General features: G+C 40.4%; 2 protein-coding genes across 4 annotated transcripts in view; one reads left to right on the top strand and one right to left on the bottom strand.

The window, feature by feature from the left end:
• Positions 1 to 889: 889 nt before the first annotated feature.
• Positions 890 to 55172, top strand: TPD52L1 (TPD52 like 1). 3 transcript variants are annotated; one of them, XM_061459993.1, is made up of 8 exons: positions 890 to 1028; positions 19684 to 19799; positions 25905 to 26053; positions 36407 to 36439; positions 38799 to 38900; positions 48741 to 48779; positions 49850 to 49910; positions 53434 to 55172. In XM_061459993.1, the coding sequence occupies exons 1-8, from the start codon at positions 1010 to 1012 to the stop codon at positions 53563 to 53565; spliced, it is 651 nt and encodes a 216-aa protein (XP_061315977.1). In that variant the 5' UTR covers positions 890 to 1009; the 3' UTR covers positions 53566 to 55172. The 3 variants fall into 3 exon arrangements, with proteins under 3 accessions (XP_061315977.1, XP_061315979.1, XP_061315978.1); XM_061459995.1 differs by lacking the exon at positions 36407 to 36439; XM_061459994.1 differs by lacking the exon at positions 36407 to 36439 and having other exon boundaries at positions 38799 to 38913; positions 48739 to 48779.
• Positions 55173 to 57705: 2533 nt separating this feature from the next.
• Positions 57706 to 60948, bottom strand: part of HDDC2 (HD domain containing 2) — a 9794-nt gene continuing 6551 nt past the window's right edge. The window contains exons 5-6 of the mRNA XM_061459992.1: positions 59004 to 59142; positions 57706 to 57844 (exon numbers count right to left, since the gene is read on the bottom strand). Coding sequence (XP_061315976.1) covers positions 57750 to 57844; positions 59004 to 59142 — 234 coding nt within the window. The 3' untranslated portion in view covers positions 57706 to 57749. The remainder of the gene's footprint in view (positions 57845 to 59003; positions 59143 to 60948) is intronic.

Genomic DNA, 60948 nt, shown 5'->3' with positions numbered 1-60948 from the left:
AGTCCCATGCCTCTACCATAGGCTGTAGTACTTGAAACCTTCAAGTACTCATTCTCTTCACGTGAGACTTCACTGTGCTGTGGTTAGACCAGGGGAACTTGTTCACTCAGGTGGGCAACCTGCTGCTGCCAGTGCCCTGGGGCTCCTTGCTTGCCCTGGAGAGAAGACTTCCCTCATAGGGGACAGCCATGGCTTGAGGTGTGGTGCAGGGGAGATGGAGAACAACATCTGTGCAGCTGAGGAACCTGGATGCTGGCCAGGGCTAGCTTCAGAGCAGAGGGTCTGGCTCAGGCAAGGGGCCCAGATTGTGAGAGAGCCACCAACACCAGGTTTGTCCTTGGAACACCACAGGTTTCTGTGGGGAGGTAAACTGTCCTATCTTTGCTACTTTTGACTCTTAAGATGGAAGCTTTGTCTGTACACTGGCCTCAGAGTCCAATATTTAAGATTAGATTTCGTATTAAGAGAAGCAAGAGTCTGTGCAGTTAGGCAGTAGGCAGGGGAAGGGCCCTGAAGAGCATCTCCCCTTTCCCACACCTACCTCGCAGGCATGTTCCTCTTTACTTGCAGCCGCAGTAGATTTGACCTTGCCCAACGGGGCTTGCAGGCATTGCTGGGATTGGTCTCAACCCTCCCCGGTAGGCCTCAAGGGAAGGCCCCTCTCCCTGAAGGTGACAGCACCACAGGTCTCTGTCCCCGCGAAGGGCACTTCTTCGCTGTCACCCTCCGCAGGGCTCCCTGTTGCGGGGGTCCCTGCGCCCGCTCCCCAATGCCCCCCAACAGGGCCGGGCCTGCCTCTTACGTGAGGCGACCAGGGCGAGCCCAGGTGAGCGGCTCCGGCTTTGCCGGCGCCTGGCCGACAGGTGGCGCTGCCCGCTCGGCCCGGCCTGGCCCCGCCCGGCCCGGCCCGGCCCCCTTGGCGCGGTGGGGAGGAGAGCGGCCGGTAGTCCGTCGTGGTTGTTAGCGCTACGGAGTCGCAGGTCTGGCGGACAGCAGAGCCCCCAGTGTCATGGAGCCGCAGGCACAGGGTGAGTCTCGGCGGGACTGAGCCCTTCCGTGGCTGCCGCTTCCCCACCTCGGGAGAGGCTGAGCCTGCGTTGCGGGGAGAGCCTGAGGGCGAGTCGCGACCTGGGTATCGTCCGCTTCTCTGGCCGTGAGGGCTCTCGGGTGACCCGGTGGCTGCCGGCGCCCCGGGCTCGCCGTGCGCCCTGTCCTCCATCCCGCCCTGGGCTCCCTTTGGTTTTCCTTATTACTCTACATGCTTGGGGTGCCGGTGTTCTCTTCTGCTGCCGCTGCTTTAAGCGTGTGACGGTCGAGTAGCTGGGATGCAACTTCGCGTTAAGTTAACCTCGGCGAGAGTGGGGTGTGCAGTTGGTCAGAAATAGAGCCGTGCCGGGCGGGGGCCTGACGGACCACCTCGGGATGGTTCGGGCGGACCCCCCGTACTGGCTCTTGCGGGGGCGGGACAGGACCGGCCGCACCGCAGCCCTAGCCTTGGGAGGAGGCTGAGCCGGACCACTGGCGCCGACAGCAGCGGGGCTGCAGCCGCGCGCCCGCGGAGCCCTCCGCCGGGGTCAGCCTAAAGCGGGGTCTGCTAAAGCGTGTCTGATGTTCTGCCTAACACTGCTGTCGTTAGTTTAAAATGAACTTTTTCTTTTGCAACAATTATGATTACGTTAGTTATTCACCTCTCTCTCTGGGTAAAGTTAACTGGCCTTCAAAGAACAGAAGGAACTTTTCACGGAAGGTTTCGATGATGTTTGGGTCAACCTAAGGTATTTAGCATATAGAGGTCTTGCTCTCCTTTAAGGTCTTGCTTCTGTTTTGGAATCATAGAATGGTTTGGGTTGGAAGGGAGCCCAGGGATCATCCAGTTCCACCACCCTTGCCATGGGCAGGGACACCTTCCACTAGACCAGGTTGCTCCAAGCTCCATCCAACCTGGCCTTGAACACTGCCAGGGACGGTGCAGCCACAGCTTTTCTGGGCAAGCTGTGCCAGTGCCTCACCACCCTCACAATGAAGAATTTCTTCCTAATATTTAATGTAAGTCTACCCTTTTTCAATTGAAAGCCATTCCCCTTTGTCCTATCCCTACATGCCCTTTTCTGAAGAACCTTTTAACTTGGCCACGCATGTTGTAAATCAACTGTATGAAGCAGGTAGTCCAAGTATTTCTGAGAAAGCAGGAGTTTTAGAAACCATTTTATGTCGTCTCTAAAATAGGGAGATGAAGTTAAGGGGGAGGCATATGCTTATTGAAACTAACTGACAAAATAGCTTTCCAGAATAGTTTAAAAATGCCTTAAACAAATACACATGTAAGAGGCAAATGTTGATTGCAAATATAGTTGTACATAAAGAAATACGGTGGGAAATTTGAGTTCATGATTCTTGTGAAAAAGAAAGCCTTTCCTGTCCTATCCTAATGGATACATAGCAGAAGCTGATTGGCAAAATAAATAGGTCTTTGGCTCAGTTCCCAGGGTTTTTAAAAGTCAGTTTTAAGATTATACCATAAGACTTAATTTAAACTAATTTTCCAATGGGAGCTCCTGTTCTTTATACAGGAACTTCATATGTGAAGGATTTGATAACTTGTTTTTTTGTAGAACTGATGGAAAGCAGTATCTGATTCTCATCAGCCAGATAGTGGTATATGTGCATGTGAACTTTCTACCGTAAAATGAATAAATATATTCTTAGTAGGTGTTAAAAATTCAAAACAATAAATGTGTTTTGCTAATGTACATTTTGATTAGCAACTCTGTTAGTACCACAGGTCCTTATTAAATTCTTCTTCTGGATGAATATGTATTGGCTAGTTAGAGACTATAAAAGCATTTTGTATTGCTTAATGTTATCTAATTAGGCATTCTTCGCCCTTCATTTTTCTGCATGCAGTGAAGGAGCTCAGGAGCATTTTTTGTTTGGTTTGGTTTTGTAATCTTAAACTTAGTTGACAGGAAGACAGATACGGGACTTTTCAAGGCTATACTCAGCTGAGTCACTTTTTTCTTCTATATCTCACCTGTGTGTTTTATTTCTACAGTTTTTCAGAACAGTTGCCCATTACCTAACATAATCTTTCTTTGATACGCTAACAATACAAGCTAAGGTTTTTGTGGTCAGTATTTGCATGCCAGCAAACCTTTGTACCGAAAGGTCCCTCTTTCCTTCCAGATTTAATTTGGTGCATGCTACTGCAGTTATGGAGCTTGCTGGCAAAAAGCATTTAACCTGTATGTGTCTAATACAGTTGAATTAACAATTAAGTACCTGGCCAGAAATCTGAATTCTTCGACCCCATTATGTAATTTGCAGAGCATAGTTATAGCAGGTTACTAAAAGAACAGTAACAATTTGCTTGGGGGAAAAAAAAACCAAACCAAAACACTTCTAAGTATCTGCTTAGCAGGACAAATATGTGTGCATTTTAATAAGTTTATGAATTGCTTCTAAGGACCCTTTAGCCCACAGAGAAATGAATTCTGAATGGTTTGTTCCAGTGTGCTTTGCTGGGGGATTCATTTGAATTGAAAAGACAAAGTAAAAGCTATAAATGCTAAAGCTCTGTTGAATTTTTCATATTTAACATATTAAAGATTTTCATCAAAAGTGCTTTTCTACATAATTGTGTTGTTTGTGCCATTTTACTTTGTCCTGAAGGGAGGCTATGCCTTTGGATCAATTTCACATATAAGAAATGCATACATGTAAATACAAAATGTAGATTTCTCCAGAGAAGGAAAATAGTTGTCAGCATTTTTAAGTAGCAGCATGAATCAGCCTTACAAATCTTAACTTAAATCTGTGGACATTAAGAAGTATTATTACGTGTAACTGTATCAAGATAGAGGTCACACCTAACATCAGGAGTTTCTGTGTCATTCAAGGCACAACATAGCATCTGAGCATCTGTCTGTACTCCAAAGACTGTGGAAATGAAATTCTCTGTTTTTTATCTTAAAGCAATAGAGAGTTCATAGGCTGAAATGGTATTACTGTTACACTGGAGTATATTGAATATGTCTTGCAGCATCCACACTAACTAGATGAGATAGTCTACCAGACAGAGAGTAATAGTAATTAATGTTAAAATTGTTTTCTAAAGAAATAACCATATGTTTCATGTTAAAAAAAAAAAAAAAAACAAAAAAAAAAATCAAAAAAGGTAATAAAAATCGTAAGTTGTACTTCACATAAATTTTATCTTCAAGCCTCTGGGTGCATTTTTCTTCGATTGCTTTTTCCTCTTAATGGTACTAGAGTTAGTTGCTATGTTCCCAGGGTCAGCTCTACTTATGCTGGGGGCTAAAAATTCCATAAGAGCATATTTGTTTTCCTTCTTGTGGCTGTCAGGCATTTTTAAAGTGAAGAGTTTGGAAGTCTGAAGAACAGTATTTCTCTGTGAAATATGGGAAGATCAGAGCTGTGTATTTGCCTCTCATCACACTCATTCTACTCTGGGTCTAGGTTAGCTGACTATCCTGTGTAGTCCTGCTTTCTAATTTAAAGCTATGAATGTCTCTTAATACTGTCTCTAGTACTGTGGATATCTTCATCTGAGAATCAATGTGACTTCTAGCACTGAAGCTTTGCTTTTCATAGAATAATTAGGGTTGGAAAGGACCTTAAGATCATCTAGTTCCAACCCCCCTGCTGTGGGCAGGGACACCTTACGTTAAATCATATCGCCCAAGGCCTCGTCCAACCTTGTCTTGAACACTGCCAGGGATGGAGCATTCACAACCTCCCTGGGCAACCTATTCCAGTGCCTCACCACCCTAACAGGAAAGAATTTCTTTCTTATATCCAACCTAAACTTCCCCTGTTTAAGTTTTAACATATTACTCCTTGTCCTATCACTACAGTCCCTAATGAAGAGTCCCTCTCCAGCATCCCTATAGGCCCCCTTCAGATACTGGAAGGCTGCTATGAGGTCTCTATGCAGCCTTCTCTTCTCCAGACTGAACAGCCCCAACTTCCTCAGCCTGTCTTCATACGGGAGGTGCTTCAGTCATCCTCGTGGCCCTGATCATCCTCGTGGCCCTTCTCTGGACTTGTTCCAACAGTTCCATGTTCTTTTTATGTTGAGGACACCAGAACTGCACACAATACTCCAGGTGAGGTCTCACGAGAGCAGAGTAGAGGGGCAGGATCACCTCCTTCGAGCTGCTGGTCACGCTCCTTTTGATGCAGCCCAGGATACGTTTGGCTTTCTGGGCTGCAAGCGCACACTGCCAGCTCATGTTCATTTTCTCATCAACCAAAACCCTCAAGTCCTTCTCCACAGGGCTGCTCTGAATCTCTTCTTTGCCCAACTTGTAGCTGTGCCTGGGATTGCTCCGACCCAGGTGTAGGACCTTGCACTTGGCATGGTTAAGCCTCATGAAGTTGTGTCAAGCTCCCTCTGGATGGCATTCCTGCCCTCCAGGGTATCAACCGAACCACACAGCTTGGTGTCATTGGCAAACTTGCTGAGGGCACACTCAATCCCACTGTCCATGTCACCAACAAAGATGTTGAACAAGACCGGTCCCAACACTGATCCCTGAGGGACACCACTCGTTACTGATCTCCAGCTGGACACTGAGCCATTGACCACAACTCTTTGTGTGCAGCCATCCAGCGAGTTCTTTATCCACCGAGTGGTCCATCCATCAAATTGATGTCTCTCCAATTTAGAGACAAGGATGTCGTGTGGGACAGTGTCGAACGCTTTGCACAAGTCCAGGTAGATGACATCAACTGCTCTACCCCTGTCCATCAGTTCTGTAGCCCCATCATAGAAGGCCACCAAATTGGTCAGGCAGGATTTCCCCTTAGTGAAGCCATGCTGGCTGTCACCAAGCACCTTGTTGATTTTCATGTGCCTTAGCATGCCATCCAGGAGAATCTGCTCCAAGATTTTGCCAGGCACAGAGGTGAGACTGACTGCTCTGTAATTCCCTGGGTCATCCCTTTTCCCCTTCTTGAAAATGGGGGTTATATTTCCCTTTTTCCAGTCATCGGGAACTTCACCTGACTGCCATGATTTCTCAAATATGATGGCCAGTGGCTTAGCGACTTTATTCACCAGCTCCTTCAGGACCCGCAGATGGATTTCATCAGGTCCCATGGACTTGTGCGTGTTCAGATTTTTAAGATGGTCTCGAACCAGTTCCTCTCCTACAGTGGACGCAAGGTCTTCATTCTCACAGTCCCTGCATCTGCCTTCCAAGACTTGGGTGATGTGGTCAGAGCCTTTGCCAGTGAAGACAGAGGCAAAGAAATCATTCAAAACCTCAGCCTTCTCCAAATCCTGTGTAGCCAGTTCTCCTGAGAGCTTCCTGAGAAGGCCTACGTTCTCCCTGGTCTGTTTTTTATTTGCTACATACCTGTAGAATCCCTTCCTGTTATCTTTAATACCTCTAGCTAAGTTTAATTCTAACTGGGCCTTAGCTTTCCTTACCTGGTCCCTAGCTTCCTGGACAACATCCCTGTACTCTTCCCATGCCACCTGTCCTTGCTTCCACTTATTATAAGCCTCTTTTTTCATTTGAATTTTCCTCAGGATCTCCTTATCCACCCAAGGAGGTCTCCTGGCCCTCCTGCTGCACTCCCTTCTGGCTGGGACATCTCTCTCCTTTTGCAATAATTCTCCTTCCTTTTTTTTTTTTTGTATGCAGTTGTAATTGTACCTTCCCCTTTCTCTGTTGTGCCCTCTCGGGGTTGTGATTCTTACCCTGGTAAAGCTTTGGTGTGCAGCATTCTGCTCTTTGCACTTTTACCTGCCCAGGTAGCTCAACCAGCTTCTTGCATTTCTAGTGTCTGAATGAGGTTTTGAGGCATCTCCTGTCCTAGCTGCTATTCTTATGGCTGCTCCTGACACCTGTTCTGCATCTTCTGCTAGTGGTGCATTGTAGCTGTAATAGCTTGCTGTGACTATGTATATAACTGTAAAATATTGTGGTGAGAGGTGTTGTTAGTTCAGATGTTAGACGATGGCAACTCCTCAAGGCCTGTGTCTTGTAGCACAGCACTGCTTTCCTCTGCTGCATGCAGCTGACATGTGCCGTCTGTCATCCTCAGGCCAGTTCCATCTGGCATGCGAGGTTATGGAGCAGAGAGGCAGCACCTAGGCACATGCCATTTGGCTGGAGTTTATGATCAGAAGAAAAGTGTTACAAGTCACGCCATTAGACCAGTGGCACCTCACATTTCACAGTCAGATGGTCTGAGGTCTCCCCTGTTGGGAGGCAGTAGTGAGGAGGTCTTGCATTCCTGTGATGTACAAGACTCGCCAAAACAGGGCATTGACAGCTTGTTCAGCATTCTCTCTCCCTTTTTCTTGTCACTAGCTGTTCACATAGTTACTAATATGGATATGAATCTGGATAGAGAGTTTATTTCATAGTGAAAAGTTGGGAATATGGAACACATAGAACTGTTGATTTCGTTGCAGCAGCCATGTGTTTTGGCCATCATGCCAAAGCACAGTCTTGCTGGAAAGCATCTTCCCTAGCCTCATGTTTGAGGTTGGTGGCTTTAGCAAGGAACACTGACTGTTTTGTTCTGTGCTCACCTTTCCCCTAAGGGCATAATAAAACTAGTAGTTTGGGGCTGGTTTAGTGTAATTGTTCTGTGCAAAGGAAATCCCTCTCTTGTTGGGTAAGTCCGTCAGCGCACAGTTTGGTCAGTGTTGATACATGTGAGAAAACAGGAAGTATGGGGCAAGGGGAACCTTAGTTTTTTTTTCCCAGCAGTAGCTGCTAGTTCCTTCCATTGTGAGTAATCTCATTTATATTCCCCAGCTATCTTTGCAAGGAGAGTGCCTGGCCATACATGCTTCTGAGGCTTCAGGTTTCAGTCGAGTTACCTGGGGGTTATGCGGTCTCCTTACTGTGCTCACTGCTGCTCTGCTATGGAAAGCAGAAGAGAGGACTTCACAAAGGGTCAGGATAATATTGAGATAATTGAACCACCCAGTGATAACCTGCGTATTTGACTGCATGGTGGAAGTCTCAGCTGCTCTGTTAATAAGATCGCATGAAGATGAGGTCAAGTGAAAATGGCGGGCTTGTAATTTATAATAGGATTCTTTAATATTTAACAGGAGTGCACAGTACTCAAGATAATTGCTCTTTCATCCTTTTTATACTAAACTGAGGGAAAATATATGCATGGAATGTGTTGCTGGGTATATCAGATTTTAAGCAAATAAATGTCTGAAATCAAATGCAGTGCTTCTGTTTTACCCTTTTGAACTTATACTGCTTTCAGCTTTATGACACTTGTCACAGGATGAAATTCAGTTTGCTGAGTCTGAGAATATTTGACTGATTTCACGCTACACATGAGAACTGAGACTAGAAGATGGTAGGATTTGGAAGAACTGTAAAAGAGAGACATCCTCTAGAATTTAAGGCCAGTCTCGTGAGACATTGTAACTTTGTCAGTTTTACAAACATGAAGATCTAAAATACAGAACATGCAAAACCAAACACATCAAACCCTAAATAAAGTTTTTAAATTCTTGCTCTATGTTTACTCCTGTATCTTCTTTTTTTCACAGGACTGCTGGTCTGAGTCCTGCTGTGAGGTAACACAAGTACAGTCTGAGTCTGCTCTCTGTCAGTGTTCTTAAGTGCATTAATGGGAAGATGAGTCTGATGATGCTGTTCTGCTTCCTAAATTGTGTAGTACAGTACAGAGATGCATGCAACTTTTGAGGTGCTTTGCTTAGGCTATGTGCTGCTTTAAAGTTGAGGATTGATGGCAAAAGACTACAGAGGTGTTGAAGTATGTTCTATGTGGTCATATTTAAAAATTTAGATAATGTTTTATAGCTTGTTTTAGCATAGTCCTGTAATTTGGGTTTAGAAAGACTGTAGTCAATACTTCATTTCAGAAAGTGTTTCAAGGGTAAAATTAGGCCTGTCTAACTAATCAGAAAATACCTCTTGCGGTACTATATAAATATGGCATCTGGTCATGCTAGTTTTATCTGGTTTTACTGTATCTCATAGAAATGCACAGTTGCAATGCCAAATTTTAGAAATGTCTGCTGTAGTCATATCGCTGCTCTCTAAGCTGAGCATTTTGGCTACTGTGTTCTCTAAACCCACTGAGTACGAGAAATGATGAGAAGGGACTAATAAATGTGGATTCTAATACCAGATGTCACACCTCTCAAAACTTGAGAAGAAACTTCTTCTCAGTGAGGGTGACGGAACACTGGAACAGGCTGCCCAGGGAGGTTGTGGAGTCTCCTTCTCTGGAGACATTCAAAACCCGCCTGGACACATTCCTGTGTAACATTATCTAGGTGTTCCTGCTCCGGCAGGGGGATTGGACTAGATGATCTTTCGAGGTCCCTTCCAATCTCTAGCATACTGTGATACTGTGATATTAGTTGATTTGTTTGATTCTCTAGGACAGAGGTAATACTGCTTAGCCACCTTTGAGATTCATGGATCAAAATCATAATAGCAAACTGTTAGGCTATCATCATCATCATCATACTTCTGCATCTGTGGCCTAGTTAAGTGTCACAGGCAGGTAACTGTAAAAGGCACAGTCATTTAGCAAGTGCTTATACCACACTTTAACACTAAATTTCATTTTCTTTCTCTTGTGGTGTCTCTCATTCCTTCTCTCTTGCAGTTTGCTAAACCAAGTAGAAAGTCAACAGTGAGGATCTCTCTGCAAATGTTCTTCTTCAAAAGTGTAAAACAAATGCAAGAGCATGACATACGTAAAATGATACTGCCTCAAGTACCATCTTACTGTGATGATAAAGGTCTTAGACTGAGTCTTCCATTTTCCTTTTGAAGCAAGGAGGACTATCAGGAAAACTGTTTGTTTCTGTTTTTTTTGTTAGTTTTCTGGGATTTGGGTTTCATTAAGTTGCCCTGGTATCACCGCTAATTTGTCTTAGCATGTGATTATCCCTGTGGTCTACCAAGAACCTAGTCAGTAAAGTATTGTAAAGTAGTGAAAGTACTTAAAATATGTAAAGGAAAGCAGTCACTTTTAAACTTTGCTGTTCTAAAGGCAAATTAGACTTTTGATGTTTTTCAAAGATAATGGAATTTAAAGTACTTGTAAGAGCAACATATTCCTCAAAATGCAAACTCAGGAGTAACATTTAGTGTATCACAGGAAAAAAGGTTCTGGTGGTGCTTTTGGCAGAGAGAGATGCAGAATTACACTCTGAAAACATTTTCTATATTCATGCAAGAATAAAGTGCCCATAGATATGGTGTTGGTTTTCCGAGTAAAAAGTGTACAAGATGTTTTTGTAGGAGGCAGTGCAGTTTATTTTCATGTGCTTTCTAGCTGAAAGGGCTACTTTTGTTTGCTGGTTAATGAAGTTGTTAGGACCTGATCCTAACTAGGTCCTGCTCAAACTCTTCTGAAAACCATTCTTTCTGTTTTTTTTTATTTCCCTTTGTGCAGCCTGATTTCTGACTGGATTTTGCTTTAACTTGTGAAAAACCCTTCCTCTTCAGCCATCCAAATACAAGCTGTCTCTCTTTAGTATTTGTGCCACACTTCAAAATTGTATTTAATAATTGCCAAATAATTAAAATTACTAATTTAGAAATAATAAGAAAGTATGCAAAACATGATTGAAAACTAACTATGTATGGAGTGGATTTAAAAGGCTATATGATTTATATTCTGTAAATGTTTATAAATTGTGGCTGAAGGGAGCTGATGCTCTCCATGTTTGCCTCTTCAGTAATGGATTAGGTTTTTCTGTGTTTACCTGTTTGTTCAAGTGCTCTTTTTTCACCAGTTTCCTCGCCAGGAAATTGCCTTGCCACCTGGGTGGAACTAAGGCAGTGCAGATTTGTGGTTACAAAAGGTTGCTCATAACCATCTTAAAGTTTTAAGATACCTTTGCACAGTTTCCTTGAAATAATTGTATTCTTTGTGCTTTAGGTGGATTTAATAATAACTTGTCCTGCTGATGCTGGCTAGGGCATTTTAGGTGCTTATCTAATTCCTCTTTCTATGTTTCACACTGTAATTAAAATGTTCTTAACTCCACTGAGAAGACCACAGGTCACTCTGGAAAATCCTAACATATTTTTCGAGAATGATATGGAGCAAATGTGTTTAGTTAGAATACTTTTTGAAGGCCTTAAATGCATTGTGTTCTTTCTCTGCTGGATTGATGCATGCTAAATTTTCATTTAAAAGTGATCAGAGATAGCTGTATTTAAACACAACCAGATTTTCCTTATAGACAAGTAAAATGTATGTGCATTACAGAGTTAGAGGGGCAATTATGCCAGGAACAGAAGATTATCTTCTGCTCGAAGTATTTTAATAGGCAGATGGCAGCTATTAACTTATTACTGTGGGAGGAAGGAATCAAAGTCATAATCAGGGAGAATGATGTTTGTCATGTAATTAAGCTATCCAACCGCTGCTGTACACTGCAGAACCAAGAAAGCCATGTGGTCTTGCAAGAGTAAATCCTTCAGTTGTGGTGTGGGTCAGGTGGTGCAGAAGCTTTGATATCTAAGAAAAGAGAATGGTAAAGAAGGAAAAATTACTTGAATAGCCTGATTAAAAAAAAAGAAAAAAGGCTGCTGAATAATGTCATTCAAATAAACTGAATCACAGTGTGGTTTTGTTTTTGAAGATTTAAATAAGGGCTTTGTAGAGTTAAATAACAGATACTGTCAAGAAACTGGAGGTCAAATACTACAGGTAGAGGGAAAAATATGTCTCCCCTTGAGGTTTTAAATTGCTTCAAAAATAGAAAAGCATAGATAATGAGCAGTATAGATGTAGTCTGCATTAAGCACAAGGAATAATGAAGGGTATGTAACAATAATAGTTTATACCCATTCAAGAGAGAGTCAAAGATGGGAACTAGATTTAGACCTAGATCCAGAATTAGAGGCTGCTCACTTGTGTCCAAGTGTGCACAGAAATATGGAGCATGAACACATCCTGAAAGAGGAGCAGCGGTCTGCTGGTCGTAGTTATGTGCTGCACATGGGAATCAAGGGCAGGGATAGGGTAAAAGCAAATAAAATTTTTTAACAATTAAGTTGAATAGTGATGAAGATGTGAATGGAAGTTATTAGCAGAGATGCAAGTGTTTATTTTGGGAAAGTTCATTGTCATCCTTATTAAAATCTTGTTATGTAAGGTAGTAGAAGAGCAAAGAAAAGACAAGAACTGTCTTGTGCTCTCGTTCTAGACCTTCTTAAGGTACAGATGTTACAATACATACGGTAACAGACTGGGTAATTGTATGGATTAGAGGGTTAAGTGATGTTCTTGCCACTGCATGTGATCTAATGAAACCTTAAGGGTGTAGGACCTCATGCCATGTGCTTAGCTAAACCCCTTCCTTCTCTTACCACTTGGCCTGCCATCAGTGTGTCCAGAGCAGCTGTCAGAGATGCTAACACTCTTTAGTTCAGGGCTTATCTTCCTACAGATTTTCAAGCAGTCAAAATCCACTTTGTGTCAGCTGCAGTTCTGGGTGGTATTTGAAGGTAAACCAGGGACCTCAAGGACTGAGACTATACGGCGTGGCTGGAAGTGCCAGTGTCTGTCTCCTATTCTGCTAAGTAGCCTCCACTCCTGCAGCACAGCCATTTGTGTAACTTAGGCCAACTGTAGAGGCATGCCTCCTGTCTTCAAACCCTAGCAGAAGGAAAGGCCAAGAAACCTGTTTCTATGGGAACAGATATCCAGGGCCCTATACCCCAGATGTCTCCACCCACAACCTCACCAAGCGAACACATTTCTTGGTAATGGCATGCTACAAAACTCTGAGTGGGCAAAGCTACAAAATTAATGATGCCAAAAACTCTGAAGGCCTTAACATGGAGCATAACGTTAAGAGCAGAATCATAAATACCTCATTTCACAGTTCAGAGTGCAGGCAAAAAAAAAAAAAAAACAACAAAAAAACCCAGGGAAAACCAAATGAAACTTTAAGCTGAACATGTCTGGTTGGATGGTGATGTTTTGATTGAGAAGTATTTTGTGTGGCCTGTGTCCAGGGAATTTGTTACTCTAACTCCATATTCCAGATTTATCAGAACAACCCACCACAGCAATGAATACCTACCTGTAAGGCAGTGCCCTTGCAAGAAGTGAGGTGGCACAAATTAGAGCTGCTTTTCAATAGATTTGGAGTATTTCTTTTAACAACTAAAATTGAGTTATATTTCAACCAAAAGACCTGTGCAAGGGAGGACATGGCCTTTATCTCTGGTAAAACTGATTGTTTTCAAGTAATATAAGTGAGCTTTATTTTCATTGGTTTTAAGTGTGTATGCGATTGTGTTACAGGTAGATGCATCCAAGAGTAGGTCAAGTTTGTTTAGGGAAACCTGGAGGAAGTCTGTACTGTCAGATGATATCCCCCTTAGGAAGGCAACAGTGCAGGGGTACAAAGTAGCTAGAATAAAGAATTTGTCATGTACCCAGTTATAATTGTTTCCTGTGTATTTTCCCTAGTAAGTTTACAGAATCCGAAGTGACATGTCTGCCTTACATATTAAGATGGCCGGATAGATGTGGGAAAGAAAGCAACCTGCTGGCTGCAGCGATTTTGCTCATTTTTTAAATTAGACTTACAAAGATCTTGTTAGTTATGTGCTTTATTATCTAAAGAATACAAGTTATAGCTACTTTAATAATTTCTTTTTTAAATAAAAATATAATTTTATCACTTCTTGCAGCACAGATACTTTGTTGGAAGTTAATTGTGGAGGCTTGTCAGTTTAATTATACTGCTGTTAGATTGCTATCTAGTGATACACTTTTGCAGCTGGCTTTAGAAAAGTACAATAAACTGATCCTTTCTTAGGAAGGAAAGGTTATTAAATCCTGCCATTAAATTTCTGTGATTTTGATTGTGAAGTAGATGTGTGAACTTAATTACAGAATTGGTGGGATCTCAGTCACTTCTACCAGCTGAGAATGGGGCCCAGGGTGCCTGTCTATTCTGAGATTAGAAAAACGTACCTTTTTGTATTTTTAGTATGAAAGGGTGGGTTTAAGAAATGTGACTGACAACTTCCACCTCTGACTGCCAGCATTTCCATGTCATAGTTCTTATCTTCCCCTGCACTGCTTTTTCTCTGGCCTGATTATATATGATTTATTCCTTCATTTGTTTTATGCAGTCTGTTGCAGTTTCTAGAGTACCTTATTTGTAGAGAACAAGTTTCTTTTGTGACTCAGTGTCATCCACTTTCTCATTGCCTATTATTCTATCGTGACTTCATCTTTTTTCTCTTTCTGTTCTGCCTAAAAAAGGAAAAAGAGATGATAACCCTTCCACTTGTGGCATCTTTTTCTTACCCTTGACCTCATGGAAAGTTGTGCATAATGATCACTAGAAAGCACAGTAAGTGGTACAATACAGTCATTACTTTCAGTATTGACATGATAGAAAGAAGCAGCTGCTGTCTTTAAACTGTTACATTTCACAACAATTGCTTTGAATTTCCATAGCTACAGCTTAGAAAGCAATGTCACCCTTGTCTTCCCCAGGCAGGCAGCATTATTATTTTATAGAGAGACCTAGCTATAGAATAAAATGCATAAGATTGTCTTGCATTTCTGGACATTTCAGATAATTATTTTATTTGGAAGATCACTTCTTGGATTGAAGTTTGGTACATACTCTTAGTAAATTATATATTTTATTGATATGTTTGCTTACCATGACTGCTATTCTCACTTACATCCACTGCACTTCTGCTTTTGGGATGATTATCAAGTTCCTTGCCAATGTGTATGGCTTCTCGGTGCAGCGGTCAAGCTGTGGAGTCTGTTTTCTGCCAGTTATTTGTGTGCAGATTGTCTCTCTTCACAGACATAGATTGGCATCTGTGTCAAGGGCTTCTGGGGGAAAAATAGCATATAGAGATCCTCAGCGTATGAATAATTTCTTTGGATTTTACTAAACCAGTTTAAATAATTAGCACACTATGACTGAATGTTTATCCAGGAGATTCAAATAAGTGTTCCTTTGTTTGGAAACCTGCCAATCTATCTCATAGCTGTGGATAGATTTACTAATGGCTGTTTTTTTCAAGGGTTAAGAGTTGGAATGGGAAGGCTTAGGAAAGTCCATAATGAGCTGCTCCAGGACAACTGAGGCCGCTTATTCTGAGATGGTAGACTATGTCCTAGACCTCTTGAACATCCAAAAGCTGTTCTCCCTCTCTCTCTTTGACACTACCCCTGACCCAAACTTTACTTCTACGAGCATGCAGGTAGAACTGTTTCAGTTCCCTGCACATAAAACGGTTGGTAATTTGACAGTAATGATTCTGACCATTCATCTACTTGTGGCTTCATAGGGAAAACTAATTTAGCTATTGGAAAATGTTTCACTTTGAAATTTTATGCTCCTGTATTTTGTCAGAAGGAGGCTTAATTGAGAGTTAGGAAGTAATAAATATCTTCCCCAATCCTGTAATTTTGGAGAAAAAAATGATTGAAATTGATTTTACAGCTACCCCAGACTTTCAGTAAGCTATTGGGAAAACAGAACCTTGAAATGTTACCTAGCCTGATTTGCAGCTTCCCAACAAGCCTATTTTAATAAGCAGCTAATGATCATTTGAATACTATTATTTAAAGGAGTGCGTATTTAAAGAAGAAGATGGGTATTGGCTGGAGGTAAATTGAGGTTTGCTGTAGAAGCTATCATATTCCAGTGCTGCAGGAAAGATTTGCCTTGGTCATCTGATCAAAATGCCATTCTGTATTTTAATTCCTGTGAGAAGTTACAGATTATTTCTAAAACTGTAGTTACATTATGACTATGTGTAGATATCTATTGTAGTAGTTATCTCCCTAGATATATAGATTTAATTCCAGGTGAACTGAAAACTAGTTAAGTTCCTTCTATCCCCAAGGAAAAAGTGAGAAGCTAACGATAAGAGTTATGTTATGTGTTCAACTGCAGGAACTGTATGTGTAAATTGAATGTCTGTATATATGCACAGACAAATGCCTGCATTGCTAACGTGCAGAATTTTTTTTTTTTTTCTGAGTGAAGTACATAATTTTTGCAATTGGACATACATGGTGAAGAATAAAAATGCAGTGTTATTTTAAAATTCTTAGATGCCTAAAATTTTTAGATGCCTAAAAATGGCACTCTCTATAGTGTAGATTCTAGGACTCAGCTCTAACCATTTGGCTGAATCAACTCATCCTTGTGTGCATTTTCATGAATTGTTAGATTAACAAAATGTGTGTTTAACAAAATATGTAGCTAGGTTAAACACACCAAATAGGATCCTACCTTGTTCCTTCATTTGTAGAGTTACTCGTGGTTAATTCAAGACATATCACCAATCCCACTGAGCTTTTGTATTCTATTATGCTTCATACCTGGTATGTCTATAACCAATGTCTGAAAGATCTGTTTTCTGGGCTGCCTAGTTGATAAGACCTTACAGTGGCAGTTAAAAGAGGAGGCTGTGCTTCTTGCACAGGGTAGAAGGAGGGAAAATATTTTGGAGTCAGCAACTACTGGCAGTAGGAGCTGGTTTGCTACTAGAGTCATTACAATTCTTAAATATATTGCTGTGAATTTTGCTGCAGGTTCCTGTTCTCCTTGGGGACTGCAGAACTAACAAGTTGTCTTAGAGCAGTTAAATGTTGCTAGCATGATTTGTTATGGTTTTGTCTTGTGGTTGCCTGACTTCCTTGAATTCAGTTAATACTGTTCTCCTGAGGCTGTGCTGTGCTCCTCCTAGGTAAGATGCTGTAGGAACCTCACAGAAGGTGTGCTTTGGTGGAATGGAGGCTGTGGTATCTGGAAGTACAAACTTGGACTTTTTTTTTCACTTGTCATAAAACAGATTTTATGAATGACCCTTCCTCCCTATTTGGTTTCTCTAGCATCTCATCCAAGGACAAAGTTTCATGTTTACATTCTCAGTAGGTGGAAAAAGTTGAGATCTGGCTGAGGCCAGAGGAAGCCTGTTTTCTTCCTAATGTGTTCAGGGCTTTTTTTTCTTCCTTTCCTGACCTGAAGACAGGTTAGAGAAGTGGTCTGTGAGGGTAGCCCCAGGCACTGGTGAAGATTAAAAACTTTTAGGACAGATTAAAAAAATGCATTTTTCTTGCTCAAGTGGGGAAAAGAGACTGAGAAGTTCCAGTGACCTAGCATGAGAAATGAAGCATGTTATCTATGCTGGTAGACCTGGCTCAGGACTGACTGACTGGTCAGTCACAAGTGATGAGAAGTGAAGCTGTCTTCAGAAGAGTAGAATGACAGCAGAGGGTGAAGTCCCAGATGTGGCTGGAAAAACAAAAAGGATCATAAAGAAAAGATAGAGACTGAGGAGAACAGCAAGGGAAAAGTGAGAGAGTAGGTTGTTCACGGTAGTGCTTGTGTGAGTTAAGTTTCAGAACTGAGACTGGCAGAAGACTCTGACTCACAGTATGGTGATGTTCAGACGAAAACTGTGAGGTAGCTGAAGCAAAGTCTTTGCAGGGGGACAGTGACCATTAGGGAAAATTCTGGTAGTGTCTTGAGCAAGAAAGTGGAGACTGAAGGATCAGGTTGTATTTTAGATGACTTAGACAAGAAGCCAGAGATAAGAACTGGGAAAAGGACGGGCACTGGATGAGGTTGCAGAGGATCGTGCCAAAGATTGATATGCATGTGCTGTTTTGGAATGAATTGTGATTTCAGTTCAATCTTGAAGTTTGAACTTGACCACTGTGTCTAATTGTTAGTTGTCTTTGGTATTTTGGCTCATGCTGGTTTCCATCTCAAACTGTTATCCAGCAATTCTGGCCTCTTTACCTAGCCAATCCCAAACTAATGCTGTCCCTTGAGCACAGATCTGCCTTTTAGCTCAAGGATTGGTTGCTCCAAGATTGTATCATCTCACATCTACCCCAAAGGGTTTCCAGTCTTATCCCTGTTGCCCCTCAAGTTTTTCCTGGTATTTCCAAGAGGTGTTCCTCCATCCATGAAAAAAGAGACTGCTTTCAAGACCGTGGGGACTAAGTTTAGCCTGATTCCCACAGCAACACTGTTAATCCTCAAACACATATCGAACAGTTGTATTTAGAGATGGGGGTTGTTAATAAGGGTGATTTGGGAGTATTTGTGCTGAACAAATGTGCTTTTCTTTTGTTGTGACTTCAACAATTGAGGTTTTCTTGGCAAGCTGCTGTTGGGTAATAGCTAAGGTATCAACTACTTCTGTATGCTTTCATGTTTTAAAAGGGTTTGTGCTTGAGAGTGATGTTCTATTGTTGCATACCATGCCAGGCAGGGGTTCAGCACCTTGTTGCTGCTCTTTATCTTCCTACTAAGGGGAGGTTGTAATTAACAAGGTTGAGTTCACCATGTTGTGCTCTGAAGTTGATGGTATGAATCAAATCAGCTCTGTTCTCTTAAATAGAAGGAAATACAGGTACACTGGGGGACTCTAGGTGGAAGAAATGAGAGATGGAGGGAGTTTTGCTTTCTGTATGAAAATACAACATACTCAATTTCAAGTTGTTGAATATTTCAGATTTGCTGCTTGTAACCTCTATTCCCTACTGCCAGAATTTAACAAAGTTGAATTCTAAGTGCCATGTAATAGACTACACAGGCCTCTGTGGACCTAGGAAAGGAATTGTTCTCTTATGTATTAAGCAGTATACAGATGTCAGGAGTCAGCTGTGATGGCAGATTACCCTGCTAAAGAACTGAAATACAGGGAAAAGTGCTGCGCCAGGTGCAGTCTGGAGCAGAATTTTCTTCCAGAACAGAAACAGATTGAGAAATTTAAAACAAGTCCCCAAGGAGTGAGAATGTTTTCTGTTACCTTATGTTTTGCATTGTTTTCTTTGCAGACAATGAAGAATGAGAGGCTATTAATGGCTGGAACCACAGCAATCATTCTTCTCTTTACTGAATGTTTGGGAGATAAAATATATTTTGTTTTCTCTATATTATACCAGGCAGGCCCAGGTCTCACAAACGTTTATGTATGTGCTTATCTTACTTATCATGCATACTGATCCTTGTCTTGGACATGCAGAAGAAGAAAGTAACTGGAAATCCAGTATAAATGTTAACCCTTCAAAAGTTTAGATTAGGCGATAAAGGTATGCTTATCCTTAACATTTAGAAAATTCAGACAGTAGGTATGGCATTTGCTTCTGCAAACTGTGTACAGCTGTAATGTTCTCAAATTGCTGCAATCAGAGGTACTTTTAAAGCAAACTTTGCTCAGTAATCTGCTTCCTGTATTGCTCAGTATACTGTTGCCACTATTCACATCAGTGATCCACATTAGCCAGCTTTCCTATTTTTCCTGTTTTGAAGGAAAAAGATTTTTTTGGTTGTTTTTTTTTTGTGTTTTTTGTTTGTTTGTTTGTTTTCCTTTTGTTAGAAGCAAGGAAATGCTTTGTCAGGGACTACTGGGGTCCAAGTTGGTTGCTTTCTGGGAATGTGTGGTACTTTCACATATTAAATTGCTTCCGTGCAGACATTACCATCTGATACTTCTAATAGCTTTTCAGAAACAGAGGAGCAGAATCCAAATGACCTTTAGCAGGAAAACGTTGTTTCGTTTTCCTTGTGGGTAAATATACTATCAATCTTAGGTTTTAGAGACAGTCAATATCATAGCTGAAATAATTGATAATGGTTGTCCTGACCTTTTAACTCTTTACTTTAAGGCCTGTTGGAAACCCAGTCTTTACAGGAAGCAGATGATGATGTGGTCACTGACGTTGATTTCACCACTATGATTTCTGAAGAAGAAAAAGAGGAGTTAAAGATTGAGCTAGCCAAGGTAATGAATTTGAATTTCTGTGAGTGTTACTGTTTTTACGTCATTAAAATGGAAGATATTAATTGTAGGATGAAGTACACATCATAAAGTTATTATCTTCTTTTTTAGTGAAATTATTTTAGGCTACAATAATGTGAAGCAATCAATTTCTTTAGATATTTTTTGAAGATTAAATATCTTTACTTGATGATTGTAGAGAGCAAGTTAAATATACCTTACCGTCTTATTCAAGATGTGTCTTTCATTTATAAACCTTCCTTTATACAGAATGAAATGTGTTCTTCTTACTAGATCTGTGATACTGTTGCTACCGTGGTTGTGAAACCTGGGAAAGATTCTTTGTGTGGTGCTCAGAGAAAAAGCTGGAGATGGTTACACATGAGACTGATGATGATGAGCGCCTCACATTTTTGTTTCCTTTGGCACTGTCGTGTTTGGAGAGGGTTATATTTTTGGTTTGCATTTGTTATTTGCTTAATTAAAGAACTTGATGTCATGACACCATAAAGAGGTTTAAAAATAATTCTTATTAACAAGGAGATGGGAGGAAAAAAGGTGTGAACCATGTGGTCTTTTTATTACAAAGATTAAAGAGATTGTCTAGATTTGGTCTACAGTGGGAAGGTGGATTCAGTTCTAGTTACTGCTGCTGAATACTGCAGAAACAAGTTAAATTTAAAAATGGATTATGAGAGAATGGGAAAAAGTGAGTATTTATTTTACATATGAGACAAATAACAAATCACAGCTGTATGAAGGGGGAGTTGATTTTGTCTAAATTGAAATAATGTAACAGAAATATTTAAATTAATATTAAGTTATAATATTAAATACTCTGAGAAGTCACATTCTTAATGACTTTCAAGTCATTTACCTTTGGAGCTGATTTAGGATTTTCTATTAAACAGAAACCAGAAGATTGGTTTTTTTGTTTGATGTTTCATCAAGCCTTGTGTTTCTAAGTTGCTAGTTAATTTTTACTTCTTTGCTGATCCTGTCACTTCTGTAAGTAATAAGAAGGTAGCTGGAGCTTCACATCTTCAGCTCATCACATAGGAGCTGGGATGTTCATCAGTGGGTCTTCATCAGAACAGAGGCAGTGGGCACACTGAAGCACTGGAGGTTCCCTCTGAACATCAGGAAACACTGAGTGTGGCTGAGCACTGCCACAAGTTACCCAGGGAGGCTGTGGAATTGCCATCCTTGGAGATACTCAAAAGCCATCTGGACATAGTCCTGAACAACTGGCTGTAGGTGTCCCTGCTTGGGCAGAGGGCTTGGACCAGATGACCTCCACAGGTCCCTTCCAACCTCAGCCATTCTGTGATCCTCTTTTCTGGTGAAAGGAACTTAAGAGGCAGATGGAAATAAGGAAGGGGAAAAAACTTCCTGCAACCATCTGAGAATGGTATGCCTCTCTCAAGAGAATTAAACTCAGCAGTTTCTGGGCAACTGTTCTGCTTGACGATTCCTGTGGGAGCAGAGAATTCTCAGTGGCTTATGTTAGAAATGCTTTAATTCATGTACCAACACACAAGTGAGAGATTGTCTTTCAAATATTATGATTTTGTCTGACCTTGAAGTTATTTTGTGAATTGCTCTCAGCAGTTTTCTGGCATACAGCTTACGCTTAGAACCAAAATAAAATGAATAATTATTGCAAGAAACGATTAGAAAACTTCAGTTTACAAAGAACAAAGTCTAAACTGAAAGAAGGCTTATGATTCTTAGAAGAGACTGTAAAAAACATGTCAGGCCTTGATTCCTTCAGAAGGAAATCTCTGTGGGAACTGGCTAATGTTTTCTTTTGAAAAGCTATTAGTCCTTACTTTCAAGTCTCCTCCACTGCTGGTAGTTTTGTTTTCTTCCATGCCGTTATGTGTCTGGTAATACCTGGTTGAGCCTGTAGGAACAAGCACCTTTGTTACTGTTCTGAAAGGTTCAAATCTTCCTTAATACTGCAATTATTTAATAGCTGATATAATGGGGAGCTGTCATGAACACCTGTTGTGCATGTATTTAAACAGAAAATGCATGCTCCATCTCTGTTGTGTGTCTGCTGTTTATATTCTCTTTTTTCTCTTCCTCCTCTTCCACGGCTCGTAGTCTCTTTGTACTGAAAGCTTTTCAGAGTATGGGCTAACTGTTCTTGTATTTGTAGCCTGGCTAACGCAGCAGGGCTCTGACCTTAATCAAGCCTTGGGATTTCTACAGTGCAGGTAAAAAAAGTAATTCCTCAGAAACTTCTATCAGTCATTTGTGAAAGAGCAGGAAATTCTAGCCCAAAAACTTTATGTAAGGCCAGAAGCCTGTTAGCAGAACAGACTTGCTCTTCCCCAGCCCCCCTCTTCCTTCCTCAGTGTGAAGAGCATGTTACAATGACTCTTGAGTCATTATGGGGGCTGAGGTTTTGAGCTATCTCACTCACTGCTGTCAGTTGTCCTTCCATTATTCCCATCAAAGTAGTCATATACTCCTTGCTGTCTTCCCCCTCCCATACCTTCACAAAAGCAGCTATCTATCTGGTTTGAGGTACAAGCTTGCTAGCTGATACACATATTCTAAATTCAGCTGTGTGTGCTGCTGCATATTTATTCCCAGTTTGAGGAAAGATGCGAGTAGCTTTTTCTGCAAACTTATGGCTAATTTTGTTTATGAGTGTCCCTGATGTCTTTTGGTGCTGTTCACCCAAGGAAAAACTTACAAATCAACAGGTACTCAGCCTGGAGGTATAAAATTTGAGCTATATGATTTAGTGCAGAGATGAAGTGCCTGTTATTTTTTGTGCTATGTTATTCTGTTCACAGTTACAACTACTTTCTTTTTAAAGGCTTTTACAGCTACTTTCTTTTAAATATTAAGGTGCTCACATTTCCATATTTAATGCATTTTAGTGGATATATAATACTCAGCAATTCTGAAAAGGATAACATTTCAATAACAATCAGTAGTTTACTAAATATAATGGCTAATCAAAATGTAAGGGTCCCATGGATTGACTTCATGATTGCTGTAACTTTCTTCGTGTCTTTAAGCCCACAGAAAGGGAGAAGGGAACTTTGTTCCTATGTGGTTCATCTATATTATTACAATTCTGTTGCACTTAGAAAGAAGGAAATGTGAGGAGTAGAAACTTGTATTTCTGTTGACTTAAGCCCTAGTTTCATAATGGATTCTGCATTTGTAAGAATGTACTTTTCAAAAACGCCTAGGCAGGTGATGCCTAACTTCTATAGGAGTTGGGTATGTAACCTGCCTAAATGCTTTTCAAGATCCTGCTATGAGCCCTAATACTTTCTACCTACCTCACAGTCTTCAATCACTGATGTCTGAGCACTTGAGGGAGGCTTTGTATCTACCACTATTTTAAAATTATGGGACTTGAGGAGGATTGTGGCACTTCAAAACTGCTCTCTGAAGAAAGATAATATATTGGTTTTAATGCAGTCAAAAATGTTCATACTTAATGCCATTGGGCATATGGTTAATGTTTGCTTAGGGCTTTACAGCCTTAGGTGTCTATTACATGGAACAGATGGAAAGAAATTTTAATAGAAGCCATCAGATGTTTTCATATCCAGGTACCTAATGATCAGCCTAGTGCTAGCTCATATGGAAAGCATTATTGTTTATGTACATGTAAGGATACTGGTATTGGTTAAGGAAGGAACTTAATTCCTTAAGTTAATTTATTGGACTTAATTCCTTTATTTTAATTAATTAATTCATTTATTTTAATTTATTAGACTTAAAGAACTAAGTTCTTTAGCAGTGTTGCTCAGGCAGACTTGTGCACAAACTGGTTTGCTGTGGGTGGGAAACAGCTAAAGGGAGCTCTGAACTGCTGCCTGAGGAGTGATGACATCTGTGATTTCTTCTTTCTGTAAGCATTTAAGCAGCTATCCTCTCAGAAGACAAATTCACATTGACTCTCGTTTGCAGGTTGGGAATATAATGGAGCATAAAGGACAGGAGGAGGAATGAAGCAATTTTGGCTTGTTATGTATCCTACATAGAGAACAGATTCAGAGCAGCCCTGTGGAGAAGGACTTGGGGGTGTTGGTTGATGGGAAACTTAACACCAGCTGACAGTGTGCGCTTGCAGCCCAGAAAGGCTGGGCTGCATCAAAAGGAGCGTGACCAGCAGGTCGAAGGAGGTGATCCTGCCCCTCTACTCTGCTCTCGTGAGACCTCACCTGGAGTATTGTGTGCAGTTCTGGTGTGCTCAACATAAAAAGGACATGGAACTGTTGGAACAAGTCCAGAGGAGGGCCACAAGGATGATCAGGGGACTGGAGCACCTCCCATATGAAGATAGGCTGAGGAAGTTGGGGCTGTTGGGCCTGGAGAAGAGAAGGCTGCGTGGAGACCTCATAGCAGCCTTCCAGTATCTGAAGGGGACCTATAGGGATGCTGGAGAGGGACTCTTCATTAGGGACTGTAGTGATAGGACAAGGGGTAATGGATTTAAACTTAAATAGGGAAAGTTTAGATTGGATATGAGGAAGAAATTCTTTCCTGTTAGGGTGGTGAGGCCCTGGACTAGGTTGCCCAGGGAAGTTGTGAATGCTCCATCCCTGGTGGGTGTTCAAGGCCAGTTTGGACAGAGCCTTGGGTGGCATAGTTTAGTGTGAGGTGTCTCTGCCCATGGCAGGGGGTTGGAACTAGATGATCTTAAGGTCCTTTCCAACCCTAACTATTCTATGATTCTAATGGGGAAGTGTTGGCATCACAGGCATTGGTGAAACTGATGCTTTTTACATCATTTGTGTTCATAATGTTGCTGCTTAATTCCTGAGCTGCTTTAATATTTTAGAAAGCAGGTAGTGACAAAACAGAAGGTGATAGGTGGGGAATTCAAGTGTGAGACCTTTCCAAGAACAACAAGCTTGCAGCCAGTTTTATAGAGAGGCAAAAGGCCTAAGTGTGTAAAGTAAAGATGATGCTAGTGTTGACGTCCTAAATATAGCCCTGGAGGTCAGCAACTGATTCAGCTGGTGCTTGCCTCATTCCCTGCAGCCTATGGAGTTAAGTCACAGGAGACTGTGGTTCCAGGGAGTTTAACATATGGTAACCAGATACATTGCCATATGTTATTCTAATAACATATGGAGGAAGGAACACAGTTGGTAGGGGAATTTCTAAACCTGAAGTGAAAGGCAGCTGGTCTGCTGTCACTTGCCCTTGTTAGCTTCAGTACCTTTGTGTGCTGCTAGTATAATTGGCTTGTGAGGCTTCAGGATGAAGAATGCTCACCATGAGGGCTTACCCATGCTCACTAGAGGGCTGCCCAAGGGGGAGAATCCTGAGCCAGTAGCAGGCCGATTCCATGTTCCTTCTTCTCAGTCAAGTTTTCTGATCCTTGTCTTGCTAAAATACTGTCTTGATTTAAATGTTTCAAGTAATGTTCACTGCTGGGAGAGTTATATCCCTCTGTTTGGGCTGAATGGCATCTTTGCAACTTGAATTTGCATGGTGTGGTTAAGGACTAGGAGCTCTGAAAAGACTAATCTGCTGTATTCTGAATGCTTCTATGCTTAGAGCAGGGCCTTTTCACTCATGTTAATAATCCATCTGCTATTTATTTTTATGTTACTGTTTCGAAATATGTAGGACCTAAAATATGTACATAAAAATGCATATGACATGAGTGGAACACTGAAAAACTGCAAATACAAAGTTAAAAGCCTGTGCTTTCAAGGAGAGATATTTGACTGAATTATCAAGTCTTCTCCTGTTCTGCCTGTTCCCATTTTACTAACGAATGAAAAACTGGTGTTGGAGATTACTAATGCCCCAAGGCAAATCTTGGTCAGGTTGCTCAATAGTCCTTTACTGGAGAATTCTGTCTCTTACCAGATGCATGTGTATGACGGTACGCATAGATGGCACAGTTTGACACAGTAATTTAATGCATTTTCAGCCCTGTTCTGGACATGTCTTTGTGGTTTCCACAAGCACTTTATCTCTCTGTGTCTCTAGTCAGCTACAGAAAATGCAAGTTTATGTGAGATTCATTTAATCTGTTAACAGTGTTTGTATTTATCAGTCCTTTGGAACAGGCTAACACCTTTTTCCTTTCTCCTCCCTCTTTGTTTCTCTCAGCTAGAGGATGAAATCTCAACTTTGAGGCAAGTGTTAGCAGCCAAAGAAAAGCACCTGGTTGAAATTAAACAAAAGCTTGGCATAAGTCTGATGAATGAGCTGAAACACAACTTTAGCAAAAGCTGGCATGATGTGCAGACAACTTCTGCGTGAGTACAGACCTTACACAAATTCATACTTTTATGTTGTATACCATGTTGGGGGTGTTGACTTCATGAGCTCTGGTATGAAATTTAGTGGTTGAAATGCCTGTCTGAATGAGTAGATCGTAGGGACAAACATGTAAAGCTTCTAGAGCAAGGAGACCTGAGAAAAAGCCTTCCACGGCAGCAATATGCTTTGCTACTGTCTTGCGCCTCACTCTTGTAAAATAGCAGGGACTAAAACTGTTGTGGTCCTGAGAAGGTTACCTTTCTGTCCCATGACACATTTTTAGAGAGTCCTGAAGGGATGTGTTATATTTTTTCAACTTCCAAGAGAGGCAATGTACAAAAATAAATTTAAACCAAAGCATTAGTAACTGTTTAAAAAAATAGTACCACAATCTGAGTTATAAAGAATACTGACAGGCTCAGTTGATGTTTGACTCTTTAGTTCCTGCTTTTGGTGGTCCAAAAGGAACAAAAAGATGTGTTGGAGTAAGTTGAAACAAGGGGGCACAAAATCACAAAATGGAATATAGAAACCTTTAGAATTAGTTTTAAGTAATGTTAAGATTGATGGCTTTGTAACAGTAGCAATGGAAAATTACTGAGGTGCATGATACATAGAGGAAAAAAAATAGAGTACAGCTAGAGAACATACTGAGAATTCTCACAAGATAAATTGTTATAGTTGTGACATAGTTTAAGAAAAACAGCCTAGAAGAACAGGACACAGGGATAAGGAGTATCTGGGAACGGCAGGTGTCCAGGATGGGCTACAGTTGAACTAACTGATAGCTAGGAGGATAGGAGGATTATTATGTCTCTGGTGCTAACGAATCAATTAAACTGGTATGAGCATCTACTGTTTCAAAGGCTGCCAGAAGTGATGAAGATTGTTGGAAGAAGTAAACGACCCTCAGAGACCACCACCACAATTCTGTATGCATGCGGGGAACTTTCTGGAAAATCATGTAATCCATACGTAGCCTCATGAATGCCCAGTGGCTATCTAAGGACAGCTTGTGTAGCAATAGGGGACACACGTTAGGAGGAGCTATCCCCCGTGTCTCCCGGTGCCGCAATAAAGAATACCTGCCTGTCAGCTTGAAAACTTTGTTGGCAAGTTTGTTCCTGGAGTTTTCTCCGTATCAAACTGTACCATCTTTGAGGTTATCATAAGTTCTGTGTATTTGAGTTTTTATTATTTTTCAGCATTCTGTTCTTAGGCAGGTTCTGGAAGCCTCTCACAGCCTTGGTTTAGCACCGTGCAGAATGTGTAACTAGTTCACAAGAGTTCAATGAAATGCAGCTTTGAGTTCCCAGGGTGAAAGATAATGCGTAAATATGAAGAACTGTTAACTCCACTGCCATTGTTGCAGTGATCTTAACTTGAATTTTAAAATTTTTATATTTTTTTTTAACCAGACCAGTTGTTCTGTGGAAGTCTAGTGCAAGTCAGTTGCTGCCTTCAAGAAAGGTGCCTTATAAAAATGAGCCAGTTCTTGGATGAGGAAGCAGAGGAGGGAGGTTATTTAGGCTGCAGCTTGCTGCCAAGAACTACTGGTGCAAGCCTTTTGTCTCACGTAAGGAAGGAGTTAAAAATACACATATGGACATAGTGATAAGACCTATCCCGAATCTGCCACCAAAAAAAAAAAGAAAAAAAAGAAGTCAAACCCAGGATAGGTAGTGTTACTCTTTGCTCTGTATCTGCTAGTGTCACCAACAGAGGTGGCAAATAAAACTACAAACTCCAAAGCTCTAGGAAGGCAATAGTAATTACGGAGGGGCTGGTCTCAGCTTCATACTGGGCTTCATGCTTACACATATGAACTTGCCATGTTTCTCTAAAACTATTTGGGCTGAATTAATAGCAACATTGGGAGAAAGAACCACCCACTTATCATCAAGTACTGTCTGAAAAGTTATGAGAGTATTAATAATTCCTTTTCTTTTCAATTGACAGCTGAATTTGGCACTTAGGGAGAAACAAGAGTGAGCTGCTGTACAGCAGAGCTGAGCTGGGATTTGACAGCGAGGCAGTCAGGGCAGTGGCATCATCTATGAAGAAGCAATCCCACAGTACCTGAACAAAGGGAGCAGAGCAGGTCCAGCAACAGTAAACAAGGTCAAGCCAGGAGTTCAGATCTCCAGATAAGTCTGTAGTGATGAGCCAGGTTCAGGGTCAAGCCAGGAAGTCCAATATGTGAGTCAAGATCAGTGAGGTATCTGTCCAGATACAAGCACAGTGGTAACATAACCTGAGCAAAGACCAAGGACTTAAATGCAGTCTAAGCTTTAGTGTGGCTTGCAAGTGGAGGTATGCCTAACAAGGCTTCTCATGCCTCTTTCTTGCCCAGCGCTGTCACCACAGTCTTGCCCAAAGTCACACAGTTGGGCTGTGTCAGAGCTGGCCCTGAGCCTAGGCAGCCAAACCCATGGGAGTGGGGGGAGAGGGGGAGAGTTTGCAGTGCCTCTTGGTGCACTCCAGGCCCTGACAGAGACTTGGAAAAAATAGGTAAAAATGTGCATTTTTTTCCATGAAAATAATCATTGTCTTTTAATGGGAAATCCAATAGGGCATGAACCCCTTAATAGGAAACGTAGTTTGTATGTCTCCTGTCTCTAACTTCTGGACAGTTTCTCAGCTGTGTCTTATTTCTCATGACATGCCATTAGCGCTATCATCCATTCTGGCTCGGTGAAGATGTCTGGCATGTGCTAGGAGAGGACAGTCCAGATAGACTGAGCCTTAGAATAGACACCTGAACTAGTTACTTAGGAGTTACTAACAAAATTTTGACAGAAGAGCTTTTTTTTTTTTACCTTCACAATGTTGACATTTTCTGCAAGGACGGAGAGACTTAGGAGACATTATCAGAAGGTAGTTGCTACTTTTTATTTAAAGACAGGTTTCAAAACTAAGAAGCCATTAGGCAATGAGCATTCACAAGTAGTTATGTGGAACTGAGCAGCAGAAGTCCATTTGTGCCCTTGAAAACCCTGATGTCCATGATCCAGTTGCTATATAATTCTGGCTGATGCTCATGCCAGTACACTGATGCCAGTACAGATCATGGTAATCCAGCATTCTTCAGAATGGATGTGTTAAGTAATAGAGGTGATTCATTGTTGCTGCACCAAAATAGAAATGGAATAGCATTACTCACCAAGACTCTCTGATTTAGTAAGGATGAAAAGCCAGTTTTAAAAAATAAAAGTTCAAAATATTTACATGCCTGTACTTTAGGTTTCTAAATCCACAATTAGTCATTTTAGATTTTAAAAAGACCTGTTTCTAAGGAGGCAGATTTTGCTTTCATGCATTCTTCTGGGGTTTGTAGCTGCTGTGCTTTCCTGGAAGTTAAGCCCATTTTCCTTTAATGGGGAACTTTTCAAAGCCACAGAGAACAAGTAAGCACCAAATTTTTGTCCTCTTATTGTTAAAACTATTTTTAAGATCTCCATTTAGGGACACTTTCTTAGGGTTAAAGTGGACTTGGAGGCAGAGGGCTGAACTTCTCTCAGGAACAGTAAGGTATGTTTGAACAACTAGTTAAGACTCATGACCTGACTCACAGGATGGATGCCACCTGGAATGACTAAATTTAAACTTGAGATTCTGACTATGAAACTTTTAATTTTAAATGGCTGGCCACAGGTAGTTTAGGAGTTAGTCTGAGCAGGATTAACATGTACATGATTGTCATTGAATCCCTATTACTAAAAAGGAAGAAAAGATAACAGTTTTCATAGTGAGGAAAGCTAGAGCTGGAAGTTAGTGGACTGATGTTCTCCATAAATGGAAGATTCTGTCAGGTTCAACATAAAGTTCTGTACAAAGTCCGTTTCCTTGTTATTAATTCATGCTTTAAGGCATGAAAAATCAGTTTAACTACCTGCAGTAAGACATTACTGTTGCAAATGTAATGTGGAGCTTCTAATGTATCAAATCAGCTTTTTTATCAGTTTTGTTTTTCTCCAAATAAAACCTGTAATGTTGTTTGCATTTTTCAGCCTTGTATGGAAGTCATTCATTTATGGTGATGACCAGAATCATGATGCATTTTTCACATTCCTTGTTCATTTCCTCTGCTATTCTTCAGTGCACTGATTTTCAGTATAATCACTGTGTTGGGGAAGACAGGGGTTCTACTATAGAAGATATCAGTAACTAAAGAGCAAACGATTGCCTTAAGTTTAATTTGCTTTCATGGTGGTAAGGCATTCAACTGGAATGACTTCCCACGCACACCTTTTTTAAAGATCAGGTTTCCAGTGAACAGAGGTGGGTGGATATTCAGATAGCTTCTAGCAAAGCAGGTTTTTTATTTGTATTTTAAACACAGGTAATTCATTCTTATTTAGATGCTGGAAGCAGGGTATTGTTGGTGGATTTCAAGGTTATTTATTTTAGTTTAAGAAATCATAAAAAATGTCTTTACAGGGATATTTACAAAGACCATAATTCAGCTTTTCTAATTAACATTTTGCAACAAAGGAAAGATTTTATGTAACCTGAATGCAGTATGTTTATGTAGTTAATGCTGCTTGATTGGCGGTGCTCTTTCTAGCTTTCTGTACTTCAGATTTTCACTGTATAGCACATTAAGGTAAGAAGATGGCTTCTATAAAGATTGACCTAGTTTTATACAGTGTCACAGTATCGCTGAGGTTGACAGCATTGTCAGCAGACTGTCTAGTCCAACTTTCAAAGCAGGGTGAGCTAAAGCAAGGTGGTCAGGACTATGCCCAGTCAGATTTTTAACATCTCCAAGAATGAAGACTCTAGAGCCTCTAGGGCAACACATTCCAGTGTTTAGTTGCCCTTACTGTGAAAAACCTTTTTCTTTTGTTTAAATATTTCCTGAGTTCAGTTAGTGCCCATTGCCTCTTGCACTTTCACCAGATACCACTAGCCTTTGCTAAGCATGTATGTCATAATCATGCTCAGCTTTGGCGGTCCCTCAGCTCTTAATGTGGTGCTCTTCTGTACTACTCTGGAAAACAAACAAACAAAACAACACAGTAGAACATCATAGTGTTGTCCTCTCAGGAGATATTTCAGTACTACTGAGTTTCTAAGGAGCAGTTGTATCTGTAAAGTTACCCATCAAGAAACTCACTCTAGCCTAATAGTTCCCAGAAGCTACTTTGTTATTCTTTCTTGAAATGTTAGCAACCATTAGAAGGCGTAAACCTCCTCTGTTTTAAGTGCATGATCTTTCAACCCATGGTTGCAATAGTAATGCAACTACAGAGATAGCTTCTAGGGAGATGAAAATGGTTTGTTTTGCTATTAACCTTCCTAAAAAGCTTCAAAAGAAGCAACCACCACTAGCCTCAGGCACCAGCTTGGAGACATGCTGTTTGCCAGTTAGCACTTATAGTTCCTCTTCATTCTGGCTTCTAATTCATTATATATATTTTCCCTTTCTAGAACAACTGACAACTTTTGTCCTTTGAGGGCAAAAGATGAAGTAATTTTGAAAACAGTTTGTGTGAGATTCCTGTCCTAAATGGCAGTCTTGCATGGATGGAAAATGGACCCATGCAAGACTGCCATTTAGGACAGGAATCTCACAAAACTGTTTTCAAAATTACTTCATCTTTTGCCCTCACAGACAAAAGTTGTCAGTTGTTCTAGAAAGGGAAAATATATATAATGAATTAGAAGCCAGAATGAAGAGAACTATAAGTGCTAACTGCAAACAGCATGTCTCCAAGCTGGTGCCTGAGGCTTTCTCAAGTGGTGGTTGTCTTTTGAAGCCTTTTTAGGAAGGTTTCAATGTTGCCCTGCTCTTACATGTAATTACTTGAGACGAACATTCAACATGGACTTGTCCTTTCCCTTCACACACAGAATAAAGATCTTTTCATTTGCTACTGGCTGAAAGCTATGTGAGCAGGCTTACTTCTGCTGATAGAGAACCTGAGGACAACTGTATGGTTTCCACAAATAGTGGGAACTTACCATTTTGTAGTTCAAATTTCTGCCAGGTAATGAGAAAATAGAAAATAATAGTTGCGCTGCATGTGTCTTGGATTTACAATCTGAAGTACTTGCAGTCTTCATTAGTGTAACTTTAAATATACAGTAATGTTCCAGGGGTTCAGAAGTTTCTCAGGAAGTCAAATATAATTTGTGGACAACCACAGTCCTACTGTGACTTTTAGGAATTTGGCATACTGTGTTCCCCCCCACCTTGTTATAGGTGGTAGTAAAAGAATTGTGGGTGTTTCTGTTCGTTGTAATGTGTAATCATCTTTTAACATTTTCTTTTCTAAATCTGCAAGTAAATGTAGCAGTTGTGTAAGTGAAGAAATTATATGTTGGCTTTAGCAAGCACATTACCTGCCTGTGAGTCTGTGTTGTATGGAAGTAAAGGAAGCCTCTCACTTCGACTGAATTTGTGTCCTTTGGGTCAAATCAGGCAATGTTCATGGCGTCTTAAAAGGTAATTTTTTTGCTGCTTTTCCCTTTTCCACACGTATCTCTGGCTTTGAATTTTGAAGGATGGAGTAGTAAGGTTGGAGAAAGAAGTTATCTTTGTCTATTCTTGTTGTTACTTTTCCACCTGTTTACATCAGAACTTTCAGCTAATGGAAAATCCACAGCAAGGTTGGGTGATCTGTTCCATATTGATGAATATAGTGTTATTTTCTCAGGGAAAAGCCCACTGTAATTATCATTGGGCACCAGAAAATACATAAGTGTATATTATAGTTATCTGTATGTATGTATGTAGCTAAGAAAGAAAGGGGAGGCCTGAGTGTAAATTGGAGTCTCAGATTACCAGGATTAAAAATATCCAGGAAAGGGTCAGTGGAAAGGGAAGGAAAAGGAGAAATGGAAGGAAAAGGTAAAACAGAAATTAAACAAAGGGAAAAAAAAGGGGGGGGGGGGGGGGGAAGGAAGAAAAGGGATAAAGGAAAGAAAAGAAGGAAACAGAAGGAAGAGAAATGGAACGGAAGGGAAGAATGGCAAAGGAAGAAAGGAAAAGAGAGGCTGGAATACGTTTAATGTGCATAATTCTGTTGATCTAGTGTACAGCACAGAGCCCACAGACAGTGTTATTGATATAGTTTAAGGTGTGATGAACTGTGAAGTTTCAGCCTGGAACATCTTAAGCTCATCTGTGCTTAAGCCAACATATTGTGGCTTTTCTACCTGAAAGTTAACGATACCGCAACAGCTTTTTCTTCCCCTGTTCTATCATGCATTGCACAAATAGTGCATTTCACACAATTGTATCCCAAATTTTTTCCAAAGTTTAAGATTACAGTGCAGGACAGCATGGAATATTTGTCACCTTTGTCTGGCACTCCTCCTGACCTGTGACTTTCCAGCCTACTGAACAGTCATCTTCTGCATGTTGTACACAGATTTCTGGCTGCAGGCAGGTCCCCTGCCAACTGCAGAGGTTCAGTTCCCTAAGCTCTGCCCTTCCTCCCTCTGTGGGAGAGGAACTGCCTGGGGCATACTTCCTTTGACTGCTTTAGGCATATGTACCCACCCAAGTGCCAGCACAGTTTCAGTTAATTCTTAACATACTTGGCAAAGGGAAGAATGTCTAAAAAAAGTACACCTGTTGTTTGGTTTTGAAGTTGGAGTAAATTTCAGATGAGCACTAAAAAAAAAGAAGTAATAAAAAAGCACACCACCTTAGAGTTTATTTGTGGGCAAAATGGCAATATGAATGCTCTTACAGAATGTTTTGTGTAAATATGCATTTATTTCATTAGAACATTAGCATGACTCGGTTAATGCTGAGCCCTGGTTTGTTTTTCTTTTTTCTCCCAGAAAATCAACAAGAAAAATAGTTCTCTAGCTGAGGGTTTCTCAGAGATCCAGATGTTTTACATTGGTTCCAGAAATGTCATTCTTAAGCGGACTAATGGTTTGAAAACTAAGCAAGCTCCATAGGCCATGGCTTGTGCAACCAGGCTCTGCTCTACTGTATGGTTTTGTTGTTAATTGTTTGCATTTTGTTGCATCTTATGTAAGCTTTATCACAGAAGAGGGTTTCTCAAATTGATTAATTTTGCAAGCAAGCATTGACGGAGAGGCACAGTGCTGAATGAAGATGTGCTAATTAGCAGATGTACTAATTTTACAGAAGCGGAATGTAAGTTCCTTATAATTTACTGCAATAGGTTGACTATGCCATGCAAAATATAAATATTATATTGGTAGTCTACTTCTGTCAGCAGCCCCTATGTTGCACCTATGAAGGAAGGTTAGATTAACTCTGCCATGTGAAGGGCAATTCTGTACTGGGTTGAGATGAGATCAGGTAGCATGCAGTATGATTACCTTGTCTTATCCTGCAGATGAACATTTAAACATCCAGGATGCATTTAAACATCCAGTTCTCTGACCTTTCTATACGTCTGCTGCCTGACTATACTCTATCTGAAGCACTCTTTTCTTCACATGCTGTGTTTTATGAAGTGGGATGTTCTTTTATTTGCTGTCACTGGCTGTAAAAATCAGCTAGTGAGACCTGGCTGTCTTATGATAGTACAAGCCAAATGCAGTAAACTGTCAGGTGAAAATGCAGTCAAAATATGCTGCAAATCTGTTTTGCCTAATTAGTGTCTTACAGTGATGGGGATATGAGTTATCTTTAAAGCTTCTTTTAAGTGTGTTGGGCATATTATCAGAATTTAACTGCAATATCAGCAGATTTTATGATAACCTCTAATAATAATTTTTATAAATAATTGCTTTTGTTAAAGAAATACCCAATTTAAAAAAAAAAATTATAATCTGAAGTTGATGGATGAAATTCTTATGTTAATGTAATATAAAAAGGTAACATCCAAGATGACACAGATGAGTTTTGTTAACAGGGTTATAATTGTGACAGGAATTCGTATACTGTGTTTAATCCTTTTTATGTATGAAATGCAGTAGAAATATTAATTCTTAAGTGTTAAGTAAAAAGCATGGAGTATGATCCTTTTTAGCCACTTCCAGCAATTCTTCTGTGCTATGGCGTATGTTTAGATGCCACAAAACCAGAGAAGGCCTTCCCACTCTTAACAGCATGAATCAGATAGACTGTTTCTACTTTCACTAATGCTGCTGGGCATCTGGCATAACATTGTTAAACCCGGAGAAGTTATGGTTACTTTGTATTAATGAAGAGAGACACAGAGCCTAATGACATCTTTGTGTGAAGGTGGTAATTCTTGAATCTCTGTGTTATAAATTCTTCAAGTTTGTTTCTACTGGAGCACTTATGCCTTAAGGTTTAGTGTCAATGATCTTATTTCACACAATGGCTGACTGATTGTTGAGCTGCTGTCACCTCTCCTCATGAGCTGGGCAGTCTGTACTTGCCCACAATGGCTCAAAGGATGAGAAAACACAGGTGGTGTAAATGACTTAGCATGCTGGAACAGCTGGTGGTTTAGAGGGACATAAGCCATACTTATAGCACTCCAGTGAATAAATGTAAGCTTTACCTGGAATATCCAACTTTATTTCTACACTTAAGGTTTCTGAAAATAATATAAACTCTTCAGTGCATTAAAGCAAAACTGCAAACCTGTGTTACACAAGGATATGGCTGGCTCATATTATTTATGCTACATACAAGTGAGAAGGATTTCCAGGATTTCAGAGACCTGTTGAAAAGCTCATGGTTACCAGAGTGTTTGGCATCAAATGAATGCTGTAAATCTGACATAAATATAATGTTAAAAATATCTGAGCCAAAATACTTGCTATAGATCAATAGAGAGCATAACTAACTACAGTAAGGCAATGTGCTCTGTGGAAAGATAATTTATTTATGAAGAAGGCATAGTAATATGCATGATGGTGGAGAGGCAGGGATGGAGTGGCCTATTTTTGAGCTATAAGTGAGCTTGACTAAAATGCAAATTACTGATTTTTGTCTTTCATGACAGGCATTGCATGTTGCATTGCATCTTTAGCTGTGTTATTTTGTTGTGCCTTAAAGCTCTTCTTCAGCATTGCCAAAGGGAAGAGGAGTTCATGTCAAAGGTCGTTTTTGCTGAAGTTAGTGCTGAAAAAAAGACCAGTTGTGTAACAGTCTTAGCTGGATTTACAGTGTTACATAATATCAAAAATATTAGGAACATAAATGCAGGCTCCATGTCTTCCTTGCTAGTAGAAATTCTGGGGAGAATATTGGATTCATGGGATTTAAAGGGAAAAACATAATATTAGTTGGAACACCAAAATCAGTGTAATTTCAGCCAGTTCCCAGAAGGTGTGTTCTGACCAATGTAATGTACAGAAATACTACGGGACTCTAATGTTTCTCAGTTGAATTTGAGTCTGTCTGCTGTATGGGCCATTTAGGACTATTCTTTTAACAGTTTTACACAGTGTGAAGAACCTGCAGCAGAAAGGTAAGACATGGAGATGTTTTGTCATTAAACTAAATGTGCCTGTGTGCCACTCCAGGGTGTCTTTAAAGAAAGCCAACCACAAAAACCAACCAAACAAACACCCCCCCCAAACAAAACAAAAAAAACCAAACCAAACCAAAAACCTGAAACAAACAAAAAAAATCACTGCAGAAGGAGATCTACAAAGTATTTTACTATGCACAGTCAACCTGTACATATATAGGTTCTGATACCAAAGACTTTTTAGACCTGGAAGTCAAGTCTTGACCTTCATTTTGTCATGAGCAAAATTCCACTTGTGCTGAATGGTTTGGGAAGCTTCTCTGCTAGCAAAATGTCTAAAGACTTCAATGCCACAGGCATTAGAATATTTGATTTATTTGATTTTTTTTTTTTTTCTTCCCCATAGGCAACATTTGTCAGCTATGTCCTCACAGTTTAACTGAAGCTTTATTAACGTCTGGTTTAGGGTCTCATGCAACCCTAGTTTATATGAGAATACCTCCCCTGACAGCAAGAGAGTGACAGAGCTATTAAACTAGTTGAGCTAGAGAATGAGGTCTCTGAAGTAAGAGCATTGCAGTCTTGCAACATCCAGGGACAGACTGGCTGAGGAGAAAGGAAACACAGTGAAAACCAGTCTTTTCTGTCTCTGTATTCCACCAGAATGAATAAAACAGGCATAGCCAGTGTTCCTTCCTTTCTAGTTTTAATTTGTGGTCGCTGTTGCAATGTTTTAGCCCTTGTTGTCATTCAACATTGTGTATGTGATTGATTCAGCTTATCATTCTCTAGGTTTCTAGAGATTTGGTACACTAGTCTTAAATTGCTCCCTGTAGACTGCCTTGCTAGTCAGTCAAAACAGACAGCTTCATAGGAGCAGCCATTTCACTTAGCAATTTTAGAACTTGTTAGATAAGTAGTCTGTAAGAAACTTTGTGGTTTAGGAACATTAAGATCAAAATATTTGTGTTGGGGAAGATTCATTGTTGAAAGAATGTTGTATGAAAGAACAGAGCATTACATGGCATCTGCCTTTTAACTTGTCGTTTGTAAAACAGTCCTCGACAAAGGACTTTAAGCAATAGGTACTGCTAGGGCTAAAAGGACCTGACATAAAATGTGATGTGCTGTATTGCAAATGTTAATCTTCTCTTATTTCCCCTCCTGCATCCACAAAGTTATACTGCTTTCATATACCTAAAAATAAGAAGAAAATACTCTGTTTCAGGAATTAGGCAGTGGGGTCTTTTTATTTGTCTCCGGTGTATTTTGGTACACATTTGCAATCTTACAGATTCTGTTCAAAGGAGAATTAGAACCAGTAGAATTTTATTTCTGAATTTTTCACGATCATTTCTTCAGTTCTTGCCTGCCAACGCACACCACAGGATACAAGACTGATTGTAAGGTGCTCTGCTTTTGTTACTAGGTCAGTACTTCTAATTCCGAGTTTGTCTGCATCACTGGGAGTATCAGATAATTTACTTGGAAGGAAGTCTCCAATTTGCTGAGAGTTAGTTCAGTCAGCAAAAAACCATCTGTGCAGAAAAGCTTATTGATTACTCTGAGAAAGCAACTTAACTATACTAACGGGTCTATGTGGGTCAGAGTATGTATTCTGGATCAGTAAATTAAGATGATTCTGTATTTGAATGTATATACTATACATGCATTGAATGACTTCTGAAAGGATTGAGTCCTAGTAAGAATATGCATTCATGGCATGGATTTTTTATTTTCTTTCTCTGTGTCTCCCAAAGCCTTCTTCCTTTAAAGAAATTTCTGTTAAAAGTAAAATTGAGGCGTATGGGAACAGATTTGGTAAATTTTGTCTAATTTGAAATATCAACAAATAATTTTGGAGTGTATGTTAAATGTACCTTATATGTATGTGCACAGAAAGGCAGGGTTGTGTATGTCCTGATTCTTTTCTGTGTTCTAGACAGCAGATTTTGCTACCAACTTGGTATCTGCTGCAAGAACGCTTGTTTGATGTAAATATTATTTTCTATAAGCAGAAACTGTATCAGACAAGTACTCAAGAAATCACTGCATTGCACTTTCAAACAGCGTTGCTGCTGCCCTCAAGGGATGTTACCTGGAAGAGGGCGAGATACAGTTAAGGATTGTTCTGAAGTGTGTTCTGCTCATGTTAGGATTAAACTGCACTTAGGAAGCTGTGCAGAAGCAGGCAGTTTTGTAATTTGTTTTGTGCTGCAGTTACTGTGTTTCTTAATCTTTCTGTGGATGGGACTTCAAGATGTGGAGATAAGGTAAAAGGGAATTAATTGCAGGGGATTCTGGCCTCTGTTAGTACTTATCACTGCTTCCGTTTTTTTGTTTGTTTTTTTTTCAGTTACAAGAAAACACATGAGACCCTGAGCCATGCAGGACAAAAAGCAACAGCAGCTATCAGCAATGTCGGAACTGCTATCAGCAAGAAGTTTGGAGATATGAGGTACAGGGATCTGCTATTTCTCTGGTCTTATTTGGAGAACAAACAGTATAAGTCATCTGTCAATTAGGTTTTTTTTTAATTTCTGCATTAGCATTTTAAACATTCAAGTAGCTTGTCATCAGTGTGCAAAATAGTTTGACTTCAAACAAAAAGAAGGGATAGTGACAAATGAAAATATAATTCTTACCTGAGTCCTAGTTAAAAAAAAAAAAAAAAAAAGGTGCAATTTGAAATCCTTTTGGAATAACTTGGCAACCTCAAGGAAATGTGCAAGTAAAATAGAATGAAAAATTGCTGTTAGATCTTTGTTAACCCAGTTTTATTCATACACGGATTCTGAAGGCCACTGTCATCTGAAGAAAACAAGCCTGCCTTGCAGCTGCTTGTGGAAAGATAAATAAATAATAATTAAAAAAGACAGGGCTATTTTTTTATCAGCTTTTTCAAGATGTACAAATGAAAGTTGTGTTTTGCAGTTATATTTATAAAAAAAAGATATGATGAAAGTAGCAGGAGTTGAGGTCAGGAGATGAACTGTCACTTAAATGCAGCCTGAATGTAAGGCTTTTTATGTTGATGTATCTTTTAAAGTATTGATCTTAAATTTCCTCACAATAAGATCATAAATGAAAAATTGTACACTGTAAGCCAGCACTTCAGTTTTCAACTTTGTAGCAGCATTACAGAATTTCTCAGGTGTTTTAGGGAGTTGATTTTTCTTTTTTTTTTTTGTGATGAAATAAATGAACATGGGTAACTGTACAGTATATTGTTTGAGCTGCGTGATTAGTCACATTTATTAGAGATATTGGTATGTTTTCACTTTTTTTTGGTCATTTTGTAATGAAGGAGATAACCATATCTGAAGAGCTGTATGAATCCATTTTACAGTTTTTCAAATACATATGGGTTTGGATTTTTTTGCTGCAAATGGCTGGAGCATAGTTCTTGGCAGATAAAACTTATTTTTTCCCCTTTTCATTTTTAATCTGAATCTTAAGAAAACTTTTGAGTCCCTCCTTTATACCTACCTTTACGTACAGCTTAATAAACCCTGTATGGGAGTGCTACTGTTTTTCTATGTGAAATTAAAGAAGGAAAATCTTCATTGCTGTGCCATCTGCTTTACAATGTCTTTTCCCACATTGAAGTATAAAATGGAAATCTAGTGAGTGACTTGTAATCAGGGTATGAACATAAACTAAGAATTGTTTGACTTGGTACAGTTAAACATTTATATGCCTGTACATGGATATCAGAATAAGGAGGCATGCAGTTACATTTTCCTAGTACATTTTTTAGTATTCAGCAATCTGAGAGCTAAAAACTTCATTTAAAAGTTTTTTAACTTGTATCAGCTTTTTCGACCTTCATAACACCTCCTGTCTCCCAGATGAACAGATAGTCATGTGGTAGAGAAGTGTGTGGTTTATTTTTTATTTCATTCATTCGCTATTGTCAGTCTTCCTGCTCTTCCCTTTGATGTCTTCTGGCCCTTCTATTATGAGAAACACTGAGTGTAGTCCTTCTGCTGTCCTTCATGCTACTCATGATTTCCTGTGGTTTTATTGTATTTCACTGTCCTGGTTTTGGCTGGGATAGTTAATTATCTTCCTATTAGCTGGTTCAATGCTGTGTTTTGACTTAGATTAATCTGAGAAGAATGCTGATAACACGCTGATGATTTAGTTGTTGCTAAGTAGCACTTACCCTGATCAAGGACTTTTCAGTCTCCTATGTTCTGCAGTGAGGAATGTGATACTTAGAACCATAGAATCATAGAATAGTTAGGGTTGGAAAGGACCTTAAGATCCTCTAGTTCCAACCTCTCTGCCATGGGCAGGGACACCTCACACTAAACCATTTTACCCAAGGCTCTGTCCAACCTGGCCTTTAACACTGCCAGGGATGGAGCATTCACGCCTTCCTTGGGCAACCTATTCCAGTGCCTCACCACCCTTACAGTAAAGAACTTCTTCCTTATATCCAATGTAAACTTCCCCTGTTTAAGTTTTAACCCGTTACCCCTACTTACTTAGTTTTCTCTTTTCCAGGCTGAGGCTTCAGTTGCATGAGTTGCTGTCACAAGCCTTTTTCCTACTTTTGTTTATTCTTTCTGGCTTTCCTGCATTTAGAATTGTGTTCTATATTTTTGAGAAATGCATGAGATGTTATACCCTCTATTTCATTTTCTGTTCTTTCCTAACACTCCCTCCTGTAAAAAAATAAAAGCTCACTACTCAGTGAATAGGTCCTGGTGCTGCTTCCGTGCTTTAGATTCTACAGCACTGAGCAAAGAGCTGGTATGAGAATACCGTGAACACTGGCTCCTGATAATAGAGGAAGGATGATTAACAATTCAGGACTTCTTAGGTGCTTGTGAGGTCCTGTTGTTTCTGCTTTGCATAGGGTGAGGGATTAACTGCAATGTCAGAAATGTCTTCACTACAGTAAAGCATGTTTTTCCTTTAATATTTCCCTGAATTAATCACGGCTACCATATTCTTTTGCCTTATCTATTAGTATCAATCCCTGACCCCCATGGCAGTCATGCTTCTGACTACTGCTTGGAAAGCAGATGGGTGGTGTTTATCCCATTAGCCATTTAGCCAAGGGCTCAAAGCAGAGGCTAAGTCCATAAACATTTTGATTAATCAGAAAGCTTGTTTCTAGTAGCTTTCTTTGACTGAAGTTATTACCCTGAACCTGGTTGGGAATTTCTCAGGAAAGTATGAACTGCCAGCACTGCCATTGTTTTTTTTGTGGACACTTGCTGTTTTCTGTTAAGGAGAATTTTCTTGATGCTTGATGATGAAGCATCAAGCGGTACAGCCAGCATCTCATTGTTACATAAAGCACGGAATAAGTTGGGCCTTCTGCATCTGCTGAGCATCCTAGATCTAGAGTAATGGTTGGTATGCTTCCCTCAGCAAGAAAGCTGAGCTGAGATCTTGGTTTAGCTTGGACAGATGCAGTTCTGTGTGGGGTCACACTATAAACCTTATCACTTAAATAAAATGGTTTTAATAATCTTCCCCTCTCCCACTCCAATCCCAGCTCTGTTTGGGGGAGTAAGGTGTAAGGAGGCATGCTTCATTGTTTGTTTGCTTTTTGCTAATCCAACTTATTTTAGGTAGCTTATCACTGCCCCTCCCATAATGCTGATTTAAACACACATCACCCTGTAGCTTAATTCTGTTGGTTAGGCAGTAAGGCTGATAGTCACCAATTTGTATCCAGATGCAAATCCCTGTTGTGCTTTCATTTAAAGCAGACACTTGTAACTGATTTCTGAAATCCAGATGATCATCATAATTCCCAGTATGTTCAGCAGTCTTACACCCTGCCTGTGGCAGTGGTGATTTTGAAAGTGTTTGTAGTCAGACTGACTCTAAATAATGAAGCTTGCCTGCTTTGTGAAACAAAATTCTGTTTTTCAGGTTGTCTGCTATGTCAGCTATACAGAGCATCAAGTGAAACACGTTTCTGAAGATACAGGGTCTTAATTTCACCTTTTGTTATCTGTAAAAATATTCCTAAAATATCATATATCAGCAACAGACTCCCCCAAATGTGCTATTTTGCTGTGTTAGAATTCAAGAAGATGAAATCTACAAGGAAGAAAAATGACCAAATTCCACATGTCCCAAAGAACAGAGAAGCCAGCCCTTGGGGACAAAGTGCTTTTCATACAGCTGATGTGCTTCTCTTTCATCCCCACCCCAGCTTCCCAACTCTGCAATTCATTTTGTGCTTAAATAATCACTAGCATCTTACATCTTCTAGATTTTGTAGTAATTATTAGTGCTTGTATGGTCTCTTTACAGTTATAATGCATTCCATTTAAGATTATCATGTTACTAGAAGTACCAGAGTACGTAAAAACAGTATGCAGAGATTTTTGCTTTGGGACACAAACCAGGCATTAGTAATATAGTTAAGATAATAGATTCTTATGATTAATGATACACCATCAGGATATTTCGTTGCCCCTTGTCATGGTTTGAAACCAGTCAGGCAGCTCATTCACTCACTCCCCCCACTTCTTTCCCTCCTTCTTTCCTTCCCACCCCCCTCCCCGCTCACGAAGGGATGGGGAGGAGAATCAAAAGAACGTAACTCCCATAGGCTTAGATAAGAACAGTCCAGTAACTAAGGTATAACACAAATCACTGCCGCTACCACCAATAATAATAATGATAAGAGAAAATAACAAGGGAAGAGAATATGATACCATCTGCCAAAATGAATCCGACCCACAAGAGAGCCCCATACCCTTCCGGGTAACTCCCAGTTACCTCCCCGGTCATGACGTGCTGTGGTATGGAATACCTCTTTAGCCAGCTTGGGTCAGGTGTCCTGTCTCTGCTTCCTCACGGCCTCCCTTCCTCCCTGGCAGAGCATGAGACTCACAAAGTCCTTGGTCAGAGTAAACATTACTAAGCAACAACTAAAAACATCAGTGTTATCAGCTCTGTTCCCAGGCTGAAAGTCAAAACACCAGCTACTAGAAGGAGAAAAAATTGACTGCTACTGCTGAACCCAGGACACCCCTCTACCCCCAGCTCATGTAACATCCTTTAGCATTTTCTGACAAGAGAGAAGGAAGGCACAGGGGAAGAAGGAAGACCCATAGGGCAGTAGCGTGGGCTTGGCCTTACAGATGTTACACTAACATTTCAGCGTATCTTTTGCCATGTAGGGCAGAGATGTGATACAGAGTTGAAGGTCTTTATCCCTTGCTCCTTTGCATATTGGTAAAGTTTGCATCTTTCCATGCAATACTGCTGGATCACTCTGCAGCTGTCTATGTGGAGCTAAGAGTTTCAGCCCTGCTGATGGCCTTTTTAGAAGCAAAAGTGGAAGACTTTCTGGGTTTTTGGTTTGCTTAAAAAGAAAAAAATAGGTGGGTTGTAATTAAAAAAAATAGGAAACTATGTACACTATGTACTACTACATACATTACTACTACACAAGTAAATGTATTTAAAGATGAAGCTAACAAAGGCATGCATGCAAATTAGGATGTCAGCAGTTACACTGCTTATACATCACTCATTTAACTGTCTGGTACATTTTCTTTAATTACATGATCACACAGACCCCTTTCAAATTCAGTGCCTCGGATGAGCCAGCTCTCGAGATGAATGAAGGTAATATAATGCCTCCTTCCTACCAGGAGTTGGAAGGCACATGTGGAAAGAAGCAGAAGATTTCAGGGAGGGGAAGAGTTTGGGGGCATGACTCTGGCAGTTGAATGTGTCCCTCTAAAGTGATGGGAATCAGCACAGAAGGTGTATGAGGTCCCAGGGGGATGGACAAAGGCAAAGTTCATCCCTCTGGAAAGGGGCAAGGGAAGTTCAGGGAAATACAAAGCAGGTATTGGTCTGTGCGTGGGGGATGCATTAACCTGTTATTTTCTAAGCATCTAGGAGATAGCATAATGTCAAAAATATAAAAGGATTTGTCAAGAGCAATTATCTTGATCTGACAGCACCTGTCATAGAGGACATAGGGGAGGCAGGAGATGTGGTAGAGCTTGACTTTGATAAGGCTGTCCACTCCATTTTCACAGAACTAGTGAAATACAGCATAAGAAGTGTTACTGCTTTAGTAGGAAGAGGACATAGGGAACTGAAAATGCTCACAAATGCAGCTGAACTGGTTTCTGAAGGCTGTGAAATCTCTCTCATTGGAATAAAGCGGGTTAGGCCAATATCTTTTTTCCATGGCTCAGGTATAATGAATCTCTTTCAGTGCTGTGAGAGTTAGTTTTTGCCATGCCCTTACTGTTGTGCCTTTTGGTTTTTTTTGTTGTTGTGGTGGAGGTTTTGTGTAGCCTTTTGTTGATCATTTCCAGGATTTCCATGATCTAGGGATGTTTGGGGCACTTAAAAATGCTGCTGAATTTGCTGAGCCGAATTCCTTAAAATATTGTAGCTGTCATAACCGAAACTACCATTCATAAACCTCTGTGTCTCTGACATCCCCTGTAAAAGAAACAGTAATACTGTCTTGCTTCAGAATGTAATTGTAAGTATTTCTATGCTGATGGGTGAAGCAGTTGATTTCTCTCATTTCTACTGACACTTGCCCCTTCGTTTGGGATGGTTTCTGGACCTCTGCAGTATCACAGATTTCCTTATGATGTGGCTGTATCTGTATTAGCATGGAGAAGGGAGTGGACTGTTACTGGGAGTCAGCAGGCAGTAAAAGAAGGCTACCTATGGCAACAGCATTACTTATGCTGGTATAAGCTGAGAACTGTTATGAAGATAAATCCATGAGTGTTTGAAAGGCACCAATATACATGATGGGTCCTGTAAATAACCCTGAAGAAATCAATGCTTTTCTTCAGAGCAAGATATGACTATTGTGCAGTAAATAATGCATCACACCACACATTGAGAAAGGATATGAAAAATAAGTATCGAGGAGATGTTCAGTAATTGTGCACCATCTATCTGGCTCGCTGCATGAGGCAGGTGTTCCCTTGAAGTGGTCTGTAATTAAAGACTACATCAGTAACACAGAGATAAAGGAGAGCCTGTCTGCCGCCTCATTTCTCGACTTTGGAACCTTAATGACATCCTTTGAGTATTGTGTATCTGTGTGCCTCTGCCAGTTCTGCTGCCTTAATTAAGTTCCTTGTGAGCTGGAAAACAGTGTCAAAGTGTTTCAATTATTGTTTTCAACAAGGAGCAGGTATTTTAGAAAATGTCATTTTAGGAATTAAAAGCTTTGTGTTTTTTTCCGACCCTTCTCAACTGAAAGATGATTAAGAAATTTAGAGGGGAAAAAAGACACTTACTGCTGGTGTACATGTACAATTCCAGTTTGCCTATACTTTAATGATATTGAGGTGGGATTCTGCACACAGAATAGGTGACCGTGTAGTGGAGGAGTCTGTGTGAATATTTTTGCTTTGAAGGAATCTCAACTGATCCACATTCCAGTGTGAATTCCAACATCAAGATTTGAATGCAAATGATTTTAGTTTCCTCCTAAGGCAGTTTGACATGCTATAAATATATATGTGTGGTTTTCGTTACGTTTTCATAATACTTTTAACTCTTGCTTTTCTTTCCTTGTGCATCCTCCACAGATCACATTCGATTAGGTAAGACACATTACTCTCTGTGAATACTGCCTCTAAACTTGACAGGTTTTGTTTTATGGAATGTAATGCAGTAACCTCTTTCCTTTCAGCATCATTATATAGGATAAAAACATGCTACTTAAACTGTAATGCCTCATTTTTTACAGCATGGTGAGTATAATGAGGAAGGGACTGGTCTAAGTGTTTGCCTTGTTCTTGAGTAGATCAGTCTCAAATTCAAATAATGAACACATTCAGAAGATGTTGCTCTTGGAAAAGCCTATTTATACATAATCCCAATCTCTCAGCCATTTTTTTTTGTCAGAGGTTGGAACGTAACAAATGCTCAGTAAAAATTCTACTCAGCCAGCAGAGTTTTATAAAGATTATATGAAGTATTTAATTACCTCCTCTTCAATAAAGCAAAAGTGTATTAGTCATGAAGTGTACATGGTGACTCTTTACAAGTGTTGAGTCCTGGGGAAATTTCCAAGAGTAGGCCAAGTTCTTAAGATGATTAAAGGGGTTCTTTATAGAGAGAGCTTTGATTTATTGATGCTGTAAAGCACTTCAGTATATGATGAATTATAAAACAATTTAATGTGTGCTCAAAAGTGGTCTGGCTTTATATCAGCTCACCCAGCAGAGGGGCTGAACAGCCCTGAATCCCCTGCTGTCTCTCTGCCCTTGTAGCATCCCAAGTGCACAGGACAGCTCAAGAACAGTTTTTTCTGTTCAGCTAAGTGATCCTAACATGAACTGTTACTTCACCAAGAGAACTTCAAAATGGAGCATAGACTGACTTTCACTCTGACATGGAACCAAAACGTAGTATTTAGCTACCTTTGTCATGAAGGATCTCTGTTTTCTGCCTCTGCACTGATCACAGACATGTATGTCTTTAAAAAAGCTTAACATTTTAGGCTTCTAGTAAAAGATGATGTTACTGTTCCTATAACTTCCTTACCTCCTCAGAAATAAAAAGATGAATTCAATAAAGTATGCATTTAGTATTCAGATTGTCTGTCACACGCCATCTCTCAGCTGTGCAAATCTAATTTGGCACAATGTAATCTTACTTAAAAGATGGTATTTGGAATATTTTGCTATTAGAAGAGGAGCAGGCTATGCTGAAATGCTTCCAAACTCTTGTTCTTGCCTGTTTGTCACGTGTTAAAAGACTAAAATGGTAAGCATGCTTGTTTAATTTAACTAGGATGGATTTGCTGCACTTCTGAAATGTTTGGGCTAATCTTTTGAAAGTCTTCAGAATGTTGTGAGAAACTGAACATGAAACATTTGCATTGTCTGCTGTTAGTTCTCGTCTGTCTGAGCTTAGCAGAATACTCGAAATATACCCGACAGCAAACAGTTTGTATAAGATCTCTGTCCCACCTGCTTGCCAAATAGCTCTCTCCTCCTTCCTGTCCCCATTTCTGAATCTTTAATCTGGAAAAAAAATAATTCTTTGTGTGGATACGGACATAATGCTGCTCTGAATTTGTATGGCTCAGAACAAGCACATGTGCTGTTTATATAGAGCTTTCATTTTTTAATACTGTAATCATGCTTTGCTTGATTGCAGCCAAATGTTGGTATCCCTCAAAGTAAAGCTCTCGCTGTTCTCAATCAGAGCAGGCTGCAGCTGTCAGTCAACACTGAAAGCAGCCAAGCACGAATTTTTGAAACAGTACATACTCTTGCAGCACAGTTTACTTTCAGTGTTCAAATCTAAATGCACTTACAGATGATTCTTGTACTTCAAATAAAGATCCATATTCAGGACAGGCTTGATGCTTCCCAGAAGCAAGGAATAGGTGATGCTGTGATAGCAGAGTTGGCTTTGGTGATTCAGGTGGATGAACATGGCTAATGTAAGCCAAGTGGGCAGCCACATGCAGGGTTAAAGTTGCAAGACAATTTGGGGTATTTTTGAGTGATGCGGAGACTCCATCCTTCATTTGACAGCCTTCCAATCCTCTTGCTGCCGGGAAGTCTGAGGAGGGAAGCGTTGCAAGGAGAGATGGCCAAGAGCTGTGGAAAATAGCTTTCTAGCTTTGGTAATGTTGAGGTGTGAAGAACGAGGTGTAACATCCCGCAGAGATGAGTACAGCAGCTGCTGCAGCTGCATATCTGGCTGAAGAAACCTCTTGTTTAGGAAACATATTGTGCAGGAGCCCATACAAATTGGGGCCAGCACTGGCTATTTGGACTGTAAACATTGAACATGCAACAAAGGCAATTGCTGCTGACTTACTTACCTACTGCCTCAAACTGGCTCTGTCTGTGCTCACAAACCCAAGGTGTACTGCTCTCACCTAGCAGAGGTTATCATCTGCCACTGTGGAGCACAGAGGTAGCCCTCTGTTCCTCTGTCACATGTTGCATGTCTGTAGATAGCAGGGGTCTGAGCCATTTAAATAGGTATTGCCAGGAACTGCTTGACATTGTTTTGAGCCCTACTGCTGATCAGTTGTCATGAGAATGTGGTGGTAAGATCTTCAGTGCTGAAAGAGAGCTGGAATCCACAGGTGAGTGGATGGCAACAAGCTGTTGCCATCAGGAGAGGAAAAGTACCAGCACTCTTAAAAATATGTATATGCATTTTAAGATTTAAGTTAAATAAATAAATATATAAATGTATAAAATACATTTTAAAATTTAAGTTAAAAAAATATTATAGTCATGTTGCAAACTGGATTTTGCAGCTTTTTTCCTTATCTTTTGCTTTTATTCCACAGTTACTCTATTCGCCATTCCATAAGCATGCCTGCAATGAGGTAATACGCTACCCATATTTTATTTGCTATGGTGATGTTCAGCAGTGTAATGAGGGGGGATTTGCATACTTAGATCCTGATCCTGCAGGTTTTAGTCGGATGAAGAGTCCCATTTCAATCAATTAAGGTTGCTCATGTAGATAAGGACTGTAGGACAGGCCATCTGTGGGTTTTCTTTTTCCTTTTAATTGTATTAACTAGTTAATCTCTTGCACAAGCCTTTGAGTAGATGAAGCAGTTCTGAGATGTATTGGGATAGTTGATTGTTACCAGGTTTGTATTACTGAATCTGAAATTCAGTTGTTCTGCTGAACTGCTGTTTTAGAGTATCATCCAAAGCTCATTAATGTCAGAGATGCTTTCCACTCCAGCAGGCGTTGGATCGTGTTCAAATGGAGGGATTTTATATGAGTGCCTTCATGTTTTAATGGCTATAATCATGCTTTACTTGACTGCAGCCAAATATCGATATCTGTTCAAGTAAAGTGCTGACTGTTTTCAATAAAATTAGGATTTAGCTTTCTTTTCATCCCTTTGGCCTCTGCGTATATGAATATCCCCACTCCCTGCGAAGCATGTGGGGAAAACAAATCTCCTAACTACATGATGGACGTTAATTCATCCAGCTGCAGCAGGTGGATAGTTTAAGGCAGGCATTCAGCAACATGACCTGTCGGTCAAATATAAGTCATAAAACTCAGTTTCTCTCTCCTTTTGACCCTTTTATCACCTGTTTAACAGAACAAAAGGTAAATCTGCGTTATTTTTCTAAGCGGCTTCTGTTTGTCCTTGTAGGAACAGGGTAGCCAACCTAGTTTGGTTTCAATTGCTAGGCAGGTTCTGCTTTTGCAAATTTGAAGCTAAAATATATTCATCCGATTACCATAATTGGATTTGACTGACAGAGCACAAGTGACTGTTCATACCCTATCAGTCTACAGCCCTGTGCTGCTAGCCAGGCCTCAGTCTATCCTACTGTTTCCGCCTGATAAGAACTGGTCAAACTGTGGAGTTATGCCTTTGCATTTGCAACTCACTCTTAATTCCTTCCACTTTCTTTTTTTTCCTAGGAATTCTCCAACTTTCAAATCGTTTGAGGAGAAGGTTGAGACCACTGTCACAAGCCTTAAGGTAAAGGTTAGAGGCAGTTGCATGGCTGTGTGTTAAATTGTGACAGCTTAGTCTCTATCATTTGTACAGACTGATTGAACTTGCCGTTCGATCATCAAGAAATTCACAGAACACCAATGGCAAATGAAGGCCAAAGAAACAGTCTTTCTCTGCTTTGTTACTAAGAAATTACTTCTGCTGTCTGCCAAATTAAACAAGTGGTCCCATCCCTGAGCCACCCCCTTGCCAGTACTAGAGATGTGCTCACCAGGTGCCCCTTGTTCAGCTGATGGCATCTGTCCTGTAGCTCTGGTGTGACTCACACTACCTGTGTGGTTCTTAGCACTGAACCTGTCTCTCTTTAATGCAGGTGTGCGTCCTCTCAAATTGCAGTGTTTTGTCTGGATTTAAAATTGCAAAACTCAATTTGCTATGGGACAGGAAGATCTGATGGCAGTTACCAGTTATAACTAACAGCACTTGTTAAGGACAGTATCACTTGGCAGGACAGAGCAGTGAGCTAATCTTTGCTGCATGGAAGGGCACATTCAAGTGGGGAACAAGAGGGTTTGTTTCCTAATGGTTTTTATTCATCAGATAAGGTCGAGTGTTCTCATAAACTGGCGTTTTACTTTGCTGCGATAGAAAGATTCCAACACATTCCAAGTACAGTCTATCAGTGGACAAAAGCCAGGTTATGACTTCTCATTTTAGGGGGAACTGAGAATACAGTTGAAAAATAGGTGAAGGTAAAGGGATGTTATAACTTGCAAAGCATTAAAAAGATGAGAAAATGGCCTTCCACTTGGGACAGAAGGACATTCCTTCTTAGAGAAAGTGCAGATTGCAGCTAGAACAGAAGCAGCAGGTGCACAGGGAAGGTCTGCCTTACCCCTGCCACCGTGAAATTGTACAGCACATAAGATTTTCCAGTGTCTGAGGAAAGGCAGCACAGAGTTTGACTTATTTTTATGTTTCTAAATAAGCATGTCCATCAAAATTCAGAGTTGCTCTATATTTTCAGCTTTTGAGTGTTCACATTTATTTAGTGATATGCTGTTCCGACAACATGTAAGTCATGATGGTGTAGGGTAGCGTGATCTCCATTGCACTGTGTCAGAGAAGAAAACATCATCTGTTTCACAGGTGGGAGGCAGCATCACAGGGAAGACTAGGAGTATCCCAAGGAGTTAGAACAGAGCACAGACCTCCAGAGCCCCAGTTTAGTGCCTGTATATGCTTTCTTATTCATTCTTTTCACCTTAGCTGCAACTGCTTTTTATACTCAATCTCACTGTAGGAGAAATCATTCATCCAGTGGGGTGCATCAGCCTAGAAGGTCTGATTTCCTGTCTACTGCAGTTAAGCATATCACTTGCTTATCCCTTTGTGTGCCTTCTACCCATTTAGATAGGGAATGCAGTTCATTGTAACTCCTGAGATCTGAAATGGATTTTTTTCTTCCTTTTTCACCACTCACCAATTGGAAAAGCAAAGTACTTTTTGTACCCATTTAGTCACTAAACCTCCTCTCAGGGCTTTCAGTAGTACTTCTAGCTCCCAAGTTTGCTTCTAGACTCCACAAATCTGTTCATCTTACGTTTAGGCCAACCTGTGAGAGGGACAGCTTAAAAGCTTTTTGCCTCGTTCTGAGGGGTAAAGGACAAATGTGAGCGATGTCCTTTCTGCATCAAGGGAGGAGTTTATGTGTCCCGCTGCCTCAATGCGTCATTCAGAAAGAGGGAAAGTCAATTCAAACTGCACGGCTCTGAAGACCACTTCTCACAGTGAGCTGCTTGAGGAGCCTGATCTTGTTTTCCTGGTTAAGGAAAGGTGGTCTTCCAGGGGAGACTGTCATGCCAGTCGTGTTCAGAGGGCTCTTTGATCATCCTTTAAGGAATCTTTGATTAAGCAGGACAAAACAAAAAGTTGATTGAGTACACACAGGAGTATTGGCCAGAGGCATTCAGTAAAGTAACATACACTATTCTTGTTTTCATATGGAAGAATAGGCAGAAACGCAAATAGAAAATGAAACTGCATTAATGTTTGTGAGGCGTCCAAATTCAGATGCACCTTATTGAGTCATTTAAAACAGTGCAGGAATAGTCTGCTTTCACAATCACTCTGATCGGTCCAAATCAATTGAGAACTGTAATTGGCAAATAAAAGTCATTAGTTTTGCCATGAAAATGTAGTAGTAGCTTTACTAGGCAGTGGCTCCTTTTCACTGCAAGTTCTGGGCGTCCCAACGTTTAACAATGCATGTGTTTTGTATTGCTGTTTGCAAAAACCAGGGATGGACTGGTACATTCTGGAAGTCGGCACAGCCCATTAGACTGGATACACATTTTTACCTCTGGGGATGAGAACTTTTAATAGCAGTGACTCAAACTGTCAGAGCAAATATCAAGCCTAGTACTACTACCTTATTTTATTGAACTTTCAAGCTAGGCCAGCTCCTGTGCTAGCTGATGAAACAAAGGATTACACAGAATCCTTTGGAAACTGAGGACATAAAGTTCATTTAATTAAAATAATCTTCTTAAACATTTAGTAGCTTACAGACTGGAAAAATGCCAGCTTGTCTTTAAGTCCTGCAGCGGTTATAGGGTGGAGTAAAAAGTTTTGCCCTATTTTCAGGTTTGAATCAACTTCAAGTGGGCATCATTTGGTGGTGAACCACCAAAGAACATTCTCTTAACACGGCAACCTGGTCAAAACTACTTTCTCTTCATCGCTTACTCTTGACCATTTCCAGATTTTTACCCAGAGCTCTGTTTTTGTTAGGAAAACTCTTTTTCAGAGATTTAGTCATACTGGGTTTTGGTTTTAATACTTGTATTAACAAGGTCAGCAAACTGAAGCATTTTGAAAGTAGATGACCTGTGAGCACACTGGTATTAATTTCATTAATATCATTAATGTAATTTGGTATCTTTTCCTCTCCCCTCCCCACATGAAAATGCTGTGGGCAGTTTTATATATACCAGTATCTAGGCAGATGCAAGTACCCACAGGGAGGCAAGCCGCTGGTTTTGGTTTTTGGTTACTATATTCCTTCTGCTGTCCAAAATCCCAGTACAGTTTATGTATTTTGGGAGCAGCTGTATTACTGTTGCCGGTGATGGGCCACTTCACTCAGCAAATGAACCAGATCATTTCAATACCCATCTTTTATCCAGCCTTTTAGAACTCAAAAAAAAAAAACCAGTGAAACCAGTGTGAGCTACTCATGTATAAAACCACACTAAGTTTACTGGTAGATCTGGAATCCTGCCCAGGATCTGCTTAGGGACTGGTTCCTTTAGGTGTATTTTAAGTGCCACTGGCAGATTTTATGATTGCGCCCTAGAGAAGGAAAGGGGGTGCTTTATTTGAATGTTTTTATGGCTTTTGTTCTAAGGAGAACCCAATCCCGCATGTTCTCTGCCTGCTTTGAACAGTTCTCAACCCTTCACGGCCTTGAGGTGGAATGCAAATGGCACTTGCTACAGTGTGAGCAGAGGAACTTGCTGTTCTTTTTTTTTTTTCCGTATTTCAGACCAAGGTTGGTGGGACAAGCAACACAGGGGGCAGTTTTGAAGAAGTTCTCAGCTCTACAGCCCATGCCAGCGCTCAGAGCTCTCTTGCTGGCACCCGAGTTCCTGAGAGTGAAGAAGAGCTTCAGTGTTAGACCGCAGTGCTCCTGAGCCTCACAGGCCTCTCTGAAGAGACTTGCCCAGCCAGTGAGTTTCAGACCTCTCCCACCACCCAACTTGTGCAACCAGGTTTTGTCAGTTGCCTTCCTGGCCTTGCACTGGAGAAACTTTTCCTATTTGTATTTTTGATGGGCCATTTTATCATCAGGTACTTTGTACACCATAGAAACCACATGCAAGTCACTGACTGAAATGCTCTAAATACTACGTTATGTGACCAAAAGAGCTTTCATTTAACTTCCCTCCAACGCTCCCCCAGTTTGTTTCTTTAGTTCAGTTTTCTGTTGGTTTCCAACTCCCCTCTCAGTGCCATATCAGACAGATGGACCCAGAGCTGTGCAATGATTCCTACTGCCAGCATGAGTCCCTATACCAGCCGCCTACCAGGTGTACCACGTGCCCTTTGATCAGGAGTGTCTGTACATGGTCTATTTCCTAACAGAATTAAAATCACTTACTGTCACAAAAGGTTTTTTTCTCTTTCACTGGTACAGCCTGGTGTTGCCCTCCACCCATTAGTCAGCAGAGTTGAGTAAGACAGGAGGAGACACCTTAGTAATTCATATGAAAACTGTATTGATCACAAGGTGGTCACTGTAACTGGAAAAGCTTCAGTTTTAAAATTACCATTGCTTGCTCTCTGGTTTGCTAAGACTTGACAGTATAAATTAATTACAGAAGGAGGTGGGGTGGAGGGAACCTCTAATATTTTTGCCTCCATCTCTTCAAATAATAAGGGATTTATAAGCCTCAGTCAAAACACAGCCTTAAGTGAAAGAATACAAACCCAACACTTGGCGTAAGATGTGCCATAGGTTAGGGCACCCATGCCTTCGGCCCACGTTCCAGAGCTGCTAGCATAAAATTGTTACAACACCCAGGATGAATAGGGACTTTACTCTTGGTGTCACATTTTGTCATGCTTCACTGCAGGTCATAATCCCACCTACCACATTATATCTATCTGCCTGATCACCAGAAGCCAGCCATCTCTCAGCTTTGATTGATTCAGCATGTTTGCTTGCATCCTTTTAACATTTTTCCTTAGTGCAGCACACTTGTGACACTCCCTTGCTGTCTAGTGAGCACGTGACAGTCTGCATGTTGCATTATTCGGTTCACCAGACTGAGATGAGCACAGTAAAGTATAAACAAGAGGGAAAAGAGTCTGGCTACTTTCAAAATGGATGTGGATTTTTAGCATAGCCAAAGCTTCAAATCAGTGTTAGTGAGTGTGAAGTTACAGACTGCTTAAAATCTTGTGAGAAAAGTTGGCTTTAAGTGATTTTTTTCCCCGCGTGGCTTTTGTTATAGTTTATGCAGAGTTGGAAATCCTTTTGTAATGTTCTACGGGACATAAGTTAACTTTGGACATTTATATCAAATGCCTCTTTAGTGTGATTTTTAGCATGGAAGCAAATCTAATTAGTATTTTGTAGTTCAGGTTTCTTGTGACAATTTGCTAGCTTATTTTAAGTGGGTTTGTGCATAAACATGAATTTATTTAACTAAAGAAGATACTCCTGGTCTATTTTGTGTAAATTAAGTTATTGATATTCTTATTAAAAATAAATTCTCTCTTGCACTTTGTGATGTTTTCTTTCCAGTTCTGTGTCTCTACCAGTCTTACTGTGCATCTCTAAGCACTGCAGTTTACCTTGATACTCTGGTGACATAGCAAAACTTCATTCCTAGTTTTTTAAATCTGTTCAGTTCCTCCTGGCCCTGAAATTCCCCATGAAAGTGTCATCTAAGTTTTGAAAATGTCAAGGTTCAAAGGAGAAAAATAATTGTTCAGTAAAAGTGAAGCACAGGGTAGAAAACATCTTCTAGGTCTATGACCTTGTTTTGAGCAGGGACAGCAGCTAAACCAAAATTAGAACATGGAGTTCAAGGACTGTCACCTTCTACAGAACATCAGTCTAGACCTCATTTTAGTTACATATTTATGTATGTGTATATATATACACATAGACAAATGCTTATGGAAAAGCAGTATATTGCTTTTAACTACATTTAGTAAGAGCGTAATTCAAAAAGCTTGTGTAGGACCAGACAAGCTTGGTCAGACGAGCTTCTCTTCCACAGCAATCCTTAACACATTATTGTCACTACAGCAGCTGCCACTATGCGTAAGGTTGATGCTGATACGAACAGATCAGGAGAGGAGGTGGTCTCCCCTCACAGGTGGCATGGGCAGGGCTTGGTACACTTCTACACGTGAACAGTGCATTTCATACCACCTGAAGCCTCACTTCATGAGCCCTCATGGTTCATACTTTATAAGCATGCTTTCTTCTCCAGCCTCTTTCCGGCTAGCTCCCTCATTCTGTTAAAATGCAGTGCCCAAACCTAACATATGATTAGAGCTGCAGCAAGTAGACAGGAATGTAATTGTACATGAAGCACCCGCTGGATTTGTTCAAACAAAACCAAACCCTACCCAACTCACACTCAAACCACGTCTCTGTGTTCCAGGCTGGTATTTACCTTTCTTGCACCACTGTGCAGCTGGTTGGGCCCAGCATGCCATCCTTCCCCTGGATCCCCTGCATAGCAGCACATTGCCAGCCACTAAAGCCTCCTGTAGTATTGGAGGAACAGACTGGTCCTCCTGGGGTAGCACACATGCTGTGTGGCTTTCTGTCAAACACCTCGTTTAAGGCCACTTGTTCTCATTTCTGTCTTCTAATGCATCTGTAGCTCTTTCATGCCTGGCATTCAGTGCAAGCTAATGGTGTCTATGATTTGTATGCTTCTCAGTGGAATAAAATCACTAAAGCTTCACAAGCCCCACTCCATCACCCCTGTGGTCTAACAATCAGCCACTGATAACCACTAATCAGTTTTCTATTGCTTAGTAAAGCTCATCTTGTTCTTCTGGGGTTCCCACAGGGCACAACTGCTGCCTTGTGGGGTTTCTTGTGCAGAGCGGGCATCCCACATCTCAGCTGGACCAACATGTTCTGCAAATTCTGTGCACAGTGCCAGCCACCAAGGCATGAGCTCCCACCAGCTCTGCACCAGCTGCAGAACACAGCACAAGCGTGGGGCAGGCCCCTGACGTTTGTGTAAAGGAGACGTTTCCAAGTCACGGTGCCTGAAGGTGTGTGCTCAGCTACATTACCTACCTTTAAAAGGGGATGGCACTGAATTTAGTTTTATGCTGCCTCATTTGACACGTGGCTGAAGGCAAGCAAGCTAGCTCTGGGTCTTTACCATGTCATTTTTCCTTATCTAGTAACTGTGGCATCACCCTAGTCTCCAGCTGCACACATGACGCAACAGTTAGTAGCGCAGACACTTGGCCTCATGATGGCATTTGCCACGACTACAGCTTTACTTGATAACCATACGGTACTTTTACATTAGCGTTATTACTTCCACTAAAAACTGTCACAGCCTGAACAGGGGCAGCCAGCGCTTTTGCATTAGACTCCGCAAACTCAAAATATTGCTCCCAACCTTGGCTATTCTGTGGTTACCAGATGATACCTGTGGCAAGAGTCTCTAGAACTGCCCATCTGGGGTAAGGAGTGTCAGGAGTACTGGCCTTCCAGAAACATCAGCACCGTTCCCTGATACAACACATGAACAGTGGAAAAACTGCATGAAACAGAAGCATTGAGAAAATTAATTAATGAGATTACCAGTTTTATCCACCATCACTTCTTAAGGCTTATGCACTCCAAAGAAATCTCATTGCTAAGTCTGGCTCTGCCAAGAGCTTCTTGAGAAACACGCTTTATTGGTCTTCACTTCTGTGTAGTGCAATGAACAAATATTATCCTATCTGATACAGATGGAACTTAAATGCAGACATACTGATGAGTCACAGAACAGGACTGCCTGTCCCAGTCAGTGCACTACATGAATAGATTAGGTTGCAATCAGCTGATTTTTAAACTTACCCGAAATTCCCCAGTGCAGAATCTATTTGTAACTAGGACTGCATCAACCAGAGGCTACATCTGGTCTACAACACAAACTCTGACCCAGGAGGTAACTGTCCTACCTGCTCCTATCTAAGTGGTCCTGGAATTCTCAACAGTAAATGCATGGAATAAAAATCTGCCGGAAGAATTAGCAATTAGGAGAAAATACAACACATGGAATATAAAACAAAGTATTTATTATAGCTAAAGTGTTTAGGAGCACCTCAGGAATGTGGAGGAGACGTAGCAGCTATTTTTTTATTCCTTTCTGTGTTGATCAGAGATACAAGCTGGAGTATTTCAGGGTGAACAAACTTCCCTGCAAAACAGAAGAAAGGGAAAGTTAGTTTAAAATGTTCTCATTTTCCTGTGCGCGAAAGGTTGGCAGTGAAACGTTAGCAGTGACATTGCTTTAGGCTCAGAATAAATATCAAGTACTCCCAGTTTAATCCACCCACGGAATGCCCAAGAGTAGTCACAGTCCTTCACCCAAAAACTTATAAAAATACTTTGTGCTCCATTAAGACCATTAAGAGCTGAAAAGGGGACGTACCCTGACCAAGACAATCCCATACTGTGTATTCTGCTACAGAAAACCACCCCAGTTACAGGTGCCCTTAGGGCACGTGCTGCAGGTTCTACTGAGACACCAGCTCAGTTTAAGTTACTGAATTATGGTAGGAGGGCAAAGTTGTCAATTATAAAATTAAGTACTCCAGCTTTGTTGATGTTGTTCTTTTTTCCCTTCTTCCCTAATCAAATTAATGCATTTTTCAGAGAGCTTATTATTTCTGAGGAGTCACCAAGGTACAAATGGGACTTGTCCCAGACTGACTGGTGACTACTGTCTGTCCCTAATTTTTTGCCAGGACAGGATGACTTGGAGCCACAGTCCTCTTCTGGTGTTCAACTCCCTTGCTAACACAGTAAAGACTATTTTACCTGTTTTTCCTTTCAACTATCAGTTTATTTTGAGAAGGACAAAAAGCAGTGGATAGAATAAAAGGTGATATGTTTGCACCTAAAACATTTCACTGAGCTGGTTCTCACATGTACCTCATACAGACCACACAAGACCACAGCTCATGGAGGGATAACAAGTTCTACTTCACTGGTTCATGAAACACTAACAAATTAGATACAAGCTGCTGCCAGTGCATCGGTGAAGCCTCCAGCCTCTACTATACCCTCTTCTGGTATTACAGGGAGGTACCTAAACGTATGTGAGTGTAACGAAAGGTAAAGAGTGATGTAAAAGGAACTTGGCATAAATGAAATTCAGGTTCAATACCTATATATAAAAGTAAGGTATCTTCATTCTGCATTAAGTTTCCCCATAAGTGTTTAAAGTACTTGAGCAACGAGTGAAATAATCAGCTCTCACTTGCTCTGAACATCTATCTGAAAAAAGGCAATTTGTATATTTAATTTACAAAAGAAAAAGAAAAAAACAACCCAAAAAAGCCCAAATGTCATACCAGCAGTTGAATCGTAAAAATCCTGCAGTCTGCCAGGTGTGTTTTCCAGCTCTTCATATTCAAATGCTTGCAGTATCATCTCGCACTGATCCAACTGCTTTACAAACTTGGCTTCTGCAGTACGCTGGTTTTCATATTCCTGAACAGATTTGCAGTTATGAGACAAAAAAATTTGTTGTTCTGAAACAGAATATTAGAAGCTCTTTATATATCTAGAATCTTCTTCATCAGTACAAGCCACTCCATAAATATTCATGATAGTTAGTTCTTTCTAAGATTGCTTTTTAAGACTACCTTCACCCACTTGCAGAACAGTTGAAATAAGTATGTCTCGAATTTTTATTCGATATAACGGGACTTAACACGATTCTTTCTCATGTCTTAACTCTAAACATACCAAGCATTTTGGCTGAATCAGGGATGATATGGAGACAACCTTAAACAATATGTAAGTTCAATAATAGGTTCCATTTAACAACAGTTTCATAGAAAGACCTTTTCAGGCCAAGCTAAGGCCATCAATCACCAGAATGTGTACCTATGCATTACCATTACTGGGTTTTAAGGCCTATTTTTTACTTTTCTCCACTACTTGCTGGTTTTGCAAGGAGTTTTTCTTTACATTTCTCCTGTCATTCCTTTTTATCTCTCTGGTCTAATCTGCCTGAGCTGCATATGTCTTTCCTAGACGATAGGAAGGGGATTTGTTTATGGATTTCCTCCCCTTCAGACTTTAAGTCCTTTAATCTCTCTGCTATCTTTTCCCTCTCTCCAGTTACCATGAGTATGAATATTATGTATTCACATTTCTAGACAACTTGAACAGTTTTGCTGTCATTTGCTTCCTGTGATGGCTGCAGACAGGTCTGCCATTTCATTTTCTCTTTTCTAAATCTACTGCATTTTCTTGATCTCTCATCATCTGGTCTTCTCCCGACTCCCAAGGAGTCGGAGTTTCCCAACAGGAAAAGGCTTCTTTCTGTGCAGGTTACCATCACCTTGATACCTTCAGCAGGTCTAATGCCATCCATCACCACCACCAATAATCAGACCAGAGGCTGATTAACCACCACTAACCACACCAAGCCCATCTGTGCTTTCAGAGCCACCCAACCTATGACACAGTCATTCTGCAGGCAAGAGAAGCACAACTGCAGAAGAGCTGTTCCTACTGACCAAAGCACATGGCATCCCTTTCTGCGCCTTAAAACAACAACTGTGGGTGTGGGTGCCACTCACAGTGGGAAGATCCTCAGTTGTAACTTCCAGCACAGCGATACTCAGGTAAGTGTGACTGACTGCTATTAGGAGCCTGTTCTTACGCTTATTGCTTTACACTTGAAAGTCAGAAATCCAGACTTTGATAGCCATGATTGATTCATATACCACCCTATTTGGATTTGAATGATGCTTTACATTTTCAGTTACATTTAGATCATTTTTCCAGTAGTCAATTTCATTTTTACATTTTAAACTCCTTTTCCTCTTTTCAGTCTCAGCTTTGCCTTATCTTTAAATTTTGTTTAAATACTACTACTTATTTTCTTAATACTATTCATAATTCTTTTTTTGGCTACTAAAAAAAAAAACAAACAAACCCAACTCTTGGCACCACTACAAAGGAGAACTTTAGGAAAAGAACTATGGCTGTTTGCCTATAAAGGTCTATCCCACCTTCAGAAATTAACTGGGAGTATCGATCTGTTATCAACCTCTTTGTGCCATACAACCCACCAGACTTTTTTCATGCCTCAGCTCACATTAACCTCAAGAAACAGCAGCTATTATATGTGCTACTGTGCAGTGCTGAAATAAATACTTACTGTTTCCTCCCTGCAGGTGTTTAAGAGGGCGAAAAAACAGTAAGCTTTGGAAAAACAGCAACTGGTCTCTCTAACACCACAGTCTGTCTTTTAAAATTCACTCCTGTGCTTTTGCTCTTGAA

Source organism: Pezoporus flaviventris, unplaced genomic scaffold (assembly GCF_033815535.1).
Source record: "Pezoporus flaviventris isolate CSIRO_AGI_PZ_B2104156 unplaced genomic scaffold, CSIRO_AGI_Pfla_v1 ptg000031l, whole genome shotgun sequence".
NCBI lineage: Eukaryota > Metazoa > Chordata > Aves > Psittaciformes > Psittacidae > Pezoporus > Pezoporus flaviventris.
Note: the sequence above shows the minus strand (reverse complement) of the source record. Positions and strands in the feature narration are given on the sequence as shown.

Bases quoted from the DNA above. Each gene is read 5' to 3' on its own strand.
- TPD52L1 (XM_061459993.1), top strand. The intron at 19,800-25,904 runs GTAATGAATTTG...TGTTTCTCTCAG, and splicing joins TAAAGATTGAGCTAGCCAAG to CTAGAGGATGAAATCTCAAC. The intron at 26,054-36,406 runs GTGAGTACAGAC...TTCTTTTAACAG, and splicing joins GATGTGCAGACAACTTCTGC to TTTTACACAGTGTGAAGAAC.